This window comes from Phyllostomus discolor, chromosome 4, assembly GCF_004126475.2.
Source record: "Phyllostomus discolor isolate MPI-MPIP mPhyDis1 chromosome 4, mPhyDis1.pri.v3, whole genome shotgun sequence".
Lineage (NCBI taxonomy): Eukaryota > Metazoa > Chordata > Mammalia > Chiroptera > Phyllostomidae > Phyllostomus > Phyllostomus discolor.
Window position 1 is genome coordinate 109,588,779 of NC_040906.2, and position 71,626 is coordinate 109,660,404.

The 71,626-nt window shown below is 44.9% G+C and overlaps 1 protein-coding gene and 1 pseudogene across 5 annotated transcripts; both read left to right on the top strand.

Annotated features, from left to right (window-relative positions):
• The first annotated feature begins 20,741 nt into the window (after positions 1-20,741).
• Positions 20,742-53,624, top strand: BRPF3 (bromodomain and PHD finger containing 3). 5 transcript variants are annotated; one of them, XM_036024022.1, is made up of 13 exons: positions 20,744-20,994; positions 23,919-25,374; positions 28,160-28,316; positions 30,686-30,817; positions 33,131-33,259; positions 33,554-33,944; positions 34,599-34,901; positions 36,530-37,036; positions 39,921-40,014; positions 43,522-43,619; positions 46,412-46,509; positions 50,594-50,748; positions 52,042-53,624. In XM_036024022.1, the coding sequence occupies exons 2-13, from the start codon at positions 23,924-23,926 to the stop codon at positions 52,223-52,225; spliced, it is 3,699 nt and encodes a 1,232-aa protein (XP_035879915.1). In that variant the 5' UTR covers positions 20,744-20,994; positions 23,919-23,923; the 3' UTR covers positions 52,226-53,624. The 5 variants fall into 5 exon arrangements, 4 of the variants coding, with proteins under 4 accessions (XP_035879918.1, XP_035879917.1, XP_035879915.1 ...); XM_036024023.1 differs by having other exon boundaries at positions 20,745-20,994; positions 33,554-33,866; XR_004902728.1 differs by lacking the exon at positions 52,042-53,624 and having other exon boundaries at positions 20,742-20,994; positions 46,416-46,509; positions 50,594-50,612.
• Positions 53,625-59,598: 5,974 nt separating this feature from the next.
• On the top strand, positions 59,599-61,347 carry LOC114494950 (annotated as a pseudogene).
• Positions 61,348-71,626: the final 10,279 nt, after the last annotated feature.

Below are 71,626 nucleotides of genomic sequence, written 5' to 3' on the forward strand. Positions count from 1 at the left end.
CTTCAATTGGGGGTTGTTTCTTTGTTTTCTCACTGTTCGTGGGTTTCTTCCTTTTTCTTCTTGTTTGTTAATTTGATCTGTTCTAATTCCCTTTAATTATGGTGTGAACTTCTGTGGTAGAATATTTGTGAGATTCAGTGGTGCAATCTCCTTCGTGTATCCTGGTGCTCACAGCTTCCCCCTATTCTTTTTTGTGATCAGTTGCAGGAGTAAGGCAAAATGGTTTAAGACAGCAAGACAGTATACTATGATATTTACTTTAGCAGCCAGTAGAGAAGAGATGGGTTATCCTTTGGCTCCTTATAGTGCTAACCGTGATCCTCCGCCCCACTATCCACGTTTTAGAAAGGATGGAAAGCAGGTAAGACTCTTATTGGGGATGAGAGGATTGTTAGTTGGATCTAGAAAGCTGTGAGGCTGTGGGAGCTCAGATTCTAAGGTAGGGTTGGACTAAAGATTAGCATATAGGAGTAGTGAGTAAAAGAATAGAGACAACCCTCACAATAGTATAGTTCAGAAAATTTCAAAGTGGGCTGAGATCAGGTAGGGGTATTGAGAAGCATTTACAATTGTATAGACTAGGTCTTACTAGTAGTAATAGTAAAGTGACAGTCTTGTGGCAGAATTGATGAGGTCTAGATAACAAGAATAAAGAGTATAGAACCTTGAGAGGTGTATTAATGGAACACAGATGAAGGATAGTAACTTATCAACACCTTGTGACTGAGATACCAGGGGGAACCTATCTAATGACAGTATAACCAGCCAAGGAAAGAAGATTATACAGAAAGAAAAAGAATACCAAAATATTATTAAAATAAAAAATGTCGGAAGAGTGAGAAAAAGATAATACAAATTTACAGTAACTTGCAAGATTAAAAAAAAAAGGAAAGAAAAGCAGAAGATGTAGTGTAGGAGAGATAAATTTGGAGTGGAAAGAATAATATTAGGATGAATGGAAGAGAAACATAAGGGATTGCGAGATAAAAATAATAAGAATTGAAAAATAAAATGTCACATAAAACACAAGATAAAATCAACCAACCAACAACAGCCAGAGAAACCAAACAAAACCAAAAAAACAAACAAAAAAAACAAAAACCAAAAAACAAAACAAACAAACCAAAAAAAAAAAAACCCAAAAAAACCGTCTTGTTGGTTTCTAACTGGCCAGACCAGTTTTTCTGATCTTGCTGGCTTCAGCTGGCTGAGGGACCTTTGAAATGATTCTCTCTCTCCCAGCCAGATCTCAGCAGGTCTGTCAGGTAGCCTGGGCGCTTCCGAACACACTGGCTCTTTGGATCTCACTTCCACGTTCTTCCGGACTCCGGGGTCCTGCAGGGTTCCAGGTCTATGCTCTCAGGAGGCACCTGCGACCTTTTGGGATTCACTGCGCCCTCCCTGGGGATCGTAAAAGGGTGCGCCCCTCCCCCAAACTTTTGAGATTCGGGGTCTAGGATCGCCCTAAGCCTCTCGCCGAGACCCTTCCGGGATCAAAGCCCGCGAGAGTCAGCCATCCTGATGGTGCACGAGCCAAGCTGTTTCCAGTTCCGTGGTCCCTGCTGAACCGCACTCCGACTGGGTGTTGGCGCCTTTCCCTGTCCCCCCCCCGCCCCCCACCGTCGGGCTGCCTGGAAATCTCTGAGCCACCACTGTAGGAAGGCACCAAGTGCCACGTCCCTCCCAGGATTGCAGCGCGCGATTCAGGCCCCCCTATGGGGCACAAGTGGAGTGCGGCCCAGTTCTGTACTCTCCTCCAATCTGCACTTCTTCTGGGCTAGGGATGCAGGCGCCCTTCCAGGCTGCCCCTGGTCCTGTCGGCTAGAGTTCCTCACTCCTCCCAGGTCTCTGGGCGGGTGTTCATAGTCCCTGGGTGATTTTTTCCCAGTCCAACTGGCCAGTCTGTTCCTTTTAGCAACACGTTCTCCCCTGGAGTTGCTCACCCCCCATATTCGGGGGAGGGAGCAGCGACTTCCCTCTCCCGGGAGCCCTAGGGCAGACCCCGGAGCACCGGGCGGGCCTGGGGTCTGCACACCCCTAGACCCTGCGTTGAACCCTGGGCCCCTTTTGTCCTGTAGCCGTCTCCTTACCGTCTGGTTTTCCGGTGAGTGCAATAATTTTTGATGTCCTGCTTTCAAAAGTGATTCGGTAACCTAGTCCACTTGCTCTGTTTGTCCACCGATCCTCCAGTTTCCCCCCTCTTCACAGAAGCCGAGAAAAACGCTGCCTAGAGTAAAGCCACCATCTTCCCTCCCCTCCAGTTTAATTTTCTGTCAGATCTTGTTGTTATCTTGTTTCTAAATTGTTGCTGACCTTATTTTGGTTGTGCAAGGAGGCACAGTGTGTCTACCTACGCCTCCATCTTGGCCGAAAGTCCCCAATAGAATTTTTTATTGTGATGGAAATTACGTATATAAGTGAGTATATCTTCTAATGTGGTAGCTTCTAGTCATTGCAGCTGTTGAGCTCATAAAATGTGGCTAATACAACAAAAAAACTGAATTCTTAATTTAAATTTTAATTAATTAAATGGCCACATACAGCCAGGAGCTACCACACTGGACAGCACAGGGTTCGAGGGAGCTGGCAGGTGCAGAGGGCAGGCAGGGGAACACTGGCCCACACAGAACTGGAACCCCTGAAGAAGAAAACCAAACCAATGGAACATCTAATTATTTATGAATTAGTTCAAGATATATTACAGATATAAATGTTAAAAATTTTCCAGAAATAAAAGAAGACTTGAATCTTCTTTTCAAGTCAAAGGACATAGTATGAACCAGGGAAAACGGATTCAAACATATCGTAGTATAAGTATTGGACCATAGAAATAAAGAATTGATTAGGCAACCAGATATCTCACCCTAATATAAAGTTATTTATGAAAGAAAAACAATCATGCTGCCTTCAAATTTCTTAACAGCAATAATCAGTGCCAGGAGAACGTAGGGCACTACCTGAAAGGTATTTAAGTAAAGACAGTATAAGCCGTGGGTTTATCCTCCAGCCAAGCTGGCTTTCAGGCATAAAGACTACAGACACACACAAACTGAGAGATTATGGTCCCCATGAGCTCTCTCCAAGAAAACATCTAAAGAAAGAGTAAATTGATTGAACTAACAAAAAATGAGAGGAGAAAGGAAAATACATTAAATTGGATAATTGCCTCATCTGTAACATCTGGGAATCAAATATTACCATTCAAAGTTGACAAATCAAGTAATAGAAATAGAACCATATTGAACACTTCAAAGGTAAATACAAAGAAAGATCATTTTGTTTACTAATATCAGATTGTAGAAGAAAAGGACGGTAATGGGAAGGAAGACAAAACACATTGATTGTAACATTAGTCACAATAGGAAATTCATGCTATCTAAAGAAATAGAGAATGAAGGATGTTATATAAGATTATATAAGCCATAAGATTATTATAAGCCATAAAAGGTAGCATTGGAACAAAAATAAAGGCCCTCCTAAGTATCAGAAGAGCTATACAACAGAAAGCAAAACATGGTGAACACACTAAAAGACTTAAACAGCCCTGGACAGTGTTGCTCAGTGGGTTAGAGCATCATCCCATAAACCTCAAGGTCACAGGTCTCAATTCCTAGTCAGGGCACATTCTAGTTTGCGGGTTTAGTCCCAGTCAGGGACTGAAACACTAAAAATGCACACAAGCGGCAACTGATTGATGTTTTGGGGAAAGATTTAAAAAATTAAAAGACAAAGACAAAAATATAATATAAAATATGTGACAACTCAAACCAAATACACCTGTTATATCAGCTAATATAAATGAGCTTAAATCACCCATTAAAAGAAAATGATTTACCCAAACAATAATTCAGAAAGGTAAAATATAAAAGAATATTAAAAGGTAAGTGTAAAAAAATAATATAGGTAAATTCACATTTTTAGAAAGTGGGAGTCTTGCTCTTAATGTCAAGAAGGTGGAATTCAGGCACCCAAAAATTAAATAAAGCAAAGAAGATTGCTCATAATTTTAAAAGGCATAATTCACAATAAAGATACAATTTTTATGTAAATAAAGTGATACAGTGAAGTGATACTATGTAATACAGTGAAATTAATAAAGATATGTCAGGAGATATAAGAAGAAATGGAAAGAAATGTACTAGCAGGGTGATACCTTAATTTACTCTTCAGTACTCGTAAGATCACCTGGACAGAAACAAGGCTAAGACATACACACACACCCAGTACGTGCACACACATATTTTGTATTCTGATATTGAAAATATACTTTCTCTCGAAGGGGCCATGGGTACTTAACACACCCACACTCACACTCACCACACCTTACTGAATTCTCAAAAATAAAGAGAACATAGGCTACATTCTTTGAAGTCAAATATAAGAATTAACAACAACAAAAAAGAAACCAAAGCTCTTTCTTCCTGCCAACTTAGAAACACTCAGACAACCTTTCAAAGAGTAACTCAAAACTGATGTTGTAGAATTTCTAAAGAGCAATAATATAAAACTCTATGTTAGAACTTGTGGGATATATCTAAATTACTGCTCAATGCAAAATTCATAGCTTTAAATACTTCTGTCAGTAAAAAAGAATGAAAATAAATAAATTATGCATCCCAGTCAGAGACAGAAAATGAACAAAATAATAAATTAAGAAACAGAGAAGGAAAAATAAAAGTAAAAACAGGAATTAATAAGTTAGAAAACAAAAACAAAAGAGCCAATAAATAAATTTAAAAGTTGTTGGGGAAAATATAAGACAATCCTAACTTAACCCAATGAAGAAAATATGGAAGAAAGAACAAATACACAATATTTGAAATCACTATGGGGGGAGGGGGAGGGAATCCCTTGAGAATAATTTTAAAATTACTTTAACTGTATGTAAGCAATTTTGAAAACCTAAATAAAATACATTATTTTTCAAAATTATAAAAAAATATAATTTATTAAAACAAACTCTCAAATAGTAAGAAAATCAAAACATGACAGTTTTAAAAGAACACTCCTCCCCAGAAAAGCCCGTCCCAGATTTCACAAGGGAACCCTACCACACCTTTAAAAAGCGGACAGGTGTCTGGTGCTTCTTTCCCAAACGCTTTTTGAACTATTTCAAGGCACTGAAACATGAAGAAAATGTCCAGGTTATTTCTATAAATCAAATATAACATTAATGCCAAAAGCTGACAAGGAAGAAAGAAAATTATAGGCCAGTTTCATTTCTGAGTAACTGATGCAAAAATGGCACTAGTTGTCTGCTGCCATGTGATAAATTACCATAAACTGCGCCAACTGGTGTGACTCGGTTGGTCATCGTCCTGCAAACCGAAAGGTTGCAGGTTCTGTCCCCTGACAGAGCCTGGGGGTGCACACAAGAGACAACCAATGTTTCTCTCCCTTTCTCCCTCTCTTCCCCTCTCTCTGAAAATAAATAAAATCCTTTTAAAAATTACCATTAACATAGCAGCTTAAAACAATATACATTTATTATCTCACAGTTTCCATAGATCAGGAACTGTCTACCTTGGGCACAGTTTAGCTGGGTCCTCTTCCCGGAGTCCCACAGGACTACAGTCCAGGTTTCAGCCAGACTGCAGTCTTGTCTGAAGCTCATATCTTCTCTCAGGCTCACATGGTTGTTGGCAGAACTCACTTCTCTGCAGCTATAAAATTCAGGGTGGTGGGCATCTTCAAAGCCAGCAGGTAAATTTCTCTTGAGTTCAGGGAAGGTCCTAAACCCTCTTTTAAAGGGCTTGCCTGATCAGGTCAGGCTCATCCAAGGTAATCTCCCTTTCATTAAATCAAAGTCAACAGATTAGGAATTTTAATTATATCAGCAAAATCCCTTCTCCTTTGCCACTAACAGGACCTGCCCATATGCAATTACCATATGACTCAGAGATTGTGTTTCAGGGCATATATCCCAGAGAAATGAAGACATATGTTTACAAAGACCTGGACATGAATGTTTACAGCAGCGTAATCCATAAAAGCCCCAAACTAGAAACAACTCAGAAACTAGATGTCCTTCAATAGGTGAATGGTTAAACAAACTGTGATATATCCACATTATGGATTATTGCTTAGCAATAATAAGGAACAAATTATTGAGGCAAAAATCTGGATGAATCGCCAAAGAATTACGCTTAGTGAAAAAAGCTAATCCCAAAAGGTTATACACTATATGATTCCATTTACATAACATCCTAGAGAGGACAAAACAGCAGATCATTGGCTGCCAGGACTGAAGAGGGCTACTAGGAAAGGAATTAGGTGTGACTCTGATAGGACCACAGGAGGGGTCCTCGTGTGATGGGATTGTTTTTTATCTTCACTGTATCAATGTCAACACGATAGGGGCCACTTCTAAAATGTTGGAGAAAGGACCTGCAAGAATTTGCTCCTCCATAAAAACAATGAGATAACAAGTAAAAGTTGGCAAAATCAATATTTCCTGAACTCTGGAAATTAACCAAAGGCTCCAAACAGTTAGAAGACTATTTATTCATAAAGGAAAAAGGCTGAATCTCAGTAAACTGTGAACTTTGTGGCATTTTAACCACTCCTGTTCTCACCCCTCTCTCCTCACCTCGGCGGTGCCTAGAGCCGGCAGGTGCAATCATGGCGCCATGGAAACCAGCAGCCTCGCTGTCATCACAGGCAAAGTGGGTGTGCAGCTTCTCAAAAGCCCTGTTCTTAAAGAATTGTTATTTGAACCGTCTGGCGGTTCCCGGTAAACAGCCACTCTCAGGACTTGTGTTTATTTGAACTACCTCAGAGCTCACTCACTGTGCATGCCCTTTCCTGCGAGTATTTATTCAAAACAACCAGTGGCAAATGCTTAACATCACAGGTACCGTAGGTGATAACAACTGGATGGGGCAAAGAAAAGGGACAAAAAGCCAAAAAGCAAACACTTCGAAATAACATATCTATAGTGGTCTTTGAAAAGTTCTAACATATTCCTTAAAATCTAGAAGGTCATACGCATGTGCAGGGCTGTGGACACATAAAGTCTGAGAAGACTCTACTCTCTCTCACCACAGACAGACCTTAAAGATCTGCATAAGCAGGAAGTAAAAACTAAAGCAGAGCTGTCCACCGTATGTTATAGTCGCAAAGACATATCTAACACACACACACACCCTTGGCAAAGGCTGGGAGAGTTGATTTAAGGCACGTAAGGGAATATCTGCCCATTCATTATCTGCTCATCGAGCTAATGAAGCAGAGACTACAGTGTTGACATATGTCAATGCAGACTGCAAAGTGAGTTTAGGAAAGTCACTTAACAAACAGCTGCAGCAGCAATAACAACAAACAGTAACATCAACAAACCCTGGGGAAACAATGGAAAAATAAACAAATAAGACAACATCAAACTAAAAAGGTTTTACACAGCAAAGGAAGGCAACAAAATGAAAATGCAACCTATGGATTGGGAGAAGATAAAGAGTCAATATCCAAAATTCATAAAGAACTCATACAACTTAACACCAAAAGAGCAAACAACCCAATTTTAAAGAATGGGCAAAGGACCTGAATGGACACTTCTCCAAGTAGGGCATATGGATAGTCAGTATATTGACATATGAAAAGATGCTCAATGTCACTACCCATCAGAGAGATGCAAATGAAAACCTCAGTGAGACACAGCTTACACCTGTCAGGAAGGCTATCATCAATAAATCAACAAAGAACAAGTGTTGGTGAGAATGTGGAGAAAGAAAACCTTGTGCACTGTTTGTGGGAATGCAAAGTGGTACAGCCACTGTGGAAAACAGATGAAGTTACCTCAAAAAATTAAAAATGTGTGGGCTGCGAACCAAAGTGTCGCAGGTTCGATTCCCAGCCAGGGTACATGCCTGGGTTGCAGGCCACAGCCCCCAGCAACCTCACATCGTTGTTTCTCTCTCTCTCTCTCTCTCTGTCTCCCTCCCTTCTCTCTCTAAAAATAAATAAATAAAATCTTTAAAAAAAAATTAAAAATGTAACTGCCTTATGACTCAGCAATTCCACCTCTGGGACTCATCTGAAGAAACCCAAAACACTAACTTGAAAAGATATATTCATCCTTATGTTCATTGCAGCATTATTAACAATAGCCAAGATATGGCAACAACCAAGTGCCACTGACAGAGGATTGGATAAATAAGATGTGACACATATATATGACTGAATATTATTCTGCCATAAAAGAATGAAGTCACAGATGACATGATACTGTGTATAGAGAACCCTAAAGATTCCACCAAAAAAACTATTAGAACTGATGAGTGAATTCAGTAAAGTATCAGATTACAAAATAAATGTCCAGAGCTCAGTTGTATTTTTATACACCAATAATGAACTATCAGAAAGGGAAACTAAGAAAACAATCCCATTTAGAGTCACATCAAAAGAAAAAACACCTAGGAATAAATTTAACCAATGGCATAGAATACCTGTACTCAGAAAATTATAAGACGCCGAAGAAAGAATCTGAAGAGGATACAAATAAGTGGAAGCACACACTGTGTTCACGGAGAGGATGAACCACTATCATTAAAATGTCCACACGACCCAAAGCAATCTATAGAGTCAACACAATCCCTATTGAGATGTCAATGGAGTATTTCACAGAGCTAGAACTAATATTCCAAAAGTTTATATGGAGCCACATAAGACCCCCAAACAGCTACAGCAATCCTAAGAAAGAAGAATAAAGTTGGAGAAAACATGGAACCTGATATCCAACTATACTACAAGGCCATAGCAATCAAAACACCGTGGTGGTGGCATGAAAACAGACACACAGAGCAACTGAACAGAATACAGAGCCCAGAAATCCACGTCTTACGGTTAAATAATATTTGACAACAGAGAGAAGAACATACCTTGGGGTAAAGATAGTCTATTCAATAAATGATATTGGGAAAATTGGACAGATATGTGCAAAAAAAGAAAAAGGAAAAATAGACCACCTTTTTATACCATACACAAGAATAAAAAATGGATTAAAGACTTGAATGCTAGATTTGAAACCATAAAATACCTACAGGATGTCATAGGCAATAAAATTCTATACATTTCTCATGTATCACCTCAGGGGAGGAACTAAAAGAAAATATAAACAAATGGGACTACATCAGACTAAAAAGTTTTTGCACAGCAAAGGAAACCATCAGCGAAATGAAAAGACAACCTACTGAATGGGGGGACATATTTATCAATGAAATGTGGTAAGGGGTTAATATCCAAAATTTATAATTAACTTATAAAACTCAACACCAAAAAATCCCCCCAAACAAATAGCCCAATTAAAAAATGGGCAAGGGATCTAAATAGACACTTCTCCAAAGAGGACACACAGATGGCCAATGACATTTGAAAAGATGCTCAATGGGACAAATATTCAGGGAAATGCAAATTAAAATAACAATGAGATATCACCCCACACCTGTCAGAATAGCTGTTATCAATAAATCAACAAACAACAAGTGCTGGTGAGAATGCAGAAAGAAGAGAACTCTAGTGCACTGTTGGTGAGAATGAATACCAGTGCAGTTGCTGTGGAAAGCAGTACCGAGTTACCTTAAAAAAATTAAAAATAGAACTGCGTAATGACCCAGCAGTTCCACTTCTGGGAATATATCTGAAGAAACCAGAACACTAATTTGAAAGACTATCCACACCCCTATGTTCACTGCAGCATTATTTATAATAGCCAATATTTAGAAACACCGCAAGTACCCATCAGTAGATAGTAGATACAAAAGCTGTGGTACATTTACATAATGGAATATTAATCTGCTGTAAAAAAGTAGGATGCCTTACCTTTTGCAACCAAATGGACAGGCCTTAAGAATATTATACCAAGTGAAATAAGCCAGTCAGAGAAAGACAAGTACCATATGATTTCATTTAGATGCGGAACCTCGTGAACAAAATAAACTAACACACGAGACAGAAACAGACTCACAGGTACAGGAACAGACTGGCAGCTGTCAGAGGAAAGGTGGCTTGGGGGTGCTGGGTGAAAAAGGTTGAAGGGATTAAACAAACAGACAAAAAACTCAAAGACACAGACAACAGTGTGGTGATGACCAGAGGGAAGGGGAGCAGGGGAGGTAGAAGAGGGTGAAGAGGGGATACATGGTGGTGGAAGGAGACTTGACTTGCGGTGGTGAACACATAATAAAATATACAGAAGATGTATGATAGAATTGTATACCTGAAACCTACATAATTTTATTAACTAATGTCACCCCAATAAATTCAATTAAAAAAGAATGAAGTCTTACCATTTGCAACATTGATGGACCTAGAAGGTATTATGCTAAGTGAAATAAGTGAAACAAAGAAAGACAAATACCATATGATTTCACTTATATGTGAAATCTAAAGAACAAAATAAACAAACAAAATAGAAACAGATTCATAGATACAGAGGACAAACTGATGGTTGCCAAACTAGGGGGAGGGAAGTGGGGGGCTAGGTGAGAAAGCTAAAGGGGTTAAGAAGCTAAAATTTTCGGTTACAAAACAGCCACAGAGATGTAAAGTACAGCCTAGGGAATATAGGCAATAATGTTGTGATAACCATGTACTGTATAGTGCCAGGTGGGTATTAGACTTATTTGGGGGATCACTTCATAAGTTATACAAATGTCTAACTAACCACTTGCTCTGCACCTAAAACTAATATAAAATAACATTTGATGTCAACTGTTATTGAAAAAAACAAAACCCTGGGAAAACTTATGAGACATGGAAAAAATAAGAAAATGTGACATAGGCGGGGTGGGGTGAAGGAAGCAGTTAATAGAAACTGTCTCTCAGGAGCCCGGATGAATAGAATTTATTAGACTAAGACTTTAAATCAGCTAATACAAATATGTTCAAAGAAATGTTAAAAAGTAATAACTAGCCCAAAATGGAGTCTACGTCCCACACCAGCATTGAAGACTTAATACTTAGCCTAATTGCAGTTTCAGCCTCTTCACGCAATGTAACCTTTAACCAGTCAACCTGGAATTACCTGGTCAGCATTCGAGACATAATCCCTGATAAGACCCCCATCTGTGCCCCAGAGCCAGGTTACCTAGGCCTGAAACACTCTACTTTCTACACTAAACTTCTTTTCATTCTTCCCTGACTTTAAAGATCTTTCCTTACTGTACCCCTTTGGAGCATCTTTCTATTTGCTAGATGAGATGCTGCCTGATATATGACTCACTGAATAAAGCCAATTTAATCTTTAATATACTTAGTTGAATTTTTGTTATTTAAGAGAACTAAAGGGATATCGTGTCTAAATAACCAAACGATTATTATTATTTCTTTTGTCTCACCAAATAGAGAATATGGTGAGTATGGGAATGTCTCACCAAACAGAGAATATCAGTAGAGAGATAAAATTAGTGGTTTTTTGAGAGATAACATTATTAAAGAGAACCCAGTAAAAATTCTTTAGTTCAAAGGCATAGTTACTGAAATTTAAAAAATTGTACCAGAGAAGCACAACTGTAGATTCAAGCTGGCAGAGAGAAGAATTAACAAACTTGACAAGTCACTTGAGATTCTTCAGTTTGAGGAATAGAGAAAGAAAAAAATGAGTAAAGAAAAATGAACAGAGCCTCAGAGAACTGTGAAACACCACAAAGTGTACAACAACATACACATACACAGTGGAGGTTCCAGGAGGAGAGGAGAGAAAGGAACAGAAAGAATGTTTGAAGAAATAATCACCAAAAACTTCCCAGACTGGGTGAAAACCATTAATCGACACACTCAAGGAGTTCAACACACTCCAAATAAGATAAACTCAAAGAAATCCATACCTAGACACATCACAATCAAACTGTCGAAAGCCAAGTACAAAGAGAGAATCTCAAAAGCAACAAGAGAGAAATAACTCATCATATATAAGGGATCCTCAGTCAGATGAATAGTTGAATTCTCATCAATGTCAATATCCTGGTTGTAGTACTTTCTATCATTTTGCAAGATGTTGCTACTGGGGGAAACTGGATAGAGTGTATATGGAATATCTTTGTATCATTTCTTACAACTGCATGTGAATCTATAATTATCTAAAACAGAAAAATTAATTAAGCACATACTTCAAAAGCAGCACTTGGGTCCAAGATGAAATCATAATACAAGTGCAAAGTATTTAGAACTGAGCAATGATAAAAATACTATGTATAAAGACTTGAGAAACAAACAACAGTGGTAATTCAATGTAAACTTATAGACTTAAATGCTTATATTAGAAATGAATAAAGTCTGAAAATTAAAGAACTAAACACCCAACTTAAGTTAGAGAAGTAACAGAATAAATTGAAAAACAGTGGAAGGAAGCAGATAAAAAACTATTAGAACACCAATCAAGAAATAGAATAGGGAGGATCAACAAAGCCAAAAGCTAGTAGTCATCTGTGGGTGGGGCGTGGGGGTGGGGGGAGGTGTGGGGGGAGAAGAACTAGTAAAATTGAGAGGGGAGAAAAGAGAAGAAGATATATTAGTCATGCAAAGGAGGCTATAACTACAGATACAACAGAGATTTGAAAGATAACATTTTACAAAACTTAGATGAACAGATCCTAGAAAAATATAAATCAATAAATAAAGATCTCATATAATCCTATGCCCATTATAGAAACTGAAGATAGTTAAAACTTCTTACAAAGAAACCATCGGGATTAAACAGTTTATTAGGTGAATGCTATCAACTTTTCAAGAAACAGTTTATTTCAACCTTATACAAACTCTTCCAGAAAACAGAAAAAGGGGAAATGTTCTTAAGTTATTGTATGAGACTAAACCATAATTCCCAAAGCAAATCAATTACAGTCAGTCTCATTTGTGAACCTTGATGCAAATATATTAAAGTATTAGCAAAGCAAATCAGTGATGTATAAAACAGGCAATAAGTTGTGACAAAGTCAGGCTGATCCCAGGGATACAAGACTGGTTTAATATTAGAGAACCAATTCTCTAACAGTAAAGGAGAAAATCAATTATCTTAATAGATGCAGAAACAGCATTTGATGCAATTCAACTTTCATCATGATAAAACTTTTAAGAATGAAATGATCTTTCTTAATCTGTTAAAGGGTGTCTAAATACTCCTAAAGCAAACATTACTCTTAATAGGTAAATGTCAGAGGCATTCCCTTGAAACTGACTAACAAGGCAGGGATGTCTATCTACTATAACTACTTCTACCCAACATTGTGCTGAGGTAAGAAAGAAAGGAAGGGAGGGAGGGAGGGAAGAAGGGGCCTAATGTTTGAAAGGGGAGGATCAAAACTATTATTCACACCCTAACTGGTATGACTCAGTTAGTTGGGCGTCAAACCACAAAGCAAAAAGGTCACCAATCTGATTCCTGGTCAGGGTATATGCCTAGGTTGCAGGTTTGGTCCCCAGTTAGGGTGCTTACGAGAGGCAACAAATCAATGTTTCTCTCTCCCATCAATGTTTCCCTCTCTTTCTCTCTCCCTTCCTCTCTCTCTCTAAAAATAAACAAAATATTTTTAAAACTATTATTCACAAATAATATAATTATCTACAGAGAAAGCCCTTAAGAACCTATAAAATCCCCCTGGCTGGTGTGGCTCAGTGGATTGAGCACCAGCCTGCAAACCAAAGGGTTACTGGTTCCATTCCCAGTCAGGGAACATGCCAGGGTTGCAGGCCAGGTCCCTAGTAGGGGGCACGTGAGAAGCAGCCACCCATTGATGTTTCCCTCCCTCTCCTTTTCCTCCCCTTCCCTTCTGTCTAAAAATAAATACATAAAATCTTTTAAAAAAGAACCTATAAAATTGTTAGAAATAGTTAGAAAGTTTAGCAAGTTGGTTAAATATAAGATGAATATGAAACAATAAATTATATTTCCAATATTAGCAACTAATAGAAAAAAATAAATACTATTAACAGTATAGAACCTAGTGGCAATGACCTGGCTACATTATATTTGATTTTTAGCTTGCTCCTCTTCTGTCAATCTGTGAGAACCTACTTAAACTCTTCCAATAAATTCTCTTTTTGCCTGAGGCAGCTAGAATTGGGTTTTGTTGCTTGCAAGCATACATCTTGTAATTACACTACTATTTTAATGGAATGTTTGGAGTAAAATGTGGGTCAGGGTCCTCAAGATCATCCCCAATTCAATGATTCTCTAGAAGAAATCAAGAACTCAGCATGCAGCCATCTTTATGGCTATGATTTATTACAGTGAAAGAATACAGAGCAAAATCAGCAAAGAGAAAAGTCACAGAGGGTGAAGTTTGGAGGAAATCAGGCCCAACCTTCCATGAATCCTCTCCCAGTGGAGTCACAGAACACACTTAATTCCCTCAGCAATGAGGTGTAACGGCACATGCGACATGTACTCTACCAGAGGAGCTCATTAGGAACTATGCTTAGGGTTTTTATTGGGGGCTGGTACTTAGGCTCCCTCTGTCTAGCGTATACCCAAATTCCACCCTTCCAGAAGGAAAGCATGGTGTTCGACATAAACCATATTGTTTGCACAAGGCCCGGGAGCCACTCTTATCAGTTAGTGCAGTGAGAGCTTCCTGAAATTCAAGTTCCCAGATATCAGCCACAGGCCAACCTTGTAAGCAGGCACGTCAAAGGTTAGCAGTCTGGTCCACTATGTTAACTCTTCCCTGCGTAATGTGCATTCTTTCTGCCATATTGAAATGGAAAGCGAATTTATCATAGTCACTTTTCATTCACTTAGTTCTGGAGTAATACCATTTAACTTGAGAAATTTTTTGTATTAACTTTTATGAAATTACCTAGTCTTAAAAAGTCAATAAAATCATGAGGTGTAGAAATAAAACAAGAGATCCCCTGTTTCATCCTAATTCAGCTCTCCCAATCCGAAAGCAACTATTACCAACTCTTCAGTAGTTTCTTCCAGCATTTCTTTCATGTCTAAATAACATGCATTTACTGCTAGCTCTTGATTTTTCAATTTTATCTATTATCTTTCAACTATAATGAGGATTTAATTTATATTGCTCACCACTTCATATTCCCAATATTGTTTTATCATAATTACTAGTTAAATATTTACTGTTTTTCATTTTTATGATTATATATTATAAATGTCTGCAAATGAGCCACATAGGTTCAACCAAAATTATACTTCTTTTTCATCTTTTTCAAGATGAATATGAAATAATAAATTATATTTCCAATATTAGCAACTAACAGAAACATTTTTTCAAATACTGTTTACAGTATAGAACCTAGTGGCAATGACCTGGCTACATTATATTGGATTTTAAGCTTGCTCCTCCAGTCTTCTGTCAATCTGTGAGCCCTTCTTAAACCCTTCCAATAAATTCTCTTTTTCCCTGAGACAGCTAGAATTGGGTAATTGCCTTTCCTAGAATTAATAGTTGCTTGTTTTAATATTTTCATTTTCTTTGTATATATTATTAAATTCATCTGTAAACTCTCCATCAGTACTGAAAAACCTACTTTCATATAGTGAAATGTATCTGGTAATCTATCCAATACAATTTTTTTTTATATAAACTTGGCTCTCAGTATTCTGAAATGTTGAGGGAAGGGGAGGGGAAGGGGAGGGGAAGGGCCACTGAAGGGCCACTGAAGATTTTGATCTCATGAAAACATTTTTTTCAGTTCCCTACTGAAAGGATGGATGGGCTAAAAATGTTTTCATTGGATTTTTCTCTCATCCTCCTCTGGACCACCAGTTTCCAGCAATTTGTACCAGCTTCCCCCTTCCTCTTCTTCCATCCTGAGAAGGGAAATGGTGTGTCCATACAGTATGTAGAGTTACATTTTAATTCCTATTTTCAGCTTGGTCTCGGCCCTTACTGGTGCCTGACATGCCCAAGTCCAAGATCTCCTTATTTCAATTTCTTGAGATGGTAAACTTCTAAGGAGTATTGAGGAGATCTGATAAGATCCAACAGCTCTTTTACAGATTTTTCAGCCAATCCAACTTTCAGGAGTACCTGCAGCCTCCTACTTCTAAGCCTTTTAACTTTCTAATGTGAATCAGTTGGTTTTTATGGCTCTTTCTGCAGACTTGTTTTAGCTTTTTCTGATTTGTTCATTCATCTACTTTCATTCTCCAAAACTTTACTGACAATTCTTTGTTCTCGTGGATCTTTTTATAAAAAAAAAATCCTTTACTAAATATTAGTGAAGTTTGGGTGATAAATGCATGCTTAATCCATATGTTTTAACCATCTGTCATCAGACTTTCCCCAAAATGTCCTTCTCATTATAGACTACTACAGTGTAGAGTGTGGATTAAGTTTAAATCTGCCATCATTTCATTGCCTATTTGTTCCAGCTTTACAAGTTCCTTTTTCTTTCCTTGTCTTCTGATTTATTATTCCTTTTTTTGTGTGTTATAGCTTTTTTTCATTCTCTTAATGATCAGTCTAAAAATTGCAATAGATATTCTCTTTTCATCAGCTTAATTGTAGTATAATTTACATAAAACAAATTACAGCTATCCAGTAGGTCAGTGACTTTTAACAAACATATTGACACCTTTGCTTCTCCATACCAAAACCAACTGACAGAACATTTCACCATTCCAAAAAGTTCCCTCATGCCCCTTAAGTCAGTCCTCTCCTCCAACTCCAGGCAACAACCAATCTATTCTCTGTCACTACATATTACTTTGCATTTTCAAGAATAAAAATGGAATTATAGATTATGTTATAGCAGGTTTTCTTAACTAATCAAAACCCAAGATTATCCCTACAACTTTACCCTTTTCCCAGAAAATACAAGGATCTTATTAATCCAAGAATTCTCTAATTATCCTCTAATCCACCACTTTTTAACTTTAATATGGATATTGTATTTGTCAGGGTTCTCCAAAGAAACATCTGTTATAGTAAAAATGTGTGGATTAAGCATGTGCATTTATTTCCCAAACTTCATTATCTACATAGTGTTTATTTTAGGAATTGATTCAAGCAGTCATGGAGACCAAGAAGTCCCATGACCTATTGTCTGCAAGCTGGAGGACAGGGAAGGCAGGTGGTAAAATTCAGTCCAAGTCTAAAGACCTGGGAACCAGAAGCACCAATGCCCAAGAGCGGAAAATGGATGTCCCTGCTCAAACAGAGAGCAAATTCGACCCTCCTCTACCTTTTTGTCCTATTCACGCCCTCAATGGACTGAGTGATGCCCATCCACATTGGTGAGGGACATCCTCTTTACTCAGTCTACCCATGCCAATGCTAATTTCTTCCTGAAACATGCTTGCAGACACATCCAAAATGTTTTACCAGCTATCTGGGTATATCCTAGTCCGTTCGAGTTGAGACATAAAATTGACCATCATACATATGAATCACCTAGGGGGATCTTGTTAAAAATGCAGTTTTGTTTGGGGAGGTGCTATTATTTTTGTGTATTTTTTCTTTCTTTAGTAAAATTATATCAAATAGATGACTACTTACAGGGTTGTTCTTTTGCTAAAACATGGAAATAACATTTTTTATGGTGCCCTAACTTCATTCATGATTTAGAATCTCATTGAAATGCTAATTGATAGTAGAAATAAAAAGACATCAACTCAGTTTAAGCAATTTACACTTGTCACACTATCATATTTTGCCATGTATAATGTATTTGCCCAAATTTTTGAGGGTAAAATAAGGATGTGCATTATGCTTGGGTAGTACTAATTCTGTCTCTATATAAATGTTTTTAATTCTTTTATTTACTTATGTGTTAAAAGTGTAACTGTAGAAAGCAATAATGATATCCGTATACAAAATAATACCCTTTATAATACAAACCCCCCCAATATCTAAATATTAATAAATAAATAATAGAATTAAAAGAGCTTTTCCCTTGAAAGTTTGGGCCAAAGACATGAGTGTCCATTATACACAGCAAAATATTGTATTTACTTTGAAGTATGTGGTATGTCTAACTACAATTCAAGTCCAAAGAGGTTAATGCAAGTCATACTAGGCAAATAATTTAAACCATATTAATTTATGCTCTCTTGCCTGACTAGAGCCTAGAGTGAGGAACTATGCAGGCCATTTACCTGTTCCAAAAATCATCAGGGACTACTGCCTCTCTCCCATTTTTTACCCACCATTTCCAGAATGTATCTAAAATGGTGTTACAGCTTTCTCTGCTGGTGTTTGGCCATCTAGCTGAGGGAGGGGGTTGTTTGTTTGTTTGTTTGTATTTTTGCCCCAAACCGTAGCCAACTCCCCCACATCTGCATTTGACCCCCTCAGAGGTTTCTTGCCTTGGTAAACTAATAACATGTTGTAAAGGGTTGACAAAGATATCCTGGGATGCCGGGGAAAAAATGGAAGGGAGAGGCTCTTTGCATTCACATTTCCACTTTTAAATCTAAGTGGTAAGAACATTCTCCTACTCCAATTAAGTTAGTTTCTACTTAGAAATGCAGGATTTTAAAACTACTATTTGGAATCAAACGTCACTGCCTCTGTTTGTTGAACTTAATTACTGTATGGTTCAATGGGAAGGCCAGGGACTGGTGAATTTAAACTCTTTAGAAGTAGCCAAAGATTAAAGTGAATTAAATTTAGTGCCTCTGGGATTTTTGATACATGTCCCAAATTTGTTTTTATGAACATAATTGTCCCATGTTACATTTAAGATTACATCACAGTGAACTGGTTATTTGTGCTGTTACACAAACAGAACACAATCCCAAATGTCAAAAATAAGTGAGATCAACTATAATGTTACCATTAAGAAACTGGAAGTTGCAAATGGAAGAGAAACACTTAGGTTGAATGTCTTCTATGAAACCTTTAAACAGAAAAACCCAGAAATTAAATATATTAGGTAACAACACATTTTCAATAGCATTAAAATCATTATTTTATTTACTGTTACAAGTGGAAACCAATGCATTTTCTCAAGGTAATTAGTCATTAACTTAGTGGAAAAATATAGCTCCCAATTATACAAATGGAATTGTGCTAAATAAAATTTAAGAACATCCATCAAAAAATGTTACAAATCATAAGTATAAATGGTTTTATTTTACATTTTAAAAGAACAAGAAACGAAATTCAGTATCTTTGTTTCCATTCATCTTCAGGTCTTCAGTTTTTTGTTTTTCTTAACTAAAAGAAATTGTAATAATCTTTTGCCCCTGGGACTTTTCCTTCCTCAATAAATCATCTTTTATTCCACACCATCCTCCAAATGATTATTCCCCTTAGTCTTAGAACACGACATTAATTCATACTATTTCATCTTTAGTTTTAAAATATTACCCTGCCCTTGCTTAGCTCCACAAGCCACTCTTAAAAAAAAAGTGGTTAACAGAAGTATTTTTGCTATCACTTTGTCAGAAGGTGCTACCCTGTAAAACAGGAAAACATCGTTGTAATACAAATTAGTTTCCTTTTATCAAACTTGCAAATTCAAACACAATGTATTTAAATTCCTTGGGATAATGAGCATCTATACTTCAAAAGCAGCAGTACGTTTCAGTTTAAACATGTGGGAGACTTGGGTCCTAACCCTTGATCCTCCATCCTCTGATTCTCGAATCTGTATCCTTGATCTTCAGAACCAACCAAGAAGTTGTGAAAGTTTCACTAAGCTACACCACCAGCGTGGGCAGAGGAAACTCTTTCAAAATACGTCACTCATCTTCATACTTAAAGGCAGTTTATCCATACGTTCTCTATAAACATCATTAAATATTGGTGCTTGGGACTTCAGTCATGCGAGGTAAACTTTCCAATTAAAAAGTGGGCGGCAAAGGAGCCGTCTTCTTAAATTCAGCAAAACAAAAGCCAGTCTGATTACATCTGAAAGCCTGAAGTTGTCATTTGTCAAGCATCTTTTAGAAAGCCAATTATTGCCTTAAATTAACCGACTCCTAGCCCAATCGGGTTTAAGGAGAGAATGTTTCTCGTGTCTACAGTGATAAAAACCAGTTACCGGACGTCCCTAAGTAGACTGACAAACTTTGATGTTTACTCTTTTTAAACCCAGAGGGTAGAGGTGGCACAATGAAAAGTCAGGTCTGTGTCCTAGGGGTGTCTCGTGAGCAACAAGATGCTCACCTGTAGACAACAAAGGCAGATCTTTCCTAGTTGTCCGTACTGGGGGAGGGGATGGACGTCACTGAGACCTTTGTCCTCCGACCGAGCGGGAGGGTAGGGGGTGGGGGATGACTTTCTGGGAAAAGTGCAGGCACCTGCACCTCAAGAAACTACAGACTGGTTTTGACTTTACTGACTGCTCTGGCTTAACCTTTGAAGGGGCCCTCGAAATGCAAGGCGGGCGGGGGGCTGTTGCCCCATACCTCAGCCAACACCCCGCGGGCATATGGGGAGAAGACTGCCCACTCTAGTTAGGGATCCCCGTCTTTCCCGACGAGACCCTAGTGTCCCAGTCTTTCGTCTGGCTCGCCGACGCAGGGCTGGGCCTGAGTGACTCGGGGCTGCAGCGGGCGTAGACCCCGTTTCTGCTCCGCGCCCCTGCCGCGTCCGCACCGCCACCGTGAGGCCGAGCCGGGGACCGTGCCCCGTGGCGGCGGCGGCTCCGCGCTCCTCAGCGCCGCCCCGGCCGCCGCTGCGCCCGACACGGGCGGGGGGATATTTTCCCGTTTCCCCCTCTTTCGCGCTCTCGCTCCCGTTCAGCGGGAGAGCCCGCGGAGCCAGGGAGGGAGCGAGAGAAGGGGTGGAGGTGGCGGGGGGAGGCCGGAGGGGCGGATCCTGCCTGGGGGCTGATCCCTCCCTCCCTTCGGCCGGGCTCCGTGGCGGTAGCGGCGGCGGCGGCGGCGGCTCCATTCCCCCTCCTCCCCCGGGAGCGGTGGTGGCGGCCGGGCTGGGGCCCAGCGCGGGCCGGGAGGGGGCACGACTGTGCCCACGGAGGCCAGCGCGGGAGGCCGTGCTCCACTCCCCGGGCCGCGCCGACCTGCTTGACCGCCGGCCTGTCCGCGCCCAGGGTCCCCCGAACGTTGGGGCCGGGCGGGCGGCTGAGGTAATGGGGGCGTCTGCGGGGCCGGACAGAGCGGGGGCGGGGGCAGCGGGGCCTACGGGACCAAGGACTGCGCGGGCTGGGGAGGGAAGCGGGGGGCTTTCCGAGCGGGGCGAGGGGAGTGCGAAAGCCCTCTCCCATAGCGCGGGTGGCGGCGGGGAAGAGGAGGGCGGGTGAGGGGGGAGCAGAAAAGCGAGGACCCCCTCCTGCAGCCGCCATCTTGTTTTTCCCCCCTGGCTCTGGAAGCTCAGCCACCAAGCCCCGCCCCCGCCACGCTCTCCAATTGGTCATGCCTGAGGAGAGTTCCACCCCTGAGTGTCCCTTAGCCCTCCGGGTTTTTTTAACGGGCAGGTGAGACGACCAATGGGCACTCGCTTGTATGCCCCGCTGTTTCGCTAGTGCTGGCTTTCTGTCCGAGGGTCGGGCTTTGAGTCAGTCGGTGTGGCGCGCTCGCCCCTTCCCCTCTGAGGTGGAGGTATTATTTCCTTGCTCCTCTGAAGGGTCAAGATTCTTTTGGAAATGGTGCCCCTTTAAAGGGGCAAGAAGCTTGGCTGCGGTCCTCGTCTCATGAGTATCTCTTGTGGGGCGCAGGGGTACAGACTAATTGCAGAAACTCTTCGTTCTTTGAGGTCCTGGGTGGTATGGGTCAGCGAGGTCTCAGGGAATGTGCAGTACACCTCTGGGGGGTGTTCGAGTTATTGGGAGGTGTGTATGTGGGGAGGGTTGTATGGGATGAGAAACTCCCGCCAAAAAATAGACTGTAAGCTCCTTGTGGGTGAACTCATTTCATTTTCCTCAGCAGCAGCCCTTTTCCTTCTAGAGTATGACCACCAGTGTCTAGAGGCTTGGGCGGGACCAAAGAGGTCTCCCTAGCCACTTGCTGCTTGGTGGAGAGATACCTGAGCTGCCAGGGAGGGAGGAAGGATAGAGTTGCATTAACAAAGGGGCCACAGCCTCTCTAAACTATTTCACGCTAGAAGTGAGGTAGGTTTTCACACCTGTGTAAGGGTCTCCATACCCTTGAGGGGGAGGAGGCAATAAGGCAGTCTATTGTCACGGGCTACCCTCAAGGAGCTGGCCTTTATAAGATGTATAGTGGCCAAGGGCCTTGGGAACCTGGACAGAGTTGCTGTGATGATCGTTTCCTTTGGCTCCAAATAGGATGGGTGCCCGTCTGGCACTGTTGCTCAGCCACTTTGTTTTTTGATTGTTTCAGTCACACTTTGGGATTGGAAGACCTTTTAAATGATCTTAATCATACCTTACTGACAAATAGCAATCCTTAAGAGGTAGATTTTATTGATTTCATTTTACTGATGGGAGTATAGAAACACAGAGAGTTTAAGTGACTCTTTAGGTCATTTAGGGCCAAGAATAAAACCTAGATTGCCCCAGAGCCTCTTTTTTGCCAGACCAGGGCATCTCTGTGGTGTTCTTTCCTCCTAGTAAGATGAGTTGAGTAGGTTAAAGATCTGGGTTTGAATTGGAGCTTTATCACTTGGGTGTAGTGACACCTTTCTGAACTTTTTATTTATTCGTCTGTAAAATGGAGGTGATGGTCATCATTGTCATCATCTCCATTTTATAGATAGAGATGGTAGGCTTTTCAACCAAGGTGTCAAACTGTTTTTCTCCTTGAAATCCTCTTCCTGTTCATACCCTTTCAAGTCTCTACCCACACCTCAGGGCAACATATCCCCAAAGATCTTTCCTGGTAGTGATGGCCTAAGTGACTGCTTACCACAGATCCTTTGAGCTTGTCATAGTTCTGACCATCCAGAGAATGAGGTAGAAAACTTCCAGGCTTACTCTTTGCTGCACAAGACTAGACTAGATATAAGTATTTTGAAAAAAGAGGGCCTTTTTGAAACAATGCATTGAGAGTTTACCACAGGTATTGCCCCATTCACCTTGGCCTTAATAATGAGGGCCTCAGATAGGTCAGCTTACAACTTCAGTGCCACTTGGGGCCACTTCCAGAGCTTTTGCTTTGAGATGTACTAGCCAGTGTCTCCTGAATGCTGCTTTTTTGCAGATAAAACCCTGAATACTATAGTCTGAAGTCCTTAGACTGCATGAGATAGATATTTTGTGTGCTTTCACCCCTTTAGCCCTGGGCATGGTCAGGGGGATAAGGTTTCTGATCATGGTAAGATGGTTTGGAAGAAGACTCCAGACCTGTGAATTTGTGATCCTTTGATGGGACCACTGTTCATGTCCAGAGCTTAAAAATCGATGCTGTTCTTGTTTTCTTTTCTGAAGCCTTAACCCCCCCCCCCCCCCCGCTTTTCCATAGTTAGCAGTCCCACAGCCTTATGTTTGCATTGTTTGGATCTATTTACTTGTCTGTCCCTTTAATCAGATATAACTAGAGGGCAGGCATCATGCATGTTTTATTTCTTCTTTCATTCAACTAGTACTTATACAATGCTCAAGTATTAGTTGAATGAGAGGAGAAATACTTATACAATAAATATAGTACTTATGGGAGCCAGGCACCATTCCAGGTGCTGGGGATATACTGAACAAGACAGGTACAAATCTCTCCCCTCATGGAGCTTATATTCTAGTAGAAGGAAGCAAACATACATGATAAAGAGATAAATTCCACAGCACAGTAAAAGATGGTGAGTATTATAGTGAAAAATAAAGCAGGATAATAGATTGCTGGTAGGGAAAAGGGGTTTTCAATTTTAGATAAAGAGGTCAGGGAAGGTCTCACTGAGAAGTAGTGTTTGTGGAAAAACTTGTAGGAGGCAAAGGAGCAAGCCATGGGGACATCTGGGGGTCAGAATGTTCAGACAGAGGGGACATTCAGTCCTATTTCTTGCTTGGCCACTTGGTCAGATGGAAGGGTGAATAAGTATATCCACTTCAATGTCTCCTGGCCTTTTCTCCTTCGGCCTGCCTGTTCCCTTGTTTCCCAGGTGCCATGAGGAAGCCTCAACAGAAGTCACGGCAGAATGCCGAGGGCCGGCGTTCCCCATCCCCCTACAGTCTCAAGTGCTCACCTACCCGGGAGACCCTGACATATGCCCAGGCCCAACGGATTGTTGAGGTGGACATTGATGGACGCCTGCATCGTATCAGCATCTATGACCCGCTCAAGATCATCACAGAGGATGAGCTGACTGCCCAGGATATCACTGAATGTAATAGTAACAAGGAAAATAGTGAGCAGCCTCAGTTCCCTGGCAAATCCAAAAAACCCTCATCCAAGGGCAAGAAGAAGGATTCCTGTTCCAAGCATGCACCCGGCACTTCCTTCCACCTCCCACAGCCCAGCTTCCGCTTGGTGGACTCAGGCAGTCAGCCAGAAGCACCCCCATTGCCTGCTGCCTACTACCGTTACATTGAGAAACCACCTGAAGACCTGGATGCAGAGGTAGAGTATGACATGGATGAGGAGGACTTTGCCTGGTTGGACATGGTGAATGAGAAGCGGCGAGTAGATGGGCACAGTTTGGTGTCAGCAGATACTTTTGAGCTGCTGGTAGACCGGCTTGAGAAGGAGTCATACTTGGAGAGTCGTAGCAGTGGGGCCCAACAGTCACTCATTGATGAAGATGCCTTCTGTTGTGTGTGCCTGGATGACGAATGCCACAATAGCAATGTCATTCTTTTCTGTGACATCTGCAACCTAGCTGTACACCAGGAGTGCTATGGCGTCCCCTACATCCCTGAGGGTCAGTGGCTATGCCGCTGCTGCTTGCAGTCTCCCTCCCGGCCTGTGGATTGTGTCCTCTGCCCCAATAAAGGTGGCGCCTTCAAACAGACCAGCGATGGGCACTGGGCCCACGTGGTGTGTGCCATCTGGATCCCTGAAGTCTGTTTCGCCAACACCGTGTTCCTGGAGCCCATTGAGGGCATTGACAACATCCCACCTGCCCGCTGGAAACTGACCTGCTATATCTGCAAGCAGAAGGGGCTGGGTGCAGCCATCCAGTGCCATAAGATGAACTGCTACACAGCCTTCCATGTGACATGTGCACAGCGGGCTGGGCTTTTCATGAAGATTGAGCCCATGCGTGAGACTAGCCTCAATGGCACCATCTTCACAGTGCGCAAGACTGCCTACTGTGAGGCCCACTCACCGCCAGGTGCTGCCACTGCTAGAAGGAAGGGTGACTCCCCTGAAAGCCTCAGTGAGGCTGGGGATGAGGAAGGGCTGAAGGAAGGCTGTGGGGTGGAAGAAGAGAAGGAAGAGGTGGAAGAAGAGGAGGAAGATGAAGGCCAGGGGGGAATAGGTGGCCCTGTTAAGGGAGTGCCTAAGAAGAACAAGATGACTTTGAAGCAAAAGATCAAGAAAGAGCCAGAAGAAGTGGGACGAGACACACCCTCCACTGTCCCATTGGTCACCGTCCCACAGATACCCTCTTATAGGTGAGCCTGCCCAGGAAGGTACCCTAGAGACTCATGGTTTCTTCTTGGGCTGGTGTTGGCCCTGAGCCAGGCCTCCTTCCCCAAGCACTGTTGGTGAACGTCTGTTCTCTTGTGTGCCCTCAAATTTCTCCTTTGGACCCTGGGCTTGCCTAGTCCAGTTTGTAGTTTTGATAATGTCCTCAGAACAATGTATATCCTTTGGTTCAAGGTGAGACAAACACTCAAGTTGCTTAGAATCTCAGGTGACAGGATGTCTAAGGCAGTATCTTTCAACAGGGAGGGGCACAGGTGGCACTTTGGACAGGATAATTCTTCATTACTAGGACTGTCCCAGATGTTTCTAGATGCTTAGCATCTGTGGTCTTTGTAAATGCCAGTTGAATCCCATCCTTCATTGCCTGTTTTTTGTGACACTTAAAATCCTCCCCACATATTTCCACAACTGGAAGTGATACAGCTACTTCCAGTTTACTGGGTCAGTATGGATTTCTGCTCTCCAGAAAGCTTGGTCCTGGGAATGATGGGGATTTTCAGGAGGGGTGGAGGTAGTGTGGGGAGCTCCTCTTGAGAAGCTCTTGGATTTAGGATCACTCAGTTCAGCTGTGTAACTAAGCTCACTGAGTGTGGAGAGACCAATGTACTTGTTAAACTACCAGGGAGGTAGCTGGAGCTGTTGGAGGGATGGGAGATTTTCTACCAGAGGCTCATCTCAAGGGTGATATTCATGAAAAAGTATACAGTGTTAGAGTAGGAAGGAGCCTTGGAGATAATTTATCTAATGTAGTCCTTGCACCTTCTCCCACACCCCCAGATGAAGAAACCGTGGGCCACAGGAGGTAAAGTTGTTCACTCCTTTATTTATTCAATGAGATATTTATTGAGCACTTACTATATGCCAAGTCCTGTTCTAAGGGCTGGAACCAGGTGGAAAGTGGCAGACTCTAGACCACAAGCTGGAGCTCATGATGCCTGTAGGTTCTGTACCTGCTGTCTGTCTCACTTGATGAGAAGAATTGGGAGGAGTACTAGAGGGTAGTGAGAATGACTTCTATGAGGAAAATAGGCAACCAAACTTGTCAGTTGGGAAGAAGACACAAGAGTGTGGAAGGTTAGGGGAAAGAGGCTCTTGTTGCAAGCCATGGCTTGAGTTATAATTCTATCGACTAGAAATATATCTTCTAGTCACAGCACTGTTCCAGGCTACCCTCTTCCTTGAGATGAATGGGTGAATGCTTAGTCCCCTTCCATAGGGTGGTTGTGTCCTGGGACCAGACTTTTTGTTGTGTCTGCTCTCATGTGTCTTGTAGGCTGACTAAGAACCAGACAAACCTACATTTGAATGCTGTTTCTATCACTACCTACCTGTGTGACCTTTGGCAAGTTACTTAACTTCTTTAAGACCTAGGATATTTATTTGTAAATGAACCTACTTCCTAGAGTTGTGAGAAATAAATAATACAAGTAAAGCGCTTAGCACAGTGCCTGGCAAATAGTAAGCACTCAATAAATGGTGGCTGCTGCTGCTGCTATTTTATTATTGTTATTCTTTTTTCTATCTGCACAAATGCTATTGGGACCCTCCAGAGCCAAGAGGTTGTAGAGGGAGGGGGCTGCCTGCATCTGGGCAGGTGTGCTTGGCATGGGCATTGGTGGGGGATCTGTTCTTCGGGAAAAGCCTAGGCCCTGATTTTGTAAGCTTGGCTTTGGGGCAGGAATGTCTGACCCAGGAAAGGTGCAAGGCCTAGGTGAGTGATATCAAGTCCAATATGCCCATCCTTCTTAGGTCTTACCTTCTTGTTCAGCCATGCTTATCTTCCTTTCAGTGGAGTGGGATGAAGACAAAGCAGTGGAAACACCACAGGAGCTCTGAGGCCTTGCTTACCTGGTGGATAACCAATTGTGGAACACAGCATGGTATAGCAAAGAGATTGTGGATTTGGATCCCACCCTAGCTCCATCATCTTATTAACTGCATTAGGAACTTTGACATTTATTCAACCTCTGTTCCTAAGCTGCCTTTCCATCTTTTGTAACATGGGAATAATGTTACCCATCTTTCAGTATGGGTGTTAGGATAGAGATTGTAGGCTTTCGTGAATTCTCTTTCTGCCCCTTTCCCTTCCCTCCACTTGTTACTGGCTTAAACTCTAAACTTAAGACTTCTCTTTTAGGGTAGTTTAGCCGGCCAGGTTTTCAGATTCTCCATCCTCTTATACCTTTAGATCCATATAAATATACAGTTTGGTTAAACATTAGACATTTTTAGGCTGCTGAGGTTTTTAATGAAAAACCAGAGGTCAGACAACTCAAGGGGTTGCATTTGGGCTCAGGAAGGAGTAGCCTGCTGTACTTCTACTAGTTTTCCTTCTAGCTTGGCCATGGACTAACTCCCTCGTCTGGTGGGACCCACAGCCACAGGAAATAGTGACCACATTGCCCATAGCTTACTCAAGTTCCTGTTCTCTCTTGCTACCTTTATCAAGAGAAGGCTAGGGTTTTGGGGCTATAGGCCTGTTTCTTAGGAGTTCAGGACTGCAGGAAACAGGGTTTCTGGGAGAGGGTCATTTTGGAGGTTTAGGGTTATGATGCAGGAGGTGGAAAGTCAGGTGAATCTGAGCTGCTTAACTTGGCTGTCCTTTTCAAGCCTTTCTCTGAGGTGAGGCATTTGGCCACTTTATTCTGTGTTTCTTTATAAGCTTCAGAAATGAAGTAGGGTCTGGAGAGGAGGCTATAATCTGCGTTACCCACTGATCCTGCATTTCACTTCCCTGTGCCTCTACTTAAGGTTGAACAAGATCTGTAGTGGTCTCTCCTTTCAGAGGAAAACCCAGTTTATGCAGCGGCTTCACAACTATTGGCTGTTGAAGCGGCAGGCACGGAATGGTGTCCCCCTCATCCGGCGCTTGCACTCCCACCTGCAGTCCCAAAGAAACGCTGAACAGGTAGGTGACATGGTGATTTGGAGGTGGAGGGGTAAAGGAGGTGGAGAGTAGAGGAGAAGGAATGATGGCTGGGGCTCCCCCTTCCCTCAGCCCTCTGTGTATCCTTTGCCTTTATGTGATCATCCCTCTAGGTGGTCTCTCCCAGAAACAAACTCCAGCACTATAGAGCTCTTCAGACTAGACAGCAGCTCCTTCTGGATGGGAGAGGTTTGACTTTGGAGCATATTTTAGGGGATAGTGGAGAGCAAGCCCAACTTTCCGTATATATGGAGAAAACCCTTTAGATGTGGCAGAACGGAAGAATTAGGATGAATGAGAACCAGGCAGTCACATGGCACAAATTAGGAAAAGTTTCACTTTCGTCAAGACACTATATGCCATCTGCCAAAAAATTTTTCATAGAAAAAGCACAGATTTACCATCTAAGCTGTAGTGCATAGCCTGCTCAATTGTCATGGCCTTTTTAGCCACTAGCAACTGAAGTTGCTATATATTTAGTGTTTTCTGCAAGCGTAGAGGCCTCCTGAGAAACTTTTAACATTTTGTTCTCTTTCCCTCTTCACTTGCTCCATTACTTCTGCCTTTAAATGTTCCCACACTGCTACTCCAGAGATGAAGCAGTCCTTCACATGACTGTGGTGCCCTCTGCATTCTGTCTGATTCCACTTTTGCCTTTTGTAACTAGAGTCCTGAGGTGCACGTTTATATCCGATCCCTCCTCAAAATGATCCACATACTCCCCTGGAACATCAGTGACCTCCTCCCAGCCCAGCAAGTCTTCTCAGATTCTCACTTTAGTGACTGTTAGGCCACATTTGACACCTGTCTTAGACGTTCTTTGTGACACCATTTCCCACCTCCTCTACGCCACAGACTGCATCCATCCCTGTGCCCATCCACTTCTTACTCCTTGATAGTAACATTTCCAGGGGCTTAGCTGCCTGCCTGTCTGCTTGGAGAACTTGTCTGCTCACATAGTTGTAAATAACTGTGGCAGTCGCTCCAGGTTTCTCGTCTTGTCCTCACCCTTGTTTTCTGCCCTTAGTCCCTCTAGGGCACAGGAACTATAGATGTCCATGTAGATATTATTTCCTATAACTCAGGTATTAGAAGCTGATTTCATTATCTTCCTCTTAGTAAATATATTTCCTCATTATTGTCATGAAACCACCCTCTTGACCTCAGATGTTCCCTACCTTATAGTTACTCCTGACTTTTCCCTCTATAATGAGCCACATTTAATCGTCCCCTAAACTCTTTGGGAGATTTATCAGTATATGGCCCTTTGTCTCCATTCTCTTGCTACACTGTTCATCTATGTGCCTTGTATATTAGTTTCAGCAATAGCTTTCTAGGCAGTCACCAATCTCTAATTCTGTCTTTGCTCTACAACTGGTAATGACTTACGTTCCATTTTCCATCCTGTCACTTTCTTTTCCAGAATATTTTTCCTCTCTCCAGGCAGGCCATGTCCAGGCTTCAGGCTATCTTTCCTGGCATTTGAGGCTTCTTGTCAGCTGGATCCTGGGTCTTCCTTGGCTTTTGTGGTTTTTCCAGTTCCTCTGCTCTGGCCAGCCCGTTTTTTTCACCAAGCAAAGAATCACTAATTCTGCCTCCATACTTTTGCTCTGTGTTTTCTTCAGTTCCAAAAGAGGCCTTCCTTACTGCTTTAGTCATCCATGTTCATCACTACGTGAAAACCTAGAAAGATTGCCTCCCCCAGGAAGCCTTCCCTGACCTAACCTCAACCCACTCAGACCCTCTCTATTTTATATTCTCTCAGCATTTTATATTTAGTCTATCTGATCAGTTTTTGTTGTCTTTTTGCTACTGTGCCTTTGTGTGTCAAATCCTGAGCTTCTTCCTTCCCCTTATTACACTATAACAACTTCTAGGTCTGGAATCATGTATTTGGTGGTGGTGGTAGTGGTAGTGTTCTAAAGTCAGTTAGTACAAGTTTATAGTGAGAACACTTTGTTTTCTAGCCCAAAGTCAAAGCTCTAGGCCCTAGAATCTAGGGTGAAATTCTTTCCACCCTGAGATGTGTATTAGTTTCCTTCTGAAATTCTTTCCAGTCTTGAGGGGCACAGCTGCTCATTGGTGTCCCCATAGGTAGGTGAAACAGTCCCAGATCTCACCCCAACAATTATTGTGCTACAGTGAAGAGACATTGTTACAAGGTCAGGGAAGCACACAGGAGGAAGGAATGGGGTGGAGAGTGGGGGGGGGGGCCTTTGAGGAACACGGCTCAAGGAAGGGGTGGGACTCTTACTTGCGAAGGCCCCATGAGGTTTGAATTGGAAAAGGACTTTGAGTAGGAAGAAGGCCTCTAGCTCCTCCTTCCTTTCTCTCCCCCCCGCCCCCCACAGCGAGAGCAGGATGAGAAAACGAGTGCAGTGAAGGAAGAGCTGAAATACTGGCAGAAGCTCCGGCATGACCTGGAGCGAGCCCGGCTGCTGATTGAGTTGATTCGGAAGAGAGAGAAACTCAAGCGGGAGCAGGTGAGGAGGAGCTCTGAGCCCCATGGCTCTTGTTCAAGAACTTTTTCTCCCACTTTGAGTGTGTTACCAGGAGACCTGGAGCCCCTGCCTGGTGTAAACTTTCTGCCCTTCTTGCTCCAAGGCTGCCTGCTCTGTTGTGCTGCTGATAGCTTCTCATTGGGAGTTCAACTTCTGGTGACCTCAAGCACAACCTTAATATATACTTGGGTCAATCCCTGGAGTTTCTTACCTGGACTCTCAAGGGGAACCTGGCCTTAAGTATTTTGAAAAGCTTCTGAGGCCATTCTGATAGACATCATCTCTGGCCTGGGAGCTTCTGAGGGTGTTCACTAGGCCCTTAAACACTTATGGTCTTGATCATTTAAATTTTCCAACCTCTATTCAAGGGTATTTTAAGCCTCTAAGTGTGGGGAATGTTGAGGTAGGTAGTTAATATGAACTATGGCACCAGACTGCCTGGGTTTTAAATCCTGACTCTGCCACTTATTACTTGGGTGACATTGAGTAAGTTACTAAATCTCCTTACACCTCAGTGAAATGAAAGTAATGATAGAATCTACCTCATGAGGTTGTTGTAAGGATTAGATGACTTACATATTTAAAGAGCACGGAACAGTGCCTAGCATAAATTAGGGGCCGTAGAGTCAGCTGCCATCATCATCATTATTGATATTCTTTGCCTCCCTGAAGTGTCTACTGCAGTGCTCTGCACATGGCAAAGAGTAAATACTATTGAATGAATGATAAGCCCATGCTGTTTTCTCTTGTCCAGGTCTAGTAGCTATTACTTACAGGCTTCATATGCCTGGGTTAAAGATGTTCTTTCTCTCTTTCTCCAAACTCCCACTTCACTGTTCAGCCCCAGTGCAAGGCCTGAGTTTCCACCTCTGAGACTGGGCAGCTCTTGCCATACCTAGGTGGATGGCCACAGAGGATATCTCAGGACCTTCTCCATGGATTCAAACTGTCTGCTATACCAGGCCTGGTTCTGCAGCTGAGCTTTTCTTCCTGCCTCTGGTTCACAGAAATGAAAGGGAAAAGGAAGCAAGTAGACCTGTTTTGATAGAGCCAAGAGGCAAGACTTTTCATAGTCTGATCTATGGCTTCCCAACCTTTGCACAATAGGCACACATAGAAAATAACATTTCCCAGCATAGTACTGTAAATACGTGAGGCTGCTTGCTGCTTGCGGGGGTAAGCTTGGTAAGTCACTCCAGGCCAACCCAGACTTCCAAAGGCCAGTGGGATCAATATCTCAGCACGGTAGGTGGGAATTTGGGCTCAAGGCACATTTTAAGTCATCACTGCTCCTTGGGCCAGTTCAAACTCCTGCAGATCTGGATTCAAATCTTGTCTCTGTTCTTTTCTAGCCAAGTGACCTTGGGTTAGTAAGGACTCATCATATTCATCCCAAACCTCAGGTTTCAGATTTATAAAATGGGGATAAGTTGCTCCTTCAGGGTTATTGTGATAACTAACATAAATATTGAGGCAGTGTAGCAAAGCCATCAAAAGCACACGCTGTAGAACCAAGCTGCCTGGGACGAGTCCCAGCTCTGTCCCTTATTAGCTTGTGACCTTGGGCCAGTCAGTCTCAGTTTCCTCTTTGTAAAATATCTCATCTGCACCTAACTCATATATTCACTTATGTTATGTAACATGCTTAGAATGTTACTTGGCACTTAGAAAGGACCATAAAAGTATTAATTATTCTTATAGTTGACTCTTGAAAATTATGAGCATTAGTGGCTCTGGCCCCCTACTTAATTTAAAATCCACATATAGCTTTTGACTCCTGAAAGATTTAACTACTAATTTCGTACTGTTGACCAGAAGCTTACTGCTAATATAAATAGTTGATTGGCATATTTTGTATATTATATGTATTGTGTGCTGTATTCTTACGATAAAGTAAGCTAGAGAAAAGGAAATGTTAAAATCATAAGGAAGATAAAATACATTTACAGTATTTATTGAAAAAAACCAATGTATGGATGGACTTGCTCAGTTCAAACCTGTGCTGTTCAATTGTCAACTGTATAATTATCGTTACGCCAAATTTCGGTGTGGTGTTTGATACATAGGAAACATCCACATAGTGGTAGCTGTTAGTTTCTTTATTTCTAGGCTATAAGTTAAGTGTTAGCTTCTTATAAACTGGTCAACTTAATAATAGCATGTGAAAATTTAATTATAAAAAATTTTTATAAAATTTTTTACACAAAAAGTCCAGTTGTCAAGAAAAAGTTCAGTGCCTCTGTGGCAGGATGGGGGGAGGTGGGTGTGTCCTGATTTCTGCCCACCTCCCCACAGATCAAGGTCCAGCAGGCTGCCATGGAGCTAGAGCTGATGCCATTCAATGTTTTGCTGAGGACAACACTGGACTTGCTGCAGGAGAAGGATCCTGCACACATCTTCGCTGAACCTGTCAACCTGAGTGAGGCAAGTCCCCCTACCCCACTTCCTAAGTGGTGAGCCCCTCTTGAACTGGCAACAGGATCTGAGTAGGCCAGGAGGGCGTTGGGTGACAGAGTGTACAAAACCTGGGGGTGTCTGGTAAGGCTAGCACACTTGCCCATGGCAGGGGTCAGCAGGCCAGGGTGGGCCAGGGCTCTGGGGCTCTGAGCTAGCCCAGAATGGCCAAACCACAAAACGGGGAGGCAAAAGTGCCTGTGAAGGGTGCATCTGTTTGGCTAGTAAATGGTTGTTGTAAATGTACAGGTTTTATATGTTTAGGTTCCAGATTACCTGGAATTCATATCCAAGCCAATGGATTTTTCTACTATGAGGAGGAAGCTGGAGTCCCATCTGTACTGCACCTTGGAGGAGTTTGAGGAGGACTTTAACCTTATAGTTACCAACTGCATGAAGTATAATGCTAAAGACACAATTTTCCACCGAGCAGCTGTCCGCCTGCGGGACCTGGGAGGGGCCATCCTGCGGCACGCCCGGCGGCAGGCAGAGAACATCGGCTATGACCCCGAGAGGGGCACCCACCTGCCCGAGTCACCCAAATTGGAGGACTTTTACCGCTTCTCCTGGGAAGATGGTGAGAAGCCTGGGTGGGTGGAGAGGAGAGGGGCCAGAAAGAGGCACAAGGACAGAGCCCAGAGTGCCAGAAATCCGGGTGGGTCTTGGGGCCATAGGGTAGACTCTAGGAGCAAAGCTTGGGGTAGGCACAGGCTGGAATACATCTGCTTGTGGCTGGGACAGTTCCAAGGATTGAAGTTTAACTAATTCACTGAGCACTTCCTGAATGGTAGACAAGGGAGATCAGGTACTAGCTGTCTGCTTGAAAAGCTAAAGCCTCAACTGGGGTCTTCCTCTCCTGGACCCTTCTGTATGGCATTGGAGCCATGGGGGAGGGAAGTGCAATGCTGCTGTATGTCATATTCAGATGGAAGAGTGCAGATAGAGGACTAAACAATGGAATTGCCTCTGAGACCCGCTCTCTGCCTGCCCCTACGCTCTCCTTCTTGACAGCAGCAGCCAGACAGTCACTGAGGCCAGGGGATTGCCAAACTGCCTTGTGCCTTCTCCATGGAGCCCATAGATGTGACTGTGGACTGCTCCCTGCAGATGTTTTCCAGATTCTGATTTTGTCCCTGTGGCTGCCTTGTGAGCAGCAGTGGTGCCAGGGCCAAGGCCCCAGAGTGATGTTGGTGGAAGCCAATGGCCCAGGCATTCCAGAATATTTTGCATCTCAAGGGTTCAGCCCCTTCCCCTTGCCCTGGGCTGAGCAGGTCCTTCAGTCCCTTCTGTCCTTCCTTCTCCCTGGCAGTGGACAACATCCTCATCCCAGAGAACCGGGCCCATTTGTCCCCAGAGGTGCAGCTGAAGGAGCTGCTGGAGAAACTGGACCTGGTGAGTGCCATGAGGTCCAGTGGGGCCCGGACTCGCCGTGTCCGCATGCTGCGCCGGGAGATCAATGCTCTTCGGCAGAAGCTGGCCCAGCCGCTGCCACCACAGCCACTCTCAGTGAACAAGACTGTGTCCAATGGAGAGCTGCCAGCAGGGCTTCAGGGGGATGCGGCTGTGCTCGATCAGGCCCCACAGGAGGAGCCAGAAGATGATGGGGACAGAGGTGAGAGACAGGCATGGGCAGGCAGGGTGCTGGAGGGCAGGGTAAAGGAGCAAGAATTAAGCTGAAATCCCATAATAGAAGCATCTTTCTTTGAATTTAGGTCTGACCTTTGTGGGCAAGCGAAAGCCATCAGAGGGGTCACACGCTCTTCCATGTATACCCAAGGATGATATTCAAAATACTTAACAATCAGTAGAGACCACAGTTTATCAGTCAGAGTAGATGTTGACTGTTGTATTGGAGCGTACCTCTGGTGGCCACTGATGCAGATATTTAGTCACTAGGTTGTGGGCAGGCAGGTCAGGGAGTGTCAGATGCTGGGGCCCAGCAGCTGTTATTAACCAGTAAAGAAGTGTTTCTGTATTTTGTACCTGATATGGTCATGTTGCGCATACCAGTTAAATATCAACTCACCTTATACCATTATGTAGAGAGGCTTTTAGAGCAGCTCTGGTTGTGGTGTGGGGGATAGAAAGGAGAGACTCTAAAGATAGTCTGGGCTCTCAGACTACTTCATGGCTTTGACCCTAGCTGGCCAAGTCTATAGGCTCATCCCAAGCAGAAAGTCCAAATTAAAAAAGACAGCTGGGGAAGTAACTCTCAGAGACTCAGGCTTGAAATCTGAGCTATTTCCCATTCTTTCCACTTCACTGGGGACAGAATTGTCCTGTCTACCTGTCCTTGGATCTGAGCCTATGTCTGGGGCGGGCCTGTCATCCATACATTCAAAAAGTTGGGAATTATTTCCAGAGGGAAGGGGGCCAAAGTGCAGCAAATGGCCCATTTTATTTTAGGTTGGAAGAGAATGGGGACATGGCTGAGAGGACATATTTGGCTCCAGAGGGCTTTGTGTTCATTGTGATTCTTCCTGACTCCCCATGGGGAGTCCTCATGCCCCTAGTGTCCCCACTCCTGGGCTGCAGCAGCACAGTCACGCCCAGTGGCCCAACTGCAACACCTGCTCCTGGAGGGTTTCAAACAAAGGTCTCAGGATTCAGATTAGGGGAGTCTTGGCTGTGGTTTAGAAGTCTCAGTTTTAAAAGTTTCAAGGTGGTAGGTAAATGGACATGTTTGGGGACCACCAATTTAACTTGGCCTCCTTTTTCCCTATCTGTAAACTTATTCTTTCTGCTTGTCCCATTTGCTTCACTTGGGTGACATAAAACAAAATACATTGAAAGATGGAAAAACACTGGAGCCTAATGAGAATTGTAGACCCCCAATCTGTGTAGCTGAGACTTACCTAATTATTGATTAAACAGGGGGCTTTCAACTCTCTCGGGTATAGAGTAATGGTCTGTAGCCTTCGCTTCATCAGACTCACCTAGTCAGCTTAAAGAAAATACCCCACCTTTAGAAATTTGGTTTCACTTGGTCTGGAATGGGACCTTGGTATTGAAATTTTTAAGAAACTTACTAGGTGATCTTAATTCATATTCAGGGTTGAGGACTACTAGAGTCAATAACACTGAGACCCACATTCTCTTTGCCTCAGACTGAGACCTGGGATGCTTCTCAAACCTTGTAATAGCCAGTCCTTTTGGTTCTTGGCTGTAAGTGTCAGTATCTGGCATGTAGGGACAGACTTTTTCTAAAATGTTCAAGCAGGTTCTCTTTTTCTCTAACAGATGACTCCAAACTGCCTCCCCCACCAACCCTGGAGCCCACTGGGCCTGCACCTTCCTTGTCTGAGCAAGAATCCCCTCCAGATCCCCCCACTCTAAAACCAATCAATGATAGCAAAACTCCAAGCCGATTCCTAAAACCCAGAAAGGTGGAAGAAGATGAGCTTTTGGAAAAGTCACCTCTGCAGCTAGGGAACGAGCCCTTGCAACACCTGTTCAGTGACAGTGGCATCAACAGATTGTCCCTCCTGGCCTCCGATACCCCGGCCGGTGCCCCACTCAGTAGTGTGGGCCGCCGCACCTCAGTCCTCTTCAAGAAGGCCAAGAATGGGGTTAAGCTGCAGAGGAGCCCAGATGGGGCTCTGGAGAATGGTGAGGACCATGGTGCAGTGGGCTCTCCCGCCTCTCCTGCCAGCATCGAGGATGAGCAGCACTCCCGGAAGCGGCCAAGGAGCAGGAGCTGTAGTGAGAGTGAAGGGGAGAGGTCCCCGCAGCAGGAGGAAGAAACAGGTGACCCTGCCTGTGACTTCTCTCGCTACATCTCATCTGCTTCTCTGCTTTGCCTTGCCAGCCAGAACCTTCTCCCATTGGCCACCTCCCTAACGGTCTCTGTGGATGCCAATAGTAGCACTGAGTACTCCCTAGCTCACAATTGGGTCTGGCACATGATGAGTAGTGGCCTGGGAAGATAGGCTGTGAGCACGTATTTTGAGAATGTTAATTTGTGTCTGGGGCTCTTTTTTGCCCTGAGGAGCATGCAAAGCTGTATATGGTATAATGGGTCCTATCTTTATTTTAGTTCATGTATTCATCAGATATTTGTATCTGACATTATTCTAGGTACTGGGCAAAAATCTCCTCCCTTGGAGGGGACATAGACTAAAAGCAAGTGAGTGAATTGTATCTCATATTAGAAGTTATGGAGAAAAGTCCAGCAGGAAGGAGGATAGGGGATGCTGGGGTGGATTAGAGAGGGTGGCCAGGGGAGGCCTTCTGAGGAGGTGACATTTGACTAAAGATCTGGAGGGGTTGAAGGTGTGTGCTATTTGAGTATCGGGGATAGGAATGTTCCAAAGAGACAGACAAAGGTAGACTAGCAGGTACACGGGCCCTGGCGGTGGGAACATGTCTGCCTGTCTGAGGAACAGCGAGGGAACCACGGTGGTTTCAGCAGAGTGATCCAGGGGGTCATAGGAGATGAGGTCCCAGAGTAGGTGATAGGTTCTTGATCATTAAAGAACACTTACTACATGTTTAGCACCAGCCAGTCACTGGTGGGGGGTGTTAATAAGTCAGGATCAGTTCCAGCTCCAGAAGGGTTCACAGGCTAGTGGGAAGGCTGGTGGTTTCCTGAGGTGCAGACGTGTCACGGTGCTGGACAGTATGTGGCTGTATGTCAGGTAACACTGCTGGAGATGTTCAGGGAATATGAGCTGGAGGAGTTGGGAAGGCTTCATGAAGAGGTGATGCCTAAGCTGGTCCTGGGGGGTGAAGGCAGAATAAAAAGGAGTGGACAGTACAAAGGGATCAGTGCCAGGTGCATGGAAACAAGGACAGAGTCCCTATAAGGGACAGTTTGGAGAAGGGCTTTTGGAGCATCAGGAGCCAAGTTTGGATGGTGAGATGGGCCTGAATAGGCAGGGCCCTCATTGCCAGACAAAGTAGTTGAGTCTCAGTGGGATACGGAAGGCTAGCTTACTTGGTGTAGAGGGCCTACTGCGGGTGTTGCTCCTTATGTACCTCTCATGTCCTTTTATGCGGCGGCTGTGGGCTGGGTGGTCAGCACGTGCTTTTTCTCCTTTTCTCTCTTCTTAACATTTGTCCAGCACTATCTTCCCTTCCTGTCTGGCCCAGCTCCCCTGTATTAGGGCATTATGTTACTGTACAGTCAAGAGCTTGAGGCCTGCACTTAAGCAGACCTCAGTTCAAATTCCATCTTCTTACCAGCTTTGTAGCAAATTAATTAGCTGGTGCAAATTAAACAGACTCTTTGGCCCTGTTTCCTGATTTCTAATATGGGGCTAGTGATACCTATTTTGCAGGGCTCTGAGGATTGGAAATACTCTATATAAGGTATTTGGCATGTAGCGGTGGATGGTAAGAGTTATTGTCATTCTCTCAGCCATATCAAGCACAGCCAGACAACACTGAGAACACTGTGCACTAGAAATGAAAGGTCCCACTACTAGGAAACTAGACATCAGGCTCATCCAGCCTGAGGGCCCACTGCTAGGGGATGCAGCTAGAATCTAGTCCTCTGTAGTCCAGCTGCCTGACACTCAGGTATACTTCTGCACAGCCTTCGTTGAACCTCACATAAGCAGGTGATGGTTCTCTACAGATGAGGCACCTAAGCCACAGCTGGCTTGGTGATTTAAATTGAGGTCATAGTGTTAGAGGCAGAGTTGGGTCAGAGTCTGGATATCCTGGCTCAGACATCTGTTCTTACAGGTGTGACTTGCCTCACAGTTTTCTGGCCAAGGTGAGTTAGAGCTCTTGACTCAGCTCTCAGACTTGTAGGACTGCGGGTTGTGGTTAAGAATTGGGTAGACAGACAGAGGAGCTGAAGCCTTCACAGCAGATGAGCGTTGGGTCCCTGAGATGAGCAGGAGTCTTCATTTGCCTCCAAAGGGCTCCCTTCTGTAAACAGATCTCCTCTCATTCACACTTAATGTAATAGCATCCTCCATGAGTAAGACCATGTTATCTTCACAAAAGGGAAGGTCAAAACTTAAAGGGGAAAAGCGACCTGTATTTTAGATCTCAGTCGAGAACCCAGGGAATTCTCACTCCCCATCCCAGGAAGGTCTCATCTGCTTTTCTGCTGAAAAGTAACCCCTTCCCAAGTCTGATGAGCCCTGCTCCATATCTCAGGGTGTGGTTGACATAGCCCTTATCCTGCTTCAACCTCCCCTGACACCATCCCAAAAGAATGAAGCTGGCTGTTGCCAGCTGTGCGGTGGATAGGGTGTGTGAGTGTTTATCTGAAGAGGCCAGGCGGGTGGGCTCCCCAAGAGGCAGAGGAGACTCCCTGATAATTGAGGCTTGAAATGAGAAGCAGATCCAGGGACTTGTGAGCCAGCCAGAGTGGGGAAGTCTTGGTATTTCCTTTTGTAGCTAGATGACAATAACTGAAGTGAGCTGTGTGCTGTGTTTTTCTTACAGTAAAACCAGAGGAAGGGAAGGAAAATGCAGTGTCTGCTCAGTGCCTCAGCCAACATTTCCCCCAAACCTGTATCAGATTCCACCACCCAAGATCCATTTTCTGTAGGGAAGGCACAGCCATTCTCACCACCCCTCCTTGCTGCGCCCTCCCGAGGCGGCTCACACGCTGCAGTGTAGGTCAGGGGGAGGGGGTTCCTGCACTCAGGCTCACTCTATGTATCCTTGGCAGGAGTAACCAACGGCTTTGGAAAACACACCGAAAGCGGGTCTGACTCGGAATGTAGTTTGGGTCTCAGTGGTGGATTGGCATTCGAAGCTTGCAGGTAAGAACACTTGTCCCCAGGACTTTGTTGGCAGCTTCCCCACCTCTCCCTTTATTCTCCACTCAGCTGCAGATTGAACCTCCTTCAGCTTATCTCAGATTTTTTTCTTCCCCCAGCCCTGCTATTTCCTGAGGCCTCTGCTCCGTAACTCCAGTAGCTCTTAGGAAAAAGCATGACCTTTGACTCAGGCCTGCTCTGACCAGGAGGGGAGGAGTGCTTTACAGGGATTGTGAAGCTGAACTTGGCTCTAGAGGGTGGGGCCAGCCACATCTGTTGCCCAGAGAGGTTAACATTTGAACCAGTCCCCTACCCACCCCTAGACCCACGCAGATAACTCAGCTCGTTGCAAACACCATGTCACCCTTTGCCTTTGGAGGCATCATAGCTGTGGCTCCTTCAGAGGTGTGGTGTGAGAATAAGAAGTAAGCTGACAGGAAATTTGGAATTCCTTTTTATTAGACAAAGGCCCCAGCTCTTTTACTATCATTGAGCTAGGAAGGGATGAGTTTCTTTTCCCATTCTTTTACCTGAAGGGAGGATTTCTGATACCAGAACCTTAAAGTGTCTTCCAAGTCCAAGAGTTTATTGGATTTCTGTCTTGTGAACTCTGCAAGAACCAGGGAGTGTGGCACTCTTGGAAATGAGAGACATTTGGTGCCACAAAGAAAAAGAAGAGTTTCCTGAAGACTGACCTCATGGTCCCTCCACATGACTGCTGAGTGGATTCGGGGTTAAGAGTAGGGGCAATGGTCCCAGGGCAGTGAGCACCAAAAGGCAATGCTATCTGTGTTTGAACCACCTCCAGAGCAGACCACACCACACCAGAGTGGGTGTGTGTTCTGTTAGGTGTCTGTTCTATCCTGGCTGCTGGGCTCCTGGTAGGGCCCTGGGAGGTGACCAGCTACCCCTTGGGTCTGGACTGGACCTTGCTGTGGCAGGTCCTGCCTCTCAGTGGTTCCTTTGAGGTTTCCCTCCCCAATAAGCCTCAAAATTGCCCCATTTTATTTACTCTCTTCCATGTTGCAGCCTCTTAAGATATAGGGGGAGTAGATGACAAAACACAGTTACCAGGCATAGAGAAGAGGCAGAGCTTTCAGAACCTTACAAGATGCTTCTAGCCTGCTCCTGGGTCAGAGTTCCTGAGTCCCTTCAAAGATAATGGTGCCTGGAAATCCAGTTCATTGAGGGTAGGGTAGGAGTGGGCTACCAAACTGTCTTCTCCTACACCTTGACTAAAGGTCAGAGGTGTGTTGGGCTCCCCTCTCTGTAAAGGGCATTCTTCCCAGCTCTGAGCCACAAGTAGCAAGCCAGGCCAGCTCTAGTCAGCCTGCCATTTCAGGCTGTAGTTTTGTCTTTGTGCAGCACTCCAGTCCAGTGCCACTGATTTTGGGGCCCCTAACCCAACGTGGAAATAGTGCCCTAGGAAGGCATTTCCTCTTTAACTCAGTGGCTCTCAGTGGAATTTCAAGGTTTAAAGCAGGAGATTCAGGGGCTCCGACTGCCAGGATTTTTTCTTTCTTTTTCTTTTTTGTTTTCTATTCTGCAGTGATAAATACATAAAGGACCATTTTACTTATTGATTTGATCGGAATCATATAATCCCAGAATTAGAAAGAACCCTGAAGGAACTTGTGGTCACTAACCCCACCCCTTTCTCCACATACATGCTCCTTGGTTTATCTGTTCTGAGGATTTTCTGAACAGGTTAGGGTTACACCGTCTTATGGGTCATTCCTTCAATTACTAATTGAGCACCTATGAGTCAGGCACTGTTCTAAGCACTGAGAAGGTATCTCTTCTCATGGAGCTTATCTTCTAGAGGGTGCTGAGTATTAAACCAGTGGAGAGAATGATTACAGGTTGGGTCATCTGTGTAGGCCTGGATAACTTGGAGAGAGGCTGAAATGCAGGCCACAATCAAGCCACTTGTGCTTTTTTCTATGAAACAGGAAAACACAGACCTACTTTTGGTGTTGCGTCCCATTTTATTGAGCTTGTCCTTCTCAGAGCTCATCATTTGAGATAGTACAACATTGGTAGTTTATTAATTTAAAGTGACCCATTAAAATTTACTGCCCTTCATATAATATTTATTATAGAACTGACATTTACTGAGTGTTTGGTGTGTGCAATACTGAGTGCCTCCTGTGTATTAATCTATCAGATCCTCACAGCAACACGTGGGGGGCACAGCCTCAAAGAGGCTGATCTAACTTACTCAAGGTCACAGAACTACTGAATAAAGAGCCAGGTTCTGAACCCAGGTAGTCTGGCTCTGTATTTTAATCTCTCAACCACTTTACTGGACCCTTTTCCTTTTTTGTTATATTTGAAGATGTCTTCCCAGACCCATGATGGGAACTAAGAGAGGCTTTCCTAATAAAACTATTAGTACCTTATATTTTGATAAGGCCCAGAATCTCTAAGTGACAGGTTTTTGTAGGGTCAGTGGAAACTGAACCTAAATGTGAACTGAGTGTTCTCTGTGTGTTTCCAAGCAGACCCTAATTTTGACTAGCAGGGAAAAAGCTCTCAACCTACTAGTTATTAAAGGATTGTGATTCATTGATTTCTGGTTGTGCCAGTTTTCTGTGTAAGCCTATGCTGAAGTCAGTTATGATTCGTAAAACTGGAGTACCCTGCTCTCCAACCAGTCCTAAACCCGGCCTCCTGTTACACCACCAGAGGTTTCTTAAGCATTTCTGTTCTTCTGAAAATTATTGCCTGTCTTTTAATCATTTTTTTGTTGAAAAATTATATACTGGAAAGTTTGAGTGAAAAGAAAGCCTTAGCCACATCATTGTCGCCCAGAGACTCCCAACTATGTTTGTACATTAGAATTGCATTGGGAGCTATTTAAACATACTGATGCCTGGATGGGTGCAGATTACACCATTACTCTGGCATTGCTGTTCTCATTTTTTCTTATTATCTTTTAGTCTTCATCTAATATATTTTTTTACTTCTTTGCAGTAGCCATGTTAAAAAGAACCCTATCTCTGTCTAAGAAAAATTCACACACATAAAGTGGAAGTGAGAAGTGGATTTTTTAAAAGACATGTCTTTTATAGAAAATTTGGGAGTCAGATTTTTGTACTTCTAAAAACAAATTGGTTTCCAAAGAACAAGCAGTGTGAGCCACAGAGCAAAGAATTCTGGGCAGATGTGAGATGGGTCCTCCTCATGGCCCCACTGTTTAAACTCTGAAAGGATTGACAAGTGCCTGGGGTGACCTTTCCTCTGAATGAAGTCCAAGGTTCCCAAGCAGGAGAGCAGGCATCTCTTCCCAGTTTCAGTCCTTCCACATGGATGAAACGGTTCCTCAAAGCCTCATGGGAACTTTCTGAAGTGTATCATAGCTTAATGTGAGTTTTGAGGGGAAGGTGAGAAACCATTCGCCTTGAAGGGTTTATGCAGCTCTACTCCTAACAGCCATGGGGGAGCAGGAGTAGGGGTTTTAGTCATTGAAATTGCTCATTTTAGTCTCCCCCCTTACTCTGTGTGTAGTGGTCTGATGCCCCCCAAACGCAGCCGTGGGAAACCAGCCCTGTCTCGAGTGCCCTTCCTAGAAGGGGTGAACGGAGACTCTGACTACAGTGGCTCAGGTGAGGAGTGGTATACAGGTGGATTTGCGGGGTGGGAGGGAAGGGTGGCAGGCCTGCTAAAGAACTAGTTCTGTGGTCTGGCTAGACCCGGAGACCCTCCTTGGGCACTGGGCAGGGAGATGGTCTTCCTTCCCAGGTCATTCATACTCTTTTTTTCATCCCTAATTCGTCTTAAATTGGAATTGGTAATATGCGCACATGGTAACAAAAATTAGAAAGGTACAACAAGGTTGCATAATGAAAAACCAGTCCTCTTCTGCCTAGGGCAGCCACTGTTGGCAGTCTTTTGTGTCTTTCTGGACATAACCCTTACATAGACAAGCCAAACTTCATGTGTGTGTGTGTAGGAGAGTGACTAAGGAAGCCTAATATACACGTGGTCCTCCCACCTTTGTTTCTTTCCCATTAGTAATATATCTTAGAGATCATTCCATGCTTTTCATCATCTGCCTAATGTAGGAGTGCCATCCTTTGCTTAGCCAGCCCCCTCTACAGATGGACATTTCAGTTGTTTTCACCGATTTGTTACAATCAGTGCTGCAGTGAGCAACCTTGTACATAGGCCATTTTGTATCCGTGGGGGTTGTATCTATAGAAGTGGAGTTGCAGTACTGAAGGAAGTGTGCATTTGTAATCTCTATAGATACGGCTGGTCTTCCCTAGGGGTCATCAGTAATAGCCCGTATCACTGAATCTCACCCATGGCTCTGTCATTTCACGTGATCCAGGGCTTTCTGCCCTTTCCTCATGACACATACTCCAGCTAGTCCAGGCAGTGAAATACATGGGTCTTTTTTCCTTAGACCAAGTGGCAAAGGGCAGGGCAGGGCCAAAGGAGAGGCCTGAGTGGTGCTCAGGACCAGCAGGTGCAGAGCGTGCTATTCCCTGAGTGACTGTGCAGCCCACTGTGGCAGGTGTGCGCTGGGTGCCCATCTTTGAGGCTTTCGCCTGACACACAGGCTTCAGGGCTTTTCTTCTCCTCTTTCCTTTCCCAACGGTGTTACCTTCCCTTAGCGCCACTTCTTTTCTTGTGTGTGTGTTGAATGCAAGCTTGCCTGTCTCACTACTGTCTGTCAGCGCCCAGGAGGCAAGGCCCATGTCTACATACAAAATTGAGAGTGGATTGGCACGTGCTTTGCACTTCAATTGGTGACATTTTGACATTTTATTCTTATTTTTAAAACGACATACTTATTAAAATGATGCTGAAGGACATTGACCTCCCACTGTTCCGTCAACTTAACACAGTTGTCTTCATTTCTGTGTTGCCTTCTGTTGATTTCAGACATGCTTTTAAGAAAATGCTAACCTAAAACACGTGTCCTTTTGTATTTTTTCAGTGTTATCTCATACTTTTTTCATATTGATATAATCTTTGTGTATCTCTATTGTTAGAACAGTGCATTACAATGAACCTTTCTATAGTTAGACGCTTATTTCTGACTTTAACATTGTCTGTAGTAAACCCATATGTTTGACCAAAATCTTTTTTTGTTTGTTTGTTTTTAAAGTTATTTTCTTCAACTAAGTTCCTAGGGAAGGAATTTACTCAAACAGATGGTTCATACTTTTTTTTTTGTATGGCTCTTGAAATTTACACCAAATCACATTCTGGAAGGACCGGCCCAATCTGCAGTGGCCTCAGCAGTGCCCGACTGCAGGCTCCCTGCAGCCGGCCTCTCCGGCACTGGAGTTTGTCTTTTTGTTGTTACCACTGTTGACTCAGTAGGTAGAAACAATACCTTACAATTAATAGTACATTTTAAAAAAATTATAAATGAGGGTGGTAATGTTTCCTTAGAAACATAATTTCCATTCTGTGAGATTTGGGCATTTTTCCTTGGTTGAGTGTGGTCACCTCCCAGTACCCAGTTTATAGATGCAGGGAGGGGAACAGAGGTTCTGCTGTGTGCTCAGAAGCTTTTGTGTGCCAGTCCGTGTGTGCTAGTGCATTGGGTGCAGAACAAAAGAAACTGAAGAGACCTGCCTGCCCCAGGCGGGACACTGGGTGTGAGGTTTGATTAAGGTTGGCAGGGGGAGGTCCTGCACACCTGTTTGGTTCTGCTGAGTGCTGTTCATCCAGGTGACCTGGATGGCTAGGTATGGCCGTGTCAGAAAAGAACTCATTTAGCAAGTGGTTTTACTGGGATGTCTGTCCCAGGCATCTTGTTCCGTGATGCCTCCATCATGAGGACCCCCCACTTGAGGAGGCCTGGAGAGCAGTCTGTGGCTCTGCCCAAGCTGGACAATGGTTCTTCTACCAAGGGCCCTGGTAATGAAGCAGTGGCATTTTCCGAGGAACGCTACCCAGGGATCAGCAAGGTATAGCCTGTTGCCTGTTTATGTAGGGCCCATGAGCTAAGAATGGTTTTTATACTTTCAGGTGAAAAAATTTTTTAAAAAAGAATCATATTTTGTAACGTGAAAACTATAAGAAATTCAAATTTCATTGTCCAAAAATAAAGTTTTATTGGGACACAGCCATACTTATTCATTTACAGACTACCTGTGGCTGTTTTCCTGCTGTAAAGCAGAGTTGAGTAGTTGCAACAGCAACCATGTAGTCCATAGACCTGAAATATTTGCTCTTCGGCCCTTTGCAGAACAAGTTTGCCAACCTCTAATCTAGTCTAAGAACTTCTAAGGAAGGCGCAGGGAAGAGGAAGGGTGGAGGGCATGTTCCTGACTCATTCTTAGGCTGCTCCAGTGAAATGGAGGCCACAGGCAGAGGACTCCTGGGCACCATTCCAAGCCCCCTTTGGGCACTGTCTCCTCCCCTCCCCCACCCCCAGGCAGAAGCCTCCTGATGCCCTTTGAAGATCGTGGAGACCTGGAGCCCCTGGAGCTGGTGTGGGCCAAGTGCCGAGGCTATCCCTCCTACCCTGCCTTGGTGAGTCTGCCTCAGATGCCACCCTCCTCCCTCCCTGGGCGGTCCTGGCCCTTGCCTTGCCCCAGGGGCTTATCGGATTGAATCAGGCCTTCCGAGTGTGATGGGAGTCAGGGTGCCTTCAGCTGCAGAAGGGAGGGAGGTTTTAGCCCTGTCTTGGGTGGGTCAGACCTGCAAGGCTCCCAGGTTGGGGAGACAGAGACTAGGGCTTTTAGGGATTTATTTGCTAATGCATAAAAGTAATATTTGCTCATTATAGAGAATTTTAAAAGCTGGTAATCATGCTTAGATATTTTATTAAACATTTGTCATGCTAAGGTTTTGAAATACTCAGGAAGGTATGATTATTTTTTCATTTTGTAGGGGAAAAAAACTGATGACCCATTTGTTACCTGTGTCATCTAGCTATTAAGTAGCAGGGCTAAAACTTGAGCCAGGGCTTAAAATATGTGATGCCTGTATTCTGAACCACTGAGTTCAAAATCATCCACAGTCCCATCTATTCAGAAATGACCTCGGAATATATCCATTCAGCCTTTTTTTGTTTAATGCGTAGATATGCATATGCATGAGACCACGCTCTGTTTAACCTCCCTTTCACTTAACAGCATACCATATACGTGCATGTCTTATGCCATTACACATTCTTCATCAACATAACTTTAATGACTGCATTAACTTTAGTTATATGCGTGTACCTACCTTATTTTAACCATTCCCTCCTTGCTCACTTAAATTGTTTTGAATTTTTCTCTATGATAAATAGCCAGCGATAAACATTATTGTAGCTTTGCCTTTGTGTACATCCCTGATTACTTCTTTACAGAGAATTCTGAAGAGTGTGTTCTTAAGGCAAAGTCTATACAAAATTCTGATACAAATTGCCAGGTTGCCCTTTAGAAAGTTCTGATTTATTGTCCCACTAGCAGTACCTAAAAATTCCATTTTTACCACATTGATTGTTATTTCTTAGAGCAATTTCTGTATTGGGGAGATCTGACCCTGGAAGATGCTGATTCTAATGTTTGGGGCGTGTCCGAATCACCCAAGGGAATTTTTTAAACAATGCAGATACTGAGGCTCCATCTTAGAACTAACAAATTAGACTCTCTAAGGCCAGACTAACATGTGCATACTTTATTAAAAGCACCCCAGATGATCTGGGGCCAGGTTTGAGAACCACCCCACCAACTTCGTGCACGCACACAGAGCCCTGGGCTGCCCCCAGCTTATTCGTGTCTGTGGCCCTTTTGAGCAGCCTCTAAGGCAAAGGAGGGCAAGAACTCTGATCCTTTTTGGACAGGTGAGGAAACCACAGCTCCAAAGGTTATACAACATGCTGGAGCCATACTGGAACCCAGGCTGCCTGCCTCACGTCTTCCTCAGCGGGGGGTAGGCGGCAGAATCCACACTGTCATCCAGTTGCTGAGGAGGCTGGGCCCGGGCTGTCCTCCCAGGGTTCTGAGCCCTGCTGTCCCTGAGACTCCCAGCTGAGTCTTCGAAGAAATGACTAAGGCTCTGCAGGTTTTGGTTGTTGTTTTTTTAACTCACTGCAAGAAAAGCCTCTAAAACTAGTGTTGTCTTTTTTTCTTTCTGATTATCTTCTTAATGACACATTTTCCTTCATGATTAAAGAAATTCAACCACCACCTGAAAACCCAATTACCTGAATACAATCTGTGTTTTTATTTTGGTTTATGTTCTTCCTGTGCTTACTTAAATATGTGTAGTAGGCCCTTGAATAATGGGTTTGAATTGCAGGGTCCACTTGCTCTCAGATTTTTTCAGTAATTCACAGTTGGCCCTCCATATCCCCAGGATTTCCATCTGCAGATGCGGAGGGTCAGCTGCATAAGGGATTTGAGTATCCACGAATTCTGGTAACTACAGGAGTTCTGGAACCAACCCCTCAGGGATACCAAGGGATGACTCTAGTTAAGTTTTTAGTTTTTAACTACACACGGGGTCAGTACCCCAACTGCCATGGTCAAGGGTCAACTGTACTCGCATCCATAGTGAATATACAGTTTTTAAATTTGAGGGGGGTGGTTCTTTTTTTTTATGTTTTTTGTTTTTTTATAAAAGTATGTAGCTGTAGTAGTTTTGGAAAAATAAAGAAAAGCAGCATAAATCCCCATATTCTAACATGCTAACTGTAAGCAGTTTGTATTGTTCCTTCTGTTTTTTGTTTACATATTACAGCTGTAATAGGGTATGTACACATTTAGTGTATATTAAAGTTGATCACAACCTTTATTTCCATGTTGTTTTACATATGCATAACATTTGAGTGAATGGACCATTACTATTTTGGGACACATTTGTCTCTCTTTTTTTTTTTTAAGATTTTATTTATTTAGAGAGAGGAAGGAAGGGAGAAAGAGAGGGAGAGAAGCATCAGTGATGTGTGGTTGCCTCTTACGTGCCCCTCACTGGGGACCTGGCCTGCAACCCAGGCTTGTGCCCTGACTGGGAATCAAACCAGCAACCCTTTGGTTCTCAGGCTGGCACTCAATCCACTGAGCCATACTAGCCATGGTTCTATTCTCTTTACGAAGGGAGGAGAACTCTCCTTAAGGGAGGAGAACTCTCCTTAAGTGGCTTAAGAAGCAAGGACCTTGCTTCTGCCCTGAGGGACATTTTTCACTATCCAACCTTCCATAAACCAGCACAGCTTAGTCAAGAGGAAACATCAGAGTAGCCCAGAGTCTTGTTTGGAAATTAAGGAAGCTCAGCAGGGCTTGTATATTGGTTTTCAATAGAACCCTTTGCTCAGACCCAGGTGGGACAGACAGGCTAGGAGGTAGAGTTTTGATGAATCACACAGCTGGGGGCAGAGTAGATGTGGTTCTTCCTGGGAGTAAATGCTTAACGAGAGCACCTGCTTTCAACTGCTTGTCTTGAGAGGGATGTAGAGAGGCTGGCAGACACCCAAAAGTAACTAAAAGAGTGGTTTATTGTGAGAAGAGGTCCCCTGGGACAGGGTCTGGAAATTAAAATTGCTCCATCTCTGGAGAAAGCTGCTTCCTCAGTAGGTTTCCTCGTCTCTCGCCTTAGCACACAGCAATGATCAGCCAGCTGCGCTGGAGGAGGGGCTGTGGAGGAGGCAGTGGGCAGCAGACGCCCGCTCGGGTTCAGGTGCTTGGTTTTCGTCCCAGCGGTGGCCTCAGGCAGCTACGTCCTCTTTCTGTGTTTGGCATTTTCCTCTGTCAGCTAATAACCTGTCAACTTCTCAACATCAGCAAGAGCATGAAATAAGATGATGTGTGAATAATTAGGAGCTTTGGTAGCTTTGTCAGTGCTCCACAGAGCTGGAGAATTGTTGTTTATGCCACTGGGCATTTCACTGAGCCCTTGCCCTGATGGAACATGCAACTTTGAGGATTCATTCCTCCAGTGGCCCCTGTTTCAGCCACATCTGTCTTCCCTCTCCAGCACCCCTCCAAGCTCAGTCTTCTACCTTCTCTCTTATCTTACCATGGAGGTGTCACAAGTGTATCTGGCCCACACACCAGGAAGAGTTATAGTGAGACAAGAAGGTGGTGGGTAACCAGAGGCTCTGTTATGTTAGAACCGAAGGGATGAGCCCTCTTGTTGATGCAGAACCTCTGCATAGCCATGGTGTCTGGGAAGGCCCCTGGGCATTTGAAGTGAATTGCAAGAGTTCTGAAGGAAAAACATGGCCTCCACTCCTCTCGCAGAAGGGACACTCGGAGAAGGGAGTTTGCCTGTCTGACCTGGACATCAGAGACACCCCACTCAGTTCTGGCTCCCCCGTGCTGGCTTCCCATTACTTCTGTCTCAGCTCTGTGCTCTGACGGTTTGTGGAGCAAGCTTTTCTCTCATCTGAAGGACTGGTTGGGCAGAGCCAGAGGATTAGAACAATGAGCTGGGGAAATGGCCAAAATTTCCACTTTGGGTTACCGAGGGTCGTGGAAGAAGTCCACCTCTCCATCACTTGGTTGTGGGCCCAACCAAGACCCTGTGTGGCTTTGGTGTGTGGTGGTTTAGTGGTAAATCCTGGGGCGGGCTGCCCTGATCATCCCATTAGCCCCCAGTTGAGTGTTGTCTCCTTTCCTACCTCCAGATCATCGATCCCAAGATGCCCCGGGAGGGCCTCCTGCACAATGGCGTCCCCATCCCTGTCCCCCCTCTGGATGTGCTGAAGCTGGGAGAGCAGAAACAGGCCGAGGCTGGAGAGAAGCTCTTCCTTGTCCTCTTTTTTGACAACAAGCGCACCTGGTGAGTGGGCGCTGCTGCTGGGAAAGGTGTGCCAGGCTGCAGGCTGAGGGGCCTGACCAGGAGGCTGTGCAGATTCCGACATGCTGGGGAGATGCACAGAGGGACTGTAGACTCACTCAGTCACCCTGCCTCCACCCAGTGAAGGTGGGGTGTTGCCTAACAGTGGCTGGCCTGCACTTGCCACTTTAATGGTAACTGAGATCAGATTCCCTGGGAAACACTCTGACATGGAAGTTTGATTCAGGAGGCTTACTAGGGAGAGCTGTGGGGACAAGGGATGCAGCCCTGGGAGAAGAAAATGTTGAGCTGCACTGCTCTCGAGACAAGCCTCAGCTGATCTTGTGGGGAGCTCTAGAGCTGGGTGGCTCATTAGCCTTGTCAGAAGTTGGGGCTGTGCCTTTGTACCCCCACATCAACTACTCACTGAATGCTGGCTGCCCCTGGGGTGCAGGGTGACCTTGGGCCAAGCAGTTCCCTTGGTGGAGGGTGTACTGTCAGCTGCTAGTATATCCAGTGGCTGTAGGAACGCACGTCTCAGTCCCGGGGCCAGGTTCTGCACAGGGCAGGGGTCACTGTAAGGGGCTTGCCTGCTCATTGTGAGCACCGTGAGGCTTGTCTCAGCACCAGCAGGAGGGTTCTTTTACCTTTGCTTCTGTAGAATAAGGAGGTAGGACTAGCAAGTAAAAATGATGATAATAATGATAATAGCCACCATGTATTAAGTATTCACTCTGTGCCTTTAATGCAAATTACTTTACATTGTATTGTCTCATTTAAATATTCATTGATCTCCCCTTCCCCCAATCCATTTTTCAGATGAGCAAGCTGAGGCTCAGAAAGCCAAGACCCCGTAGTCGGAACTGGCATACAAACTAAGATCTGACTCTGAAGACTGACATGTTAGATTCACCTGGGCATATTTTAAGAAAAACACCAGGTTCAGGCCCCCCCAGGGACCACTTCACTGATGCCTGGCATCAGCCCCACTTCTAGCCATAGCCGCCTCATTCTGCAAAGCAGGGGCAGGCTCAGAGCCCCTGATGATCTCAGCCAGCCCCAGAGGGCGGCACAGGGACCTGTCTTGACTCCTGGGCCTTGACAACCCCCTAAGCAGAGTGAACACCCTGAGGCCCAGAGAAGGGCCTGACCACAGAAACAGGTCCCTTGGTGGCCACCTATGTGGTGTGTCCCAGTCTGCCTCCCTCTGTATGTCCTCAGCAAGCAGGCCCCAAGGAACACCCTGATGGGACCAACGCACCACTGCCCAGGCCTCTAACTGTGCTTGTATTTTAGGCAGTGGCTTCCGCGGGACAAGGTCCTGCCCCTGGGCGTGGAAGATACCGTGGACAAGCTCAAGATGCTGGAAGGTCGCAAGACTAGCATCCGCAAGTCGGTGCAGGTGGCCTATGACCGAGCAATGATCCACCTGAGCCGTGTCCGGGGGCCCCACTCCTTTGTCACCTCCAGCTACCTGTAAGGTGGGGCTGGCCTGTGTCCGCCTGCCCTGCCTCCATCCCCAGGGCACAGAGAGCTTCTCTGTGCGGCAGCTTTCCCTTCCTTTTATAGCAGGCCAGGGACTGACTGGGCTGAGCCCTTTCCGAGGGCACGGCCCCAGTTTGGACGAACTGGATGGTTCCCCTGGCGGGCTGCTGTGTGCCAAAAACTCCCATCTGAGCTCCCTCAGGGGCTGGTCCACTGAAGAACCAGTGAGAAGTCGAAATAGCTGTGAGGCCCAGCAAGGAGATGGTCCTGGGCTCTTTCTCAAGGGTGTGCCTAGCCCCCTCCACCTCCTGGTTAACTACACCTCAGGGCGAGTGAGGCTCTGACATCAACCGCAGAGGTGCTGTGGATACACTAGGGTCCCACGGGGAATCTCACTGAGTTTACCCGTTCTCTCCATCCATCACCCACTCTCACACCTCCTCCCCGTCCCATCTTCTGCACCTCTGCCCAGTCTTTCCCATGTTCCTTTCCCTGCTTTTTCTTGTGCCAAACTGACAGAAACCATCACCAGATCAGTTTTTTTGTTTTTGTTTCATTTCCCTTGAGGCCAGCTGCTATGCCAGGTGGGTGCCTCCCCCTGGCTCCTCAGGGCCCAGAACAGAGGCCAGCCTACCACTTGGGTGACCCCGCCACCAGCACACCCCCATCCCCTTGCTCTTCCTCCTCCCGCTGACCTTCACGTCCGCAGATGCCCAGCGGAAACCAGGCTGTGAGAGCTTGCCCCCTTGGATTGAGGCAGCTGCCCTCCTGCCCTCTTCCTGTCTCGCCAAGAGGCAGGCCGAGGCTGGGTGGGCTCCGGCAGGCCGGGCTGGATGAGTGAGTGTGTCTGCCCGCTTGGATGTTGAGGGTTGTTGGGGTGGAGCTGGGTCTGTCCCTTCATTCTTTTCCGCCCCTCGTGGGCTCTTCCGTCCCTGCAGCTGCAGCCTGTGGTCCCCTGCCCACCACCGTGGACGGCGCGGTGCCTGCAGTCCAGCCTCTCCCTGCCCTGTGCTCTGTCCCGCGCAGCCTCTGCTGCTCTGCTTCTCAGCTCCAGGGAAGCCCGCGCTTTTACTTCTGACCCTCTGTTCCCTGCCCTCTCTTTCCTTAGCCCCCTCCACACCATCACCTTCTCAAAAACGGAAGGAAAAAAAACTGTGAAACGGGGACTGCTGACTGATAAACCACGACTTTCAGAGGCTTCGGAGTCTGTTCTCTGGATGTTTCTTTTCACCTCTTAAGCACCAAAGTCGCAGGGCCAGGTTGCAGGCCACTGATTGCCATGTTGATTTTTAACCTGATGTTCTTTTTAATTGTTTTAAATTTTTCATAGAGGAGTTTAGGACAAAATGAAGTCACTGGGGAGATCACTGCCACTTTTACACATACAAGTTTTTTAAAATACAAGCAACCAACCAACCACCACAACTTCTTATACATTTGGGACACGAGCCAGAGCTTTAAAGGGAACCAACGAAACTCTCTATCACACAAAGGATGGGGTTTTGGATTTTGTACAGTACTGAAAACAATACAGCATATGGCTAGGGAAGGACATGGTGTATATAATTGTAAAATATTGTTCTAAATTATTCAGGCCTATAGTTTCCATTACAGGAGTCCTCCATTGTGTGGCTGAGTATTTTAAGTGCACACAGTGTGGTTTGTTTAAAGGAGCCAATGCACCCTCTCCCCAGGTAGTCAGTGGGCTGTGGACTCTGTGACCTTTGTCTCAACCTGTGTTGTAAGATCTCGGGGCTCTCTCTGTTTCCCTTTCTGTGTCTGTCTCTTAACTCTGATGCTTTCACTTTCTTAGTCTTTCTCCTCTCTCCCTCTCCCTCTCTCTTTCTCTCTCTTTCTCTCTCTCAATCTCTCAGTCTCTCTCTGAGTCTCATTTTTAAAACTGCTCTTTTAGAACAGGAAATGGCTCAGATCCTGCTGTGGCATGGGGCCTACGTGTCTCAGTCGCGTCTGCTGTGAAGCACACGATGCTCTATTTATTGTAGAAAGTGACTTTATTTGCTTTCTAGAATTGTTTATAACAGATGGTATAAGAGAGGTAATAAACAGAGAAAAATCTATGCTTGTAAAGAATACAAAAGTTAATTTTACCTACTATAAAATGACTGTCTGAAATTATTTTCTCTCTGAGAAATAAATGTTCTAATGGGCAGCAGTTGCTGTGTCGTGTTTGGTGTCATCTGTGGGGGCCTGGCCCTCTCTTTGTAATTCCTACAGCCCCCTCCCTCCTCGGGAGGCCAGGGGCCATTAAGAATGAGGTTGTCTAGCCATTGCAGGCTCCCAGCTGAAGAGAGCGCTGTCGACCCCCAGGCCAAATATGAGGGTGGACTCTGACGTTGTTTGCCCCCAAATGGCACCGCCTGCTGGGAGCTGTGGAAGGTCCCGCCTAGTTCCCATGCCTCAGCTTCCCTGGGGATCTGTTCCTTTAGAAGCATCTGCTTGTTTGGTGGGAGAAGTGACACTTCGGACATCTCCAGCACCTGTTGACCATACTTGTGGAATTTGACTCTAGGGTGCTCACACCTCCTTTGCCATTGTCTCTGTTTCCATTAGGGATCCTGGAGCCTATTGGGTCTTCATTTTGCAGATGAGGAAACCTACCAAGACTAAAAGACATGTCTAAGGTCAGCAAGCCAAGAAATGGTGGCACAAACCTGGGACAAGGATCTGGCCAAGGCTTTTCTCATAAGCTACACACATTGCAAGGTTGTGCTGGCTTATTCTGTACCTGTCCCCCCTCCCTCAGTATCTGCGCCTCCAGCATCTCTGGAGAGGCACGTCTTGGGGAACAGAGGCAGGGGGAGAGTCCGCAGGGATGAGCTGCTAGTGACTGGGCCCAGGGCGACTCCCTCCCACTCTCTGGTCCTGCCTGGCTCCTGTGCTTGCCTCGGACACGGGTCTCCTGGTCACTTCCACAGGAGATTCTGTCACTGGAGTCACTAAAGTGTTAACACTCTCAAGTAGTTATAACATTAACAAGTTCAAGCCCTGGCTGGGTAACTTGGTTAGGGCATTGTCCCAGCACACCATGGTTGCAGGTCCATCCCAGGTCAGGGCGCACACAAAAATCAGCAAATGAATGCATAAATAAGTGGAACAGCAAATCCATGTTTCTTTCTCTCCCTCTCTTTCAAATCAATTAAGAAAAAAAAAACTCCATTGTACTGACAGTCCTTGCATTACACGTTGAGTGTGCAAAACTACGCCCCCAGCACACAGATCATAGACGACTCTGAATGAGGCAGGTGTGAGGCTCCCCGATGGGAGGAGTTTGGGAGAGGGGCATCATGTTTGGTTGGGGGAATAACCAAAACTCTCAGAAGAATGAAGCAATTAGTGCAAGCCTCAAAAAACCAGGTTAAAAATTCCTATTTATAAATTTAAATTTTGAATTGCAAAGGGTTAGCCTAAAAAGCATTTTGAAAACAAAGTAAAAGAAAAAATGACTGGATGGGCAGGATTTTAGCAGGCAAGGGGAGAGAAGATGATATAAATCCATGAAGTGGCCGAAGCAAAGGCAGGGCTCAGGGAGATGATGCTGCATATTCCAACGACTACCACCTGTTCCATTAGACTGAAAGCCCTGTCGTTCTGGTTGTGTGACCTTAGGCAAGGTCTTCCACACCTCTGAGTCTCTCAGAGACTGACTTCAGGGAAGGCCCTAAGGCCAGGGTGAGGCATGAGTGCATTGCAGGCAGCAGCATTCATTGAAGGACTGGAACAGAGAAGAGGCTTGGCAAATAATCAGACACCAGAGTCAAAACGAAGCAATGTTAAGACAGGGTCTCTGGGTGTTTGGAGGGATCAACAGTGGGTTTGGGGGGAGGAGGAAGAGTTTAGTTTTTGATGAGTTTGCCTACAGGACGTCTGAGAAAAGGCCCCAGCAAGCAGATGGTACCAGGCTGGGCTTGAGAGGCAGGTAGGAGCAGATGGCAGAAATGGGGGACACTGGAGCCCCCGTAAAGGCAGTTACCAGAATGTCCAAGGAGAGAGCGGGAAGGACGGACCTGAGGAAAGCACCTTACATTTGGAGTCGGAGGATGGAGACAGTGCCTGCAGAGGGGCTGGTCCCCGAGGCCTCGCACAGAATGTCAAGCTTTAAGGATCCAGGTGCACCGACTCATCTCACAGAGGGGCAGGGCAGATGTGTAGCATCGCAGAGCAGGAAGGGCTGGTGCGCAGGCCCACAACTCAGCCCTCGAGCTGAGCAGAAGTGCCCTTAGGGAATTTATCAATGCTGTGATTGAAATTTATGTACTTGAGTCTGAAATACGATATTGGAGCATGGGGTGGGGGGGCTCTGACTCAGAATAGAAAATCTCATTTTTCTAACAAGTTTAAAAATACCATGAAAAGCATTTGCCAAAACTCTGGTCAGCTTGGCCACTTCCGTTAATGTGTCAGTGTCCACTAACACCTGAGTGTGAACTTGCCTTCCAGGTGGATTCTCCTGACCTGGCTGGGCTGTGAGCTTTGACTTCCAGAAAAGAGGGGTGAGTGGTAAAACTGCCAGGCTCTGGTCAGGGGCGGGGGCAGGGGCGGGGGAGATGGGATGCCTGCTCGGCTACCCTGGGTCTGCAGGCCTCCCACGGTGTCTGCAGGGCAGCCGCAGCCAGCCTAGCCTTTCCCAGCGCTGGAATGGGGAAAAAGGTCTTTGGAGGAGAGAAATGGTTTCTCCAAAAGAGAGCACAGAAGTTTCTGCCTCTCTGTGTGGTGGGGAAGCGGGGCCAGCGAGGTGTCTGTCAGTCTGCTGGGCCTGAGCTGGACAGAGCACTGACTTGACCTTGGCATTCAGGGTGCCCTTCTGCTTGCCCTTTCCCTTCAAGGGTGGCAGAGGGCACTAGGGGTGGAAAGAAAAGAAATTATATATATTAGTATTCCCTACAATTTTAATATTTTTAAGAGGACTGGGACTCACAGGCATACAGAGTAGAAAAAGCTAACTTTTTATAGTTATACTATAATAATACTATTATTATAATACTATATAGTATTATATGTAGGGATATTATATAGTATTATAAAACTGTAGTTAATAACACTGTACAAAATATTGCACATTTGAAAGTGTCTCAGAAAGCAGTAAATCTTACACTCATCACAGGAAAAAGTCTGTAACTACGTGAGGTGATGGATGCTGACTAAACTTATTGTGGTCACCATTTTGCAATATGTACAAAAATACTTATGTTGCACACCTGAAACTAATAAAATGTTGTTTGTCAATTATACCTCATTTTTTTTAAAAAGAAAGCTAATTGTCTCCACATTTCAGCAGAGTGCTTGTGTTGTTATTTCAGAGGGCACTGTGTGTCCTGGGCACGCTGGCTGAAGTGGCAGGTGTCCGTGTAACTGCCCCGCTTCTGAAGCAGAGTCTGTGTGCCTTCCTCTTCCTTTCTGCTGAGCATGGGCCCCCTTCAGGGACACAGAGGCAAGACGGGGGTTGCTGAGCAAGGGTGCAGGATACAAGGGGACCCAGGGGAGGGCCACTTTAAAGTCCAGAAAGAGTCCCAGAGCATTTTATCTGAACTGGTCACGAGAGAATATAAAATTTGTTCTTTGCTACCTAATTTGGGAAATCTTGTTAAGAAGTGCAAAGGAGAAACTAAGATTATCCTAACCACCCAGAAATAACTACTCCCACCATATTAATGTAATTCCTTATAGTCTCTTATTTTTTCCAGGTAGAGTATGTATTTTAGTTCCTTGTGCGGGCAGCTGAGGATCGGCTGTTCTGAGAGGCTGTTGGTGGCCTGGCATCTCTGCGGAAGTGTCAAGGCCTGACACCGCCCCTGCCCGAGTTTGGCTCATCCTCACTAGCTGTGTATGGTGAACTGGGGCATGCCCACCTTTGCCAGTTTTGATGTTTTTTTTTTTTTTTTTACCCTGCTTTGTTTTACTAAAGTCTTGATAGTCTCCAGCAGTTGGAACTGAAATGCAGACTGGCACAGCCACTGTGGAAAACAGTATGGAATTTCCTCAGAAAACTAAAAATGGATCTACCTTTTGATCCAGCAATTCCACTGCTGGGATTATACACTAAGAACCCTGAAACACCAGCCCAAAAGAACCTATGCACCTCAATGTTCAAAGCAGCACAATTTACACTAGCCAAATGCTAGAAGCAACCTAAGTGCCCATCAGCAAATGAGTGGATCAAAAAACTGTGGCACATTTACACAATGGAATTCTACGAGCAGAGAGAAAGAAGGAGCTTATACCCTTTGCGACAGCATGGATGAAACCAGAGAGTATTATGCTAAGTGAAATAAGCCAGGCGGTGAGGGACAAATACCATATGATTTCACCTTTAACTGGAAAATAATCAACAAAAGAAAAAAGCAAGTGAAATATAACTGGAGTCATTGAAAATAAGAACAATCTAACAATAGCCAGAGGGGAGAGGGGAGGGGACAGTGGGGAGAAGGGTTTTCAGGAACTACTGTAAAGGACACATGGACAAAACCAAGGAGGAGAGTGGAAGCAAGAGATGGGGGTGGGGTTGGGGGGGGGGCGGTGAGAGGTGAGGAGAAAATACAGACAACTGTAATTGAACAACAATAAAATAATTTTAAAAAAGAAAAGATAGAGCTATATATCTCCATCCCAAGAACTTTGCTATTGGGGGTGTATTTCCATGGAAATAAGTCATGTTCCAAACTCTAAGAGTAAGGAGGCCCCCAAATGGTCATAGAATTTCTTCTGCAGCTTGAGAAGCTCTGGGGCTCGGCCCTCAGGTGCAGCCTCCAGCACCTGGAGGGAAAGGTCACTCCGAAGTGCACACCACACTCTTCTGAGGGGAAGACCAGCCGCCAAGTGATCAGGGCCGGGGACGGGGGCAGTGGGGCTTTACACCTGGAATATTATTATTGTTTTAGATTCAACTTCACGTACAGTAATTAAGGTACACAAACCTTAAATTTAATCTCCATGAATTTTACCCATTCATGAAACCATCACCCAGATCAAACTACAGAACACTTCCAGCGCCCCAGGGAGTTCCCAGTGCCTCCTCCCAGGCACCGCCCCGCTCCAAGGGTAACTACCATCTAGACTTCTATAGTCGCAGAGCAGTGTTGCCTGCTCTTGATCTCATACAAATGGGATCAGGCAGTGTGTGCTCTCTGCTTCTTTCGTTCAGCACTCCGTCTCTGAACTTCTCAGTTTTGCGTGTCACTACTGTTTGTTTTTGTTATTGCTGAGTGGTATTCCACTACACAAACACACTGCAGTTTGTTTAACCAACTGTGTTTGGTGCTATCAGGAATAACACTGCTGTGAACATTCCAGTACGTGTCACTTGATGGACACGGTTCTTCAGCATATCCCCAGGAGCAGAATTGCTAGGTCATGGGACAGGTGTGTGTTCAGGTGGAGTGGACTCTGCCAAGCAGTTTGCCATTGCCGGCACAGTTTACACCCCACAGCCAGTTATGAGAGTCTGGCTGCTCCACATCCTCGTCAACACTTAGTATAGTCAGCCCATGGCGTTTGCTCCACCCCTGCTCTTTGAACGGCTTCCCCGAAGCTCCATTTATACAGCAAGGCCTCTCTCTTCCTTTATAACATTCCTTGCTCCTGAGGGAAGTTAGAAGCCACCAAGGTGCTTTTCAGCTGGGGAGACCCACTGAGGGAGTGAGTGAGGTGGGAGGGCTGTCCCTGTCCTGGCCATGCAGCACTGGCCCCTCAGCACCGGCCTCCATGCCACGGTGCCAGCCGGGCCCTGCATGGGCTCCTTGGGGAATAAGGCAGCTCTTAGTTCAGAGTAACAACACTCTCCCAGCCCTTCCTCCTCAGCTCTGGCCATCGGACTTGGGGTTCTGAGCCCAGCCTTAGGAGCCCACTTTCTTCTCCAGTCCAAGCTGCCACTTTGTCCTCTTGTGCCTATGCACCCTAAGCACAAGCAGGGCAGAAGGCACCCCCTGCACACTAGGTCCACATCCTTCCTCGCCCACTGGCTGATGCCTGAAATTCCATTTGTACTTCATGCCTTGACCTCTCAAGGCCATGATCCTTGGGGAGCTGCCTGTGATCCTGCTTTCCTTTGAATTATTGATATTCCAGTGTAAATAAAGAATATGGGAGCAGGTTTTGATGAGGCAGTATAGTGAGTAACCCTGAGTCCTTGAGGATTAAAAAGGAGATGAAAGGGCCCATTTGCTATTGGCTGACTTGGGTGACAGAGACACATTTCAGAGTCATCGAGGATGAAGGCTCAGAAGACTCTGAAGCAACTTCAAAGGAATTGCTCAGGTCACTAGTGGACCGAAGGTCTGAGATAAGAAGGCAAGGTCAGGAAAAGAGATGGAGGGAGCCCAGTCTGGGAGCAAAGCTGTGGAAATAAAAGATTACAGAGTCAGAGTTCATGTCAGCAACTCTGAAGCCGGCCCCATCCTCAGGTGCAAGGGCAGGGTCTGGGTCTGGGCCCGGCCAGAGCCCAGCCAACCCTCCTGTCCCTCCCTCCCTCCTTCCCTCCCTCCCTCCTTTCCCGTCTTCATTCCTCTCCCTGTCTCCCTCTCAGTCTCTGTCTCTCAAAATTTTATTTTTAATTTCAACTGCTTATGTGATTTAAATTTTTAAAAATTCAGGAACATCTCCCTCCTTGTCCCCAGCCTCTTAGTTTCCTCCCACAGGCAACCAGTTTTACCACTTGCACATGTAACTTCCCAGAGCTACTGCAGTCCCAGAAGAGAAGGCCTTCCTGCCCTGGCTGCTGCCACAGAGTCCCTGAGAAAGCTCATGATGAGGGCCAGAGACAGAGCGGTTCTGAAGTTCCCCCTTGACTGCACCACCTTGTAGAAGATGGAATTGTGGGCGCTGCTAATCCTGAGCAGGTTCCGCAGGAGACACGTGAGTGGAAAAGCTGGGGTGTCTGTGAAGGGGTTGTAACCATCGAAGGAGCAAAAGCAGATCACTGTCACTTCTGAGGGGCCTTTTTCCAAGAGGTATTTGATATATCTCGCTAAACTATCTGAAGAAGAATAAGCTATGTGATTGGTAGCACGCAATGTTAACAGCAGAGAGTTATGAATTGCATTACTTACAGATTAACCAGGATGAAGAAGAGGAGGAAGATGAAAATTAAAACTCATTTATCTGGTTCTGACCAAGATGGAGGTGTAGGTAGAGACCCTTTGCTTCCTCACACAACCAAAAGGAAGATAACAACCAATATGAAATCAATAAACAACCAAAAGTGCCAGAAAATCAAACTGCATGGAACTCTGACAACAAAGGAATTAAAGAAAAAATCAAACAGAACAACCAGACCCGTCAGGCAGCAGACCGAGCTTTCCGACTCAGAAAAACGGTGGTGACACGGCATGCCATGGGATCGGGGCTGGGTGCCGAGCTGGCAGGCTGCACACGGTGGGCTGACTTAAGGGGACTCAAAGGTGGCTGTGGGCTACAGTGGTTGCGGCCATAGAAGAAGCTCCCAGTCTCACATGAGAGCCCCTTGAAAAGTGCGCTAGATACGAGGTGAGCCGCACTGTTCCCCCTCTGGCCCCTCCCCCACAGGCAGCACCACAGTGCAGCAAGGAAGGTTGCCCTGCCCTGGTGACTACCTAAGGCCCCGCCCCCTTACAACTTATCAGCTGCACCTAGACAAAGAAATATGGCCCAAATGAAAGAACAGAACAAAACCTCAGAGAGCTAAGTGAGGAGGAGAGAACCAACATATCTGATGGACGATTTAAAGCCCTGGTAATCAAAATGCTCATAGATCTGATTGAGCTTGGTTGAAAAATGAAAAAACAAATGAAGGATACCCAAAGTGAAATAAAGCAAAATATTCAGGGAACAACAGTTGTTGCGGGCCACCCTGCCTGGTCTCAGGAAGCTGTAACCCCCCATGACGTAAGCTGAGTGAAAGACCTCCGGACCAGGAGCCACTGAAGGAGACAAAACGTATTTCCCTGGAATGAACGGCAGTCAATGATGGGTAACAATCCTCTTGGATAAAGAATGAACCTAAAACAGATGCATTTCCCCGGGCGTTTGCAGGGTCCGAGGGAACACACATTGCCAACTTCAGGAGACGACGCCAAACTGTTTCCCAGAGTGGTTGTGTTGATTCGCACACCTGCCAGTGTGTTTGAGAGCTCTCTGCGCCACTTCCTCACCAACACTTGGAAGTACTAGTTTTTTAAATTTCCCGAACGGATACATGTGAAATTGTAATTCCTGGTGATTTAAGTTTTCATTTCCCTGATTATACACATCGCATTTTTACTTAAAACATATTTTGATGATTGTTACATATCAGAATGATTAGAAATTTCCTCCCCTTTTCCCTTCAGTTTTATCGAGAAATAACTGACATATGTCACTGTATACATTTTTAAAATATATTTTATTGATTATGCTATTACAGTTGTCCCATTTCCCTTCCTTTATTCCCCTCCACCCTGCACACCCCCTCCCACCCACATTCCCCACCTTTAGTTCATGTCCATGGGTCATACATATAAGTTCTTTGGCTTCTACATTTCCTATACTATTCTTACCCTCCTCCTGTCTGTTTTCTTTCTACCGTCTATGCTACTTATTCTCTGTACCTTTTTCCCCTCTCTTCCCCTCCCACTCCCCCACTGATAACCTTCTATGTGATCTCCATTTCTGTGATTCTGTTCCTGTTCTAGTTGTTGCTTAGTTTGCTTTTGTTTTTTTTTTTTTAGGTGTGGTTGTTAATAACTGTGAGTTTGCTGTCATTTTACTGTTCATAGTTTTATTCTTCCTCTTTTTCTTAGATAAGTCCCTTTAACAGTTCTTATAAATAAGGGCTTGGTGATAATGAACTCCTTTAACTTGATCTTATCTGGGAAACACTTTATCTGCCCTTCCATTTTAAATGATAGCTTTTCTGGATAGAGTAATCTTGGATGTAGGTCCTTGCCTTTCATGAGTTCAAATACTTCTTTCCAGACCCTTCTTGCCTGCAAGGTTTCTTTTGAGAAATCACCTGACAGTCTTATGGGCAGTTCTTTGTAGGTAATTCTCTCCTTTCCTCTTGCTTCTTTTAGGATTCTCTCTTTATCTTTAATCTTGGCTATTGTAATTATGATGTGCCTTGGTGTGTTTCTCCTTGGGTCCAACTTCTTTGGAACTCTCTGAGCTTCCTGGACTTTCTGGAAATCTATTTCCTTTGCCAGACTGGGGAAGTTCTCCTTCATTATTTGTCCAAATACGTTTTCAATTTCTTGCTCTTCCTCTTCTCTCTCTGGCACCCCTATGATTTGGATGTTGGAACATTTAAAGATGTCCTGGAGGTTCCTAAGCCTGTCCTCATTTTTTTGAATTCTTGTTTCTTCATTCTTTTCTGGTTGAATGTTTCTTTCTTCCTTGTGCTCCAAGCCATTGATTTGAGTCCTGGTTTCCTTCCCATCACTGTTGGTGTCCTGTACATTATTTTTATTTGACTTTTTTTTTTTTACCTTCATTCTTTCTCTGATTTGTGACCATATTCAACCAATTCTGTGAGCATCCCGATTACCAGTGTTTTGAACTGTGTACCTGATAGGCTGGCTATCTCTTCGTCACTTAGTTGTATTTTTTCTGGAGCTTTGATCTGTTCTTTCATTTGGACCATTTTTTTTAATCTCAGCACACCTGTTACATAGAAAGGGGAGGAGCCTTAGGTTTTCATCAGGGCAGTTCAATCTGTGTGGCTGTGTTGTGATGCTGTATGTGGGGGAGGGATTCCAAGAGGGAACAGTGGTGCTTCTTGCTCCACTCTCTGTCGGTTTTTAGTCACTTCCCCCACTACCCACAGTCAAATTGGGCCCTTCTGGTGCTAATTCCCAGGTGGGTGGGTTTGTGTACATTCTAGGACCCTGTGGGTCTCCCCAACGAACTCTCCTGTGAGGCTGGGAATTCCTCCCACTGCTGTCTGTATCCCCACAGGTGTTTTCAGTCAGAGGCTTTGCGGCTCTCTTTACCCTCGCTGGGACCCTGGGTTGTACAGTCTGTCTTGCTCCCAGTTGATCCTCCCGGTTTATCTGCATACGAATGTGGGACCGCCCAGTCCACCAGCCACTGCCTCACCCAGTCCACCTTGCTGCGAGTCCTCTGTGCCCCAGCTGCCAGTCTGGATGAATGTTTCTTCTTTAACTCCTTGGTTGTTGGACTTCCATACAGTTCAATTTTCTGTCAGTACTGGTTGTTTCCTGTTTTTAAATTTGTTGTCCTTTTGGTTGTGCAAGGAGGCACAGTGTGTCTACCTATGTCTCCATGTTGGCCAGAAGTCTCACTGTATAAATTTAAGGAGTACAGTATGGTGATTTAATTTATGTATATTGTGGAATGATTACCACAATAGGTTCAGCTAATATCAATCTTTTCATATAGATGCAATAAAGAAAAAATAAAAAATATTTTCTTTGTGATAAACACTCTTAGAATTCACTCTTAACTTTCCTGTATTTCCTACAGCAGTATTAGTTATAGTCACTATATTATACTATATTTCTAGTACTATTTTTATCTCATATCTGGAAGTCTGTACCTTTTGACCACCATCCTCCAGTCTCCCCTCTTCCCACCCCCTTCCTCTAGTAGCTACAAGTCTGATCTCTTTTTTCTATGTGCTTTGTTTTTGTTTTTAGAAATCACATATAGAGAGATCATACAGTATTTCTCTTTCTGTCTTATTTCACTTAGCATAATGCCTTCAAGTTTCATCCATGTTATTGAAAATCATAGGATTTCCTCATGTTTTTTTAATTGCCAAATAATATTCTGTGTGTGTGTATCACACCCTTTTTATCATTCATCCACTGATGAACACTTAGGATGTTTCCATGTCTTGGTTGTTGTAAACAGTGTCACTATGAACATGGGATTGCAGGTCTCTTTTTGAGTTGGTGCTTTTATTTCCTTTGGATATATTCCCAGGAGTGGGATTGCAGGATCATAGGGTCACTCTGTTTTAATTTTTTGAGGATCCTTTATATTGTTTTCCATAGTGGCTGCACCAATTTACCAAACCAAACCATGTGCACTAGGGTTTCTTTTTTTCTGCATCCTTGCCAGTATTTGTCATCTCTAGTATATTTTTAAAATATTTTATTTATTTATTTTTAGAGAGAGGAGAAAGGAGGAAGAAAGAGAGGGAGAGAAAAATTAATGCATGGTTGCCTCTCACTTGTCCCCTACTGGGGACCTGGTCCATGACCCAGGCGTGTGCCCCGACTGGGAATTGAACCAGTGACCCTTTCGTTTGCAGGCCAGCACTCAACTCACTGAGCCAGGATCTCTTGTTTTTTTAATGATGGCCATTATAACAAGTGTGAGGTGATATCTCATCATGGTTTTAATTTGCATTTCCCTAATGGCTAATGATATGGAGTATCTTTTCATGCACCTGTTGGCCTTTCATATATCTTCTTTGGAGAAAAGTGTGTTCAGGTCCTTTGCCCATGGATAGTGCCTCTCTTTCACAGTGTACTCCTCCTGTCTTGGGCTGGAGAGGGTTCCATTATATGCAAATCTGACTGATTTAACCAGTTCCTTACTGGTAGATATTGAGTTGGCTCCAGTCTTTTACAAGCAATTCTGCAATGCACAGCTTTGTATCCAGATAGTAAATATGTCTGTTCCTGGGGGAGTCTATAGACAGGTTTCTTGCACAGGGACATCCTGAGAGGTTTAGATGAAAATGAGAGACAGTTTTTGCTCCCTTCTGGCCCTGCACCTGTATATATCCAGCAAATTCTCTTAATTCCTTGAGTTCCCCAAGGCGGGAACTGGATCTGCCTGCCTGTTTCCACACACCATGTTTTCCCTCCTCCCTTCCCTCTGCACCAACCCAGAACCAACCTGTGGCCCCTACACTGCCATCCCCACAGAACATGGGGGTGGAGGGCAGGAGTGCTCCCTGCCCTGACACCTCCTTCTACCACCAGCCCCATCTCCACATTAGTATTCCCAGAGGGGCTGGCTGGGCCTGGTCCTGAAGGGGGGAAAGAAGCTGACTGCCACCCTTAGAGAGTGTCTAGTCTGGGATGGAGTGACACAGACCCAAAGCCAACCAGAATGACTAGTACAGATCCCAGTCCAGCACCTATTAGCTGTCCAGTCAGGGCAAACCCCCATGTCCCTGAGCCTTGCTTCTTTAAAAAATGGAGACAGTTCCATTTTTAGTTTTTTGAGGAAAACTAAAGGGTTAGGGTTAGTTGAGGAAATTTGATACTGTTTTCCACACTGCAGTCCCACCAACAGTGCACTAGGGATCCCTTTTCTCCACACCCTCACCAGCACTTGTTGTTTGTTGATTTATTAATGATGGCCATTCTGACCGGTGTGAGGTGATATCTCATTGTGGTTTTAATTTGCATCTCTCCTATGGCTAGTGGTGCTGAGCATCCTTTCATATGTCTCTGGGCCCTCTGTATGTCCTCCTCTGAGAAGTGTCTGTTCAGGTCCTTTGCCTATTTTTTAATTGGATTGTTTGTCTTCCTGGAGTAGAGTCGTGTGAGTTCTTTATACATTTTGGAGATGAAACCCTTGTCTGAGGTATCATTGGCAAATATATTTTCCCATACAGTTGGTTCCCTCTTCATTTTGCTAATGTTTTCTTCAGCTGTGCAGAAGCTTTTTAATTTGATGAAGTCCCATTTGTTTATTCTTTTATTCTTTCCTTTATATCCCTTGCTCTAGAGGGATATTGGTGAAGATATTGTTGCATGGGATATCTGAAATTTTCTTCTCTGTGTTCTCCTCTAGGACTTTTATGGTGCTGTGACTTATATTATACCCTAATAATCCTGAAACACCAATCCATAAGAACCTATGCACCCCAATGTTCATAGCAGCACAATTTACAATACCCAAGTGCTGGAAGCAACCTAGGTGCCCATCAGTAAATCAGTGTAAAAAAAGATGATGGTACATTTACACAATGGAACTCTATGCAACAGAAAGAAAGAAGGAACTCCTACCCTTTCTAACAGCATGGGTGGAACTGGAGAGCATTATGCTAAGAGAAATAAGCCAGGCAGTGAAAGACAAATACCATATGATCTCACCTACAAGGGGAACCTAATCAACAAAACAAGCAAGCAAAATACAACTGGAGACAAGGAAATAAAGAACAAACCGTCTGTAACTAGAAGGGAGGAGAGAGGGAGATAATGGGGCAAAGAGGGGAAGGGTCATCAAGAAACATGAGTAAAGGACCCATGGACAAAGACAATGGAGAGGAGGATTGAATGTGGGAGTTGGGGTGGGTAGGGCAGGAGAGGGTAATGGCAGAAATGGGGACAACTGCACAGAAATTAAAAAAGGGGGAAGAAAAAATGTTACATAAATTAACAGGCAATTCTTACAACTCATTTACAAAATAATCCTAATCTTAATAAAAACTGTATGCTCTGCTCAATTAAAAAAAAAACAGGACTGTAACACTCCTCTGGGGCTTGGAGTGCAGGGGCCGGTATTTTGAATAACTTGTGCAAGGTCACATAGCTGGGAAGTGGTGGGTCTGGGAGTCATGCCCAGCACCCGATTCTGGAGCCCACACAGTGTTCCTCCCTCCCTCTCCCACTCCCCACCCCGTAGCTATCGCAGTTACATGTCTCAGACCAAAAGGTGCAAACAGATACGTGTGACATTCCTCTTCCTACCCCTGCATCCCACTTTCCCTTCCTAGAGGGGAAACAAATGAGACTCGTTTCTTATAACTAACTCTAGACTGTTCTATGCACATACAAATACATACATTCTACAGATATTCTCCCCTGCTCTTCTAGACAACATATGGTAGCACCCTATAGTCCTGTTTTGCGCCCCATTTTTTTCTTTCTTCATTCAGTGTTTCTGGTCGGTGTTTCCCTGTCAGTTCACAAAGGGCTTTTTTTTTCCCCCTTTCTGGCCCATCTCTCTTTGGCGGCGAGTCAGAGCTTCCGAACCTATGCAGCTATAAACCATTCTGAACAGCCAGGGCCTCGCCTCACGGTGCATGAGCAGAAACATCTGTTGGAAAACTGCGGGCCACACTCCGTACCATTCATTATATCTTCCCCAAATCTATTCATAAATTTAATGGTAAAAATACTTATACCTTCTGTAGTCCAACCCTCACCCCCAGCACCTTCTCCCATGGACTCTGGTTATCTGGTAAATGACCTGTCTTCTGGGTACTGCTCTGGGAGGGCGAAGGCTGTATTTCAAACCACAGCAGGTAGACACCCAAACCAGTGAGTTGCACACACTCTTCCCATGATTTGCCATTTACCTTCATGGGACATTTCCTCATTTGGTGCTCAAAACCACCTTGTGTCAGTCTGGCAGAATTGTCCCCACTTTACAGATGGGCAAACTGAGGCTCAGAGACACCCTGCCTTGCCTTCGGCCATAGCTGGCCGTGGCTTGCATGCTGAGGAAGAGGGGAAACCCAGTGCTCCTGACTGCCAGCACAGCCCTGCTCCCCTTGGGCCACACTGCCTCCCAGCGGCTGTTGAAATGCAATGAGCAGAAATGCAATTTACTTTCTGGTTGATTTTCCATACACAGAAATACTAATGGCATGTGGCCTTCAAAGCCTGTTTTTGCCAACAGAGATTAGACTATCTGGCCGACATTTTTTGAGTCCTTACACAGTCTAGTCTCTACATGTATTAGCTCATTTGCTTCTCAGAAACAGGAGGGGTAGGTGCTGTTACTATGCCCATGGTGCAGATGAGGGTAAATGACTAATAAATAGCAGGGCTGGGATTTAAACCCACATTCTTAACACCCCTACACATTGCTTTTGATACATGATACTAATAAATTATCATTACGATATTATTTCAAGCCTCCTGAAATAGTGGCTATCTCCTTGGTATTTCAGGGATGACAGGAAGTTCCTTCACCCTTACAAAGCTTAGGGCTGTGTGATTGCACAAGAAGCGCTACATGCCCTTGGCTGGCAGCCTTGATCTTGATGAAACAACATACTCCCAGGTATTTCGCAACCCAAATGCTCAGGCCTGCCTTACCTGACATAAGCAGCTCCCTCTCTTTCTACAGTTCTTATAAAAACAAAAGTTTTCCCCAAATGCATCATTACATCGCACTATTAAATTGTCTTCACAATCCTCACACTCACTGCCACCCCTGCTTTATAGATTCCCAGAGGGCCTCAGCTCCCACCTCTCTGCCCTCCCGAGCTCATCCTGCCACCATGCTGGGTGCTTTTGCCACGCGCTTGCCCAGCCCACCATGCCCTGGCCTCCCCGTTCCTTGTCCTCCTCTCCCCGCATGATCTCATCTCCCCTGGATCAGCAGCTCTGCCCCATGTTCAAGCTCTAGGCCCTCCAAGAATACCAAGTTCAAACTTCATTATGGCTTGTTCCTTCAAGCCTACACACCCATGGGCCTCACAGTCTGCAGACCTCATTGCCCCCTTCCAATCCTTCCTCCCCTCCTAACCCAGTCTCAGCTCCACGGTCAGTTATTACAACACCTTTCCTGTCTACACCCTCCCGCCTCATGCCTTGAGCTTGCTGGATCATATCACTGCACAAACCCCAAGCAGTTAACTCCATCTCTCCGCTACTCCACCTGTTCTGCTGTACGTCCATTTGTTTATTCTGCTTCGTTCTGCCTCTGCCCCGCCCCCCAACGATGTCAGCCCCACGAGGCGGGGTCTGGGTCTTCTGTCCACCCTGAGAGGAGTGTCTGGTGCACAGTGGGTGCATATTTGGTGAATGTGCGTGTTTGTTGAATGAATTTCAGAGCGTGGGGAAAGGTCTGAGAGCAAGTTTATGGTACTATCTGGGGGAAAGGTGAAAGACGAAAGTCACATTTTGTCCAAGGGGGGCCAGAGGAGGGTCAGAGGGCGAGACAAGGAGCACAAGCCTGGGGACTCCTCAAGTCTGCCTCAGGAGAGGCTGCTATTCCCTCTTCACTGGCTCTCTTTGGTCTGCGGGGTGGAGACTTGAAAGAGTTCTTTGTTCTGAAACCCAAATTCCAGGATTCTGAACTTTAGCTGAACTTGGTGGTCTTCATGAGTTAAGCTTCTGAGATGATGTTTGGGTGGCTGTGATTAGCAAGAACATCTAAGGCCAGGAGTGACCTGACCAGTCACCCTTCCCACCCCCAAACGTTACAAGCAGGGAATTGAAGCTGAGACAGGAGGACACGTGGGCAATGATGACAGAGCCGGGACTTGAGCGCAGGGCTCCTGCCCCGAGCCCTGGGTCCTCTGCTGCTGCCTGCTATGCCACCTCCCTCTGCCGTCACAGGCAGTCACTTGCCCAATTGTCCCTACATTAAAAGAAGCAAAGAAAATGTGTTGTGCAAGCCACACTGCAAGTCAGATGAAACACACTGTGGAAGAGCTTCCAGGGCCTGGCAGGGCGCCAGCACCTGTAGGAGGTGCTAACCCCGGGACACACCGGTCTCAGGCCTGCGCTCACACTCTGCACCGAGTCCCCACAGCCGCCCCCTGAGGCGGCTACTCCATGGACCCCATTGTGTTTCCAGGGAAACTGAGATGCGAGGAAGACACACAACTACACACAAAGTTAGGAAGTGGCAGAGTCTAAATTCAAACCCCATGTGATTAGAGAGTCTGTGCTTATAACCTTTACTCTCCTGGGCTTAACTGCCCCACCAAAATGACTTTCCACTTTAAGCAATCTTTTTCCTTAAAAGATTTGAGTTCTGTTGATAAAATACTCCCAACCTTGTGAAATAGGACGCTTGTTAAATTGGCATTTCAGGCCTAAGTCTGAGGGGTTAGTAGTGGGAATCGAGAAAGGGAGCTGACGCTGGCCAAGCCCCAGGGGCGCCAGGTGCCTCCTACATGTCAGCTGCACTTCACTCTCACCGTGGGCCTGGGTCGGGGGCCTGGGTCGCGGGCAGCAAGTCGGCCAAGAGGGATGCCAAGCTCGCGTGTTCCACCCCATCAAGAGGCTTCCCAAGGCCGCGTTACACGGGACGAGGTTAAACATCACCACCAAGGCATTTCCGAGTCAGAAGCTTGGAGTCGGAAGCAGTCCTGTAAGTCCCGGCGAGGCTCTCTGACCATCGCGTTCTTTCCTCGTGTCCCTGGAGAACTCGAAAATACTGCACAGACTGGAGTTTGCACTGAGAGAGGTAAAAAGATTTTGGACTATCTAATCATCAAGTTTTGATTCCAAAAATGGAGACAACTTGTTCTAATTTGCCAAGCCTTGAGTTAATACATGCTTTTAAACTGAATTGTCCACAGAACTCTGAGTTTGTGTTTTTTAAAGCCGTTTGTATTTTTAAAGATCAGTGAACTAATGTGAGGTTTCTAAACACAGGCAGCCCAGGGTGACAGAAAGAACCCTGGCCCGGGAGCCCTGGGTCCTGGGCCCGGCTCTGACATGCACTTGCTGTGTGACCTTGAGCTGGTCACCTCCCACCT

Coding starts and splice junctions, on each gene's coding strand:
- BRPF3 (XM_036024022.1), top strand. CDS start 23,924: ATGAGGAAGCCTCAACAGAAGTCACGGCAGAATGCCGAGGGCCGGCGT. Junction 33,945..34,598: donor CCAGAGTGCCAGAAATCCGG/GTGGGTCTTGGG, acceptor TCTCCCTGGCAG/TGGACAACATCCTCATCCCA. Junction 46,510..50,593: donor ATCCCTCCTACCCTGCCTTG/GTGAGTCTGCCT, acceptor TCCTACCTCCAG/ATCATCGATCCCAAGATGCC.